Here is a 72,089-nt window from a genome sequence, read left to right as displayed (position 1 = left end):
TTAAGTAACTCTTTTCTATTATAACGTTGTTCTCACGAGAGTTGCACCATTTTGTTGGAACAGATGGCAGCATTAGCTGGGAGTGAGACTTTCTTGGAAATGTTTGGTACCCCTGCCCTATATTGGAGGATCCTGCATTTTGTGGGGTATACCGAACGCCTCTCTATTCCTCAAATGAGGTATACCTAAAAGGACAGCCATGGTATGAGGTGCAGCTAACCATACCAGCTCGTACCCAAGCACCCCTGCGATAGGAGTGGAAGGCAGAATCTAAAGGAAAAACTCCTTGGGAAGCTACCCAAGCAGTGGCTTTTGAGGTGCTGAGTCAGATATGTCAGCAGCATGGGGATGAGCTTACCAGCAGTGCCACTGGTACTTTTCCTCAAGTGGATCCATCTATAGTAGTTTGGGCACAGTGCAACCACAATGCATTGATTCGAGACCAGGATGAGCGGGTAGATAGTTCTAATCTCGCTATGAGTGCTATGTTCGCCATGATGAAGATGTTTTATGCTCGTCGGGATACCAGGGACTTCTAGCAGGAGTCCTATACCACTTGCATGCATAGGCTCATGAGAGCCAAAGCTGCACAGCGTAAGCTGAGGAAGCGTGAGCGCAAGCACAAAAAAGCAGCAAGTGAGGCAAGAGCTATTGATTAGGCAGTGCTAGTAGGACTATGAGAGTAGCTGGAGGCCGCTCGTGCTGAAGCGCTCATAGCTATGCGCTAGCAGATCCAAGCAAACAACTATGCACCCCTAGTAGAAGTAGCATGAAATAGAGCCGAAGCCTTAGTCGCATAGTAGGACCGAGTCAAAAGGGACTTGCACCAGCAGCTTGCACATACCTAGAACATGGTGGTTGATCTTCAGGATGAGGTGCATTTTCTAAACAACCAACTGCACCTGATCCTTGATGACGAAGAAGAAGATCCAGAAATGTTTGTTGAAAATGATGGTTGGGAAGAGGAAGAAGTGGATCTAGAGGATGAGGATGATGCTATCTCTGACCTCGATAGCGAGCACACTGAAGAGTATAGCCGTTTAGTGACTAGTTTGAAGCGCTAGTTATATCCCTGCTATTTGTGTAATGGACTTGTAGTTTGAATTTTAGTACTCATCATGTGACTTCGATGTAATATTGGCACTTTGCATATTGTGTCATTATGGGTTGAACTTTGATGAAATTCTAGTTATGTTTTACTGGTGAAATACGACATGCATGTTAACGTGTTGCGAGCACGATAAGTGATCAAATTGGTGACGTCATGTTGCGAGAATGAATTATTATGCCTCTGTTTTATTTTATGAATTTAAGATTCTCTCCAGTAATTTTAGTTTGGCATGATTACACAATTCATCTGCAATCTCTTGACATCAACAAATAATCACTTATTGTTGCAATTTTGTAGATGACCCGCACTCGCACTGGGGCAAGCACCAGCTAGGGTGGCAATGATGGTGATTTACCACCACCGCCATCACCTTTTGTGATTGAGTTCTTCATGTAATTTCTAGGAAATCAGAGAGCTATGGAAGAGACACTGCGCCTTAGTGCGCAGAACACCACTCAAGCCTGCCAGCAACATCAAGGGCCTAAACCAAATTAGTACAGCTCATTCAAAGATTTCCAAGACACCAAGCCTCCTATCTTCAAAGAGGCCGAAGAACCACTCTATGCGGATGAATGGCTAAACACGATCGAGCAAAAGTTTTGCCTATTGAGGGTTACTAAGCATTTGAAGGTAGAATATGCATTCCATCAATTGCATGGACCGGTAGGGATTTGGTGGACCCATTTCCTATCTTCACTACCTACAAACGCATAGGTCACATGGGAACAGTTCAAGACAACCTTTAGAGGACATCACATTCCCCCGGGGCTGATGTGTATGAAAGCAGCCAAGTTCATGAGACTCACACAAGGGACCAAGACCCTTACCGAGTACATGCATGCCTTCAACAATCTTTCTCGATGTGCCCCATGGTTCATCAATACATAGGAAAAGAAGATAGAAAGCTTCAATAGAGGCCTTGGCACCAAACTGATGAAGACCATGGCCAACTCAAGGTGTGCTACATACAATGAGTTTGTCAGTGATGCCTTAACACAGGAGAATCAAAATAACTTACATGCTATAGCAAAGGGACGCAAGAGAGAAGCTGAGGCAGGTGCCTCAGGATCATCTCAGTCTAGAGCTTCAGTGGTAGCTAGGCCACAGTTTCGTCCACCTGCGCCTAAGTTTAGGCCACCCCCACCAAAAGCATAGGCCAGTCGCCCCCAGAAGACATTTCACAGGGCATTGCCATACCCAAGGGCAACATAGGCCAAGGAAGCTCAGCAGGACCAAGGAACAACCAGCCATGCTTCAACTATAATCAGTTGGGTCATTGGGCCAAGGAGTGCCCCCATCCCAAGAAGAATGGCAATCAAAACTAGGGTAATCAAAAATAGGCCAATCTAAAAGTATGTCCTAGATACATGCATTATACAGCCATGGAAGAAATTCCCATGGGAGAACTTGTGACCGCCGGTATGTTCCTTGTTAACAAACATCCCACCATTGTTTTATTTGATTCTAGAGCTTCTCATTCATTTATGAGCCAAGCATTTGCATATAAGTATGATCAAAAGATAATTGAGGTAGATAAGGGTGGTTATAGTATAAGTTCAGCTAGGGCCAATATTTCTACTAATCAATTAGTGAGAGATGTGCTCATCTCTATACAAGAGAGGGAGTACACTACAAATCTTATAATATTGCCAGTACTAGCAATAGATGTGATTTTGGGCATGAATTGGATGAGGGGTCATGGAGTTCTCATTGACACATCCACTCAAACAATTATGTTGAGAGAACCAAAGGGGAGTAATGCTTTTCAAGTACCACTTCCTAGAGTTTTGATCTTTAAAACTTGTCTTGTGCTATTCAAGCCACTACCCTATGCGATATTCTAGTAGTTTTTGAATTTCCTGATGTATTTCTAGATGAGTTTCTAGGTTTTCCGCCTGATAGGGATGCGGAATTTAAGATCGAGTTAGTGCTGGGTATAGCACATATCTCGAGAAGACCCTATAGGATGCCACTAAATGAGTTAGCCAAACTTAAAATCTAGTTATAGGAACTTTTGGACAAAGGTCTCATTCAACCCAATTCGTCTCTATGGGGTTGTCCAGCTTTATTTATAAAGAAGAAGGACAAATCCTTGAGAATGTGTGTGGATTATAGGCCGCTTAATGTTGTAACCATTAAGAACAAGTATCCTTTGCCCCGTATCGATATTTTGTTCGATCAACTAGCAAAACAAAAGGTATTCTCTAAGATTGACTTGAGATCCGACTATCATCATATTAAGATTAGGCTAGAGGATATACCTAAAATAGCTTTCTCCACTATGTATAGCTTGTACGAGTATTTGGTCATGTCTTTTGGACTGACAAATGCTCCAGCCTACTTCATGTACTTGATGAATTCGGTATTCATGCTCGAGCTCAACAAGTTCGTGGTCATGTTTATCGATGATATCTTGATTTACTCGAAGAATGAGGCAGATCATGCAGAGCATCTAAGAATCATCTTATCCAGATTGAGGGAGCATAAATTATATGCCAAATTTAGCAAGTGTGAATTCTGGTTAAGGAAAGTACCTTTCTTGGGTCATATCTTATCTGAAGAAGGAATTTTGTAGACCCATCTAAAGTATAAGAGGTCATGGATTGGAAGGCCTAGACTTCGGTTCATGAAGTTTGGAGTTTTCTAGGACTAGCAGGCTACTATCGTCATTTCATTCTAGATCTTTCTAAGATAGCTAAGCACATGACCAAACTACTCCAAAAGGATGAAAAGTTCAATTGGACTCTAGAGTGTGAAGCTGCTTTTCACACTTTGCAAACCTTGCTAACTACAGCTCCTATTTTAGCACAACCCAACATTGAAAAGCCTTCCGATGTGTTCAGTGATGCATCGGGTACAAGTTTGGGTGTGTGCTCATGCAAGAAGGAAGAGTTATTGCCTATGCTTCTCAACAATTGAGAAAGCAAGAAGTCAATTATCCTACACATGATTTAGAGCTCATAGTAGTTGTTCACGCATTGAAGATATGGAGACATTATTTGTTGGGAAACATATGTCACATATACACTTACCACAAAAGTGTCAAATATATCTTCACTCAACCTGAGCCAAACATGAGACAACATAGGTGGTTAGAGCTAATCAAGGACTATAATTTGGAAGTGCACTACCATCCAAGAAAAGCCAATGTTGTCATAGATGCACTTAGTCAAAAATGTCATTGTAGCACCTTAGGAGCCTTATTGGAGGATGGATTTAATTTGTTACATCCTGCTATGCTACACAATATCACCGTTAGTTGCTCACTTGAGAGCAAGATCATAGAACTATAGCAGATAGATGTAGGTGTATTTCACATTAAGAGAAAGATGAAAGAACAGGAAACCAAGTATTTTAGGTTGGATGAAAGAGGTGTGCTATGGTTTGAGGACCGACTTGTGGTACCAAAAGACCGAGAACTTAGAAATCAAATTTTAGATGAAGCTCATTCATCCAAGTTATCTATCCATCTAGGTAGTAGCAAAATGTATCAAGATTTGAAAAGCCATTTTTGGTGGACCAAGATGAAGAAAGAGATCGCTGCCTATATCGCTAGGTGTGGTAATTGCAGTAGAGTCAAGGCCATTCATTTGAAATCTGCTGGATTACTTCAGTCATTGCCTATTCCAGGCTAGAAATGGGGGGAAATAAGTATGGACTTTATTATAGGCGTCCCGCAGACACAACAAGGTCATGATTCTATATGGGTTATTGTAGATCGTCTCACCAAGTCAGCACATTTTATACCGGTTAACACAAGGTATCACGCTAGGAGGTACGTTGAGCTAAATGTTTCTCAGGTCATGATGTTACATGGAGTACCAAGGACCATAATCTCAGATCAAGGGCCATAGTTTATAGCTCATTTTTTGAAACACTTACACAAAGTCTTGGGAACTAAACTAATCAGAAGTTCAGTATACCATCCACAAACGTCTAGATAGACTGAGTGAGTGAATCAAATCTTAGAAGATATGTTGAGAGCTTGTGTTATCTCCTCCAAAGGTTTATGGGAAAAATTGCTACCTTTAGCTGAGTTTTTCTATAACAACAGTTATCAAGAGAGCATCAAGATGACTCCTTTTGAGGCCTTGTACAGCTAGAAATGTAGAACTCCTTTGAATTGGATTGAGCCATGAGAAAGAAGATACTATGGCATAGATTTTGTTACAGAAGCTAAAGAGCAAGTACACATTATCCAATAGCATATGAAAGTAGCTCAGTCTAGACAAAAGAGTTATGCTAGTAAAAGAAGAAGACCACTAACCTTTGAAGTGGGAGACTATGTGTACTTAAAAGTTTTTCCCATGAAAGTAGTGTAGAGATTTGGAGTAAAAAAAAGGTTGCGCCTAGATGTGTAGGGACATACCAGATTATTGAACGGAAGGGAAATGTCACCTACAAGTTACAACTTCCTCCTGAGATGAGTGCTATATTTGATGACTTCCATGTTTCTTGGTTAAAAAGATGTCTTCGCATACCTGATGAAGTTATTGCACCCACCAACATTAAGCTCCAATCGGATTTGACTTATGAAGAGAAACCAATCCAAGTGTTAGAAGAAATGGAAAGAGTAACCCGAAGCAAGGTCATTAAGTTCTATAATGTGGTGTCGAATAACCACAATGAACAAGATGCCACGTGGGAATAGGAGGATTATTTACGTGAGGTTTATCCCGCTTTTTGTGAAAAATGGTAGGTCTTGCACATCTCGGGACGAGATTTCTATAAGGGGGGAGGGGTTGTAACACCCCAGTGTTAAGCATTGCATTTGGCATTTGCATTTCATGATCACAAGCATCATCCAAGCATTCATGAGCATGAGCATATGAAGTTTCATTTCATTCACCTTCTCTTCATCACATGTGATGTTGCTCATATACTTAATTATGCTTGTGATCATATGTGACCAATGTATTAGATAGTTGTGAGGTGACCAAAATACCTTAGACACATCTAGAATGATATTTGGTACAATGTTTATATTCATGACTTAAGCCAATTTTGCTTCTAAGTGTTGGTTTACATTGAAATGCCATTTTCATGATGCTAGTTTGACTAAAGTTGAACAGTAGTTTAGAGAGCTTGCATGGCTGTGTGACCTAAACACAAGTTGTAGTTCTTATCATGGGTAACAAACTTTATTTAAGGGTCATGAGCTGAATCAATGTCTAACATGGTCAAATAGAGCTCACAAGTATCAACAAAATGTTGTTTTGTGACTTAAAATTTTTCTAAGTGTAGAATGCTGATTTCGGTTTCAATGTAGCCCACTTTAGAGCTTTGTAGTTTGAAAACCATGGCAATTTAGACAAAACTCCTTTAATCAATCTTGTAGTACTCGTGTAGCTCTATACTTTGCATTAATGAAGTTTTCACCAACTCACCACGGATTAGGAGCTTTGTTTGCTTAAACTTGCTTCATTAGTCAGGTTTAGTGGTGTCTGAACCGGCGCCACATGCACGCGTCGTGGCCGACCGACGTCAGGCCATGGCCTCCATGTGGAGGCCATTCGCCAGTGTTGAGCCTACACATCAGGCCAAGGCAGGCAACAAAATGGCAGTGATGCACCCTCCCTCCTTACTCGCTCTCACTCGCCTCGCTTTGTCTCTCTCGCTCTCGCCACGCCCAAGCAAAACCACAGTGCTACCATCATCGCCACCGAGCTCCATCGAGCTCGCATGCCACTACCGTCGCACCATTGTTTGATTCCTTGCACCCACTGCTCCACCGCAACCTGCTCCACCTAGCTGACTCACCCTTGCCGCCATCTAAGCTCAGGTGAGGTCGCAGTTCGCGTCGCCGTCGCCACGGCCATCACCGGTGATATGACCCCGCTAGGGTTTGTTCCCAATCTTTCGATGAGAGGTGTGGGATAACTCGATTGATGGGTGGAGACGACGTTCACGGTCTGACTACATCCTTCCAAGCTGCGCCTTAGCAACCGATACACCACCTCCAATGGCTACCGCGATCTTGTGGAGCGTGTCACCCGGCCACTAGGGCACTCGTCCTGCAAATAATCGAAGAACTAGCAAGAACAAGTATAGCAAGTACTAAATTACTAGATGTAGATGAAAGTTTCAAACTCAATCTCAATTAAGGTGGGGTTCCGAAGATAAGAAGACGGGCGGTTGATCCAGCACGTGCGCTTACAAGCAAGTAGCGAGAGCTAAACTTATCTAAACAAAACCCAACTATTCTTGGTGGTAGCTAAGGAGTATATGAAGGTGGAAGGACGACCACTAGGGTGTTGGGGTCATTCTCCAACCCTAGGACGTGTCCCTAATGGACCCAACTTGATACATGGCCCATTGGACCAAACTAAGGTGATGCAGCACCTTGGACAGACAAGCTCTTAGTTGGAATTCAGTCATTGTGGCTGCCTCAAAATAGATATGGACTTGATTCTAGATCCATATGAAAATAGACTTCATCAGGATTCCATGAAGTACTTGAATGCCCCAATCCGAGTCCGTATGCGACCGTGGTGACCATCACAAGTTGGAGTTATCCTGGAGTCCAAATTCAGCCTCCATGAATCCTTGTCCCTTTCGGTCCTCTCCCTGGTTCCTAACCAAAACAAGAGTGCATGCATCTTCATGGTCTAAATATGATGGATAGGAACTCAAGAGTGAACTTACTTGATGATTAATGTGATGAGCACGGGCGCGAGTAATAGGACCAGAAACTGGTACTCGTGTCAGCGTGGATGTATCGTTGGTGTTGATGTCCTCATCATCCTCTCCTTCTTGCATTTGAGTCGTCCTCGACTCAAGCTCTTCTTCTTCTCCCATATATGGCTTCAAATCTACAATGTTAAATGTGGGACTAACCCCAAAATCTATAGGCAGATTGAGCTTATATGCATTATCATTAATTTTCTCTAACACTTTAAATGGTCCAGCAGCCCTAGGCATCAATTTAGACTTTCTCAATTCAGGAAACCTATCATTTCTTAAGTGCAACCAAACTAAATCTCCAGGTTCAAATATTAGTTCCTTTCTATCTTTATCACCAGCAAACTTATATTTAGCATTCATACGCTCTATGTTTTCTTTAGTTGTTTCATGCAGTTTTAACATCAATTCAGCACACTTAGTAGCATTAAAATTTAGTTTTTTAGAAGATGGCAAAGGCATCAAATCAATAGGAGCACAAGGCAAGAAACCATAGACAATCTGAAATGGGCACATCTTTGTAGTAGAATGCAGCGAACGATTATAAGCAAATTCAATATGAGGCAAACAATCTTCTCACATCTTAATGTTCTTCTTTAAAACAACCCTTAACATAGTAGACAAAGTTCTATTGACAACTTCAGTTTGACCATCGGTTTGGGGATGACATGTAGTAGAAAATAAAAGCTTAGTCCCCAGTTTTTCCCATAAAGTCTTCCAAAAATGACTAAGAAATTTAGCATCATGATCAGAAACAATTGTGTTGGGCACACCATGCAAACAAACAATTTCTCCAAAGAACAAATCAGCAATATGAGTAGCATCATCTGTTTTATGACAGGGTATGAAATGTGCCATCTTAGAAAATCTATCAACAACCACAAACACACTATCATGTCCCTTCCTAGTCCTTAGCAAACCCAACATAAAATCCATAGAAATATCTTCCCAAGGAGCACTAGGAATCGGTAGAGGCAAATACAAACCGTGTGGATTTAACCGTGACTTAGCCTTTTGACATGTCGTGCAATGAGCAACAAACCTCTCCACATCTCTTCTCATCTTTGACCAAAACAAATGACCAGCATGTATGTCCTCCATATTCTTAGCTCCAAAATGCCCCGATCAAGCCACCTCCATGCACTTCCTGCAGCAACAACAAATGAACGGAGCTAGCTGGAATGCATAGCTTGTTAGCTCTAAACACAAACCCATCACTAAAGATGAATTTGTTCCAACCTTTCCCATCTTTACAATGCAGCAACACATCTTTAAAATCAGCATCATTAACGTATTGGTCCTTAATTGTTTCTAATCCAAAGATTTTGTAATCAAGTTGATTCAGCAAGGTATATCTCCAAGACAAAGCATCAGCAATAATATTCTCTTTCCCTTTCTTGTGCTTAATAACATAAGGAAAAGATTCAATGAATTCAACCCACTTAGCATGTCTACGGTTCAATTTCCCTTGACTACGAATATGCTTCAAAGACTCATGATCAGAATGAATAACAAACTCTTTGGGCCACAAGTAATGCTACCATGTTTCTAATGTGCGAACAAGAGCATACAATTCCTTATCATATGTAGAATAATTTAGAATAGACCCGCTCAATTTTTCACTAAAATACGCAACAGGTTTGCCTTCTTGTAACAAAACACCACCCAGTCCAATTCCACTAGCATCACATTCAAGCTCAAAAGTCTTATTAAAATCAGGAAGTTTGAGGAGAGGTGCATGTGTCAACTTATCTTTCAGCATATTGAAGGAGTTCTCTTGTACTTTGCCCCAACTAAAAGACACTCCCTTCTTTGTAAGCTCATTCAAAGGTGCAGCAATGGTACTAAAGTCCTTCACAAATCGGTGATAGAAACCAGCAAGTCCTAGGAAACTCTGCACTTGTGTGATAGTCTTTGGTACAGGCCATCCCTGTATAGCTTCTACCTTGGCTTGATCAACCTCAATTCCCTGTGGAGTCACAACATAGCCAAGAAAAGACACTCGATCGGTGCAAAAGGTGCACTTCTCAAGGTTACCAAATAAATGTGCATCTCGTAAAGCATTAAAAATAGCACGTAAGTGATCAAGATGTTCATCCATAGATTTGTTGTAAATCAATATATCATCAAAGTAGACTACAACAAATTTTCCAATGAAAGCGCGTAGAACCTCATTCATTAACCTCATGAAGGTACTAGGTGCATTAGTTAACCCAAAAGGCATGACTAACCACTCATATAAACCAAATTTAGTTTTGAAAGCAGTTTTCCATTCATCTCCCAATTTCATACGAATCTGGTGGTACCCACTTCGCAAATCAACTTTGGAAAACACAATAGCACCACTCAGTTCATCAAGCATATCATCCAATCATGGAATAGGGTGTCGATATTGAATGGTGATATTATTAATAGCTCTACAATCAACACACATACGCCATGTTCCATCTTTCTTAGGCACTAAAATGACAGGAACAGCACAAGGACTAAGGGACTCACGCACATAACCTTTGTCGAGTAGTTCTTGCACTTGTCGCTGAATTTCCTTCGTTTCTTCTGGATTAGTCCTATATGGCGCATGGTTTGGCAAAGATGCACCAGGAATAAGATCAATTTGGTGCTCAATCCCTCGTATTGGTGGTAGCCCCGTTGGTATCTCACTTGGAAAAACATCCAAAAACTCCTACAAAATGTTAGCAACAGCAGGGGGTAAAGAATGTTGCATATCATGAACTAAAATCAAAGCACCCTTGCATACCAAAGCATAGGCAACAGAAGTAGAAGCAACCAGTTCATTAATATCAGATTTAGTAGCAAGCAAGCAATGTCCTTTTAATCTTATCTCATCTTTGTTACTACTAACAGATTTGACATTTTTATCGATCTCAGATTTAGTTTTCTTAGCTTTAGCAACATCATCACGCACAATAGCTTCAGGAGACATAGGAAGCAAAAAAAATTTCTTATCATGGTGTATGAGAGAATACATATTTGATCTACCATGATGCATACAATCTGTATCAAATTGCCATGGTCTACCTAGCAGAATATGACAAGCTTCCATAGGCACAACATCACACTCAACAACATCATGATATGATCCAATAGCAAAATGAATTCGTACCAATCTCATTACCTTAACCTTACCACTATTGTTGAGCCATCGAATGTGATATGGATGTGGGTGTGGTTTGGTTGTAAGTGCAAGCTTCTCTACCATATCGCTAATAGCTAAGTTGTTGTAGCTACCTCCATCAATTATCAAACGGCATGAACACTCTTTAATGACACACTTTGTTTGGAACAGTGTATGCTACTGATTTTGCTCCGCCTTCTCCATTTGTGCGTTAAGCACACGCTGCACAATGAGGCTCTCACAATGATCTACATCCTCTGCACCAATCTGCTCTTCTGGTTGTTCCTCAGTTCCTACATGGTCAGCAGCAATCAAAGCAAGTGTATCTTCATCAAAATCACTAGCAAAGGAATACTCACCATCATCTTTGATGACCATAACACGCTTGCTTGGACAGTCATGCATCACATGTCCATATCCCTTGCACCAGTGACACTGAACATCTCTTGTTCTACCTGTAGATGCCATAGATGAAGCACTCGCAGCAGGCTTCTGGGTCGTCTTTGCCATTGAATTTACAGAAGTAGCACGAGGTTTGTCGCTGGATGATGGCATAGGAGCACATGTAGTTGGAGTAGTAGTCGTGCGGGGCTGCCATGAATTAGTTTTCCCTACAGAAATATTATTCTTGGCACTGACACGTCACCCCTGCACTTCCCTTTTAGCTTTACAAGCAAGATGAAACAAACGCGTTATGTTAGTGTATTCTTTATACGCAAGGATGTCCTGAATTTCATGATTTAACCCACCCAAAAATCTTGCCATAGTAGGTTCCTCATCCTCATCTAAATTACAACGCAACATACCCATTTGCAATTCTTGATAATATTCTTCTACACTTTTAGCACCCTGTCTCAGTTGTTGCAATTTATTTAACAAATCACGTGCATAGTAAGAAGAAACAAATCTAGCCTTCATGATTCGTTTCAAAGCATTCCAAGTTCATGGTATGTTATTAGGATTTTTCTTGCCATATTCTATCCACCAAACAATAGCAAAATTAGTAAACTCACTAGTAGTAGCCCTAACACGTGTATTCTCAGGAAATTCATGACACGCAAACTTTTGATCAATAGCAATTTCCCAAGTAATGTATGCATCAGGATCATATTTACCATCAAAAGGAGGTATCTTAAATTTTATCTTACTGAAAGCATCATTATTATTGGGTACCTCACATCGGCGGTGACCACCCATACCTCTACGATTATGGCATAGGCGACGCCGGTCACAAGTGTCATGAGCATCATGTTTAGTATCAGCAATATAATCATCATCATAATTATCTTTGAGTCGCTCTTTGTCCTTGTTGTCTTCATTATGCTGCTCTTTGTCTTTCATGTGGAAGTCATCAAAACACTTTAGAAGAGCAGCAAGGCTTCTGTCCATATAGGCAACAGATGCCTCCAATCCTGTAAGCTTGGTGGTGGAGGCAAGTTGGGTGGCCTCCAATTGCCCAATCTTGTCATTGGTCACCTGTAAATCTTGATCAAGTCCTTCTGTATGCAGCTGCACTTGCCTTACAAAATGTTGAATGATGCCCTTGGTGCGAGGAGATTGTGGCCTCTTGTTAACATCCTCTGATCCTGACATGGTTTAAAAGACAAGGGCAACAAGAAAATAGGTGAAGAAATAAAAGCCCTACAGCTATTAGGATGTAGCTACTGCAAGGCGCTCACTCTCAACCTATTACAAAAGCTCTTACCAATTCTTACCTTGCTCAACAGGAGGGAAACGACAACCAATAAGTCTGCAACCATGGAATGAAGTGTATCGGTGCCGCAACAACAATACCTGTCAAGTTGTAGTCGAAATATGTGGAGCTATAGGTGGGCTGAAGCAAGGATGTACTAGCACCACGTTAGTCACAAAAGCAAGCTGAATAATCGTTCAACAGTGGTACTGTGCTGGTCCTAGCCTAGATCGTGCTAGAGGCATGAGCCTGGGCATAAAGGAGGTCACAACACACCACCAGAAATAATGGAGAAGCACAACGAACAGCCCCCTTTTTTTCTTTTTTTCTTTTTTCCTATTTTTTTCTTTTTCTCTTTTTTTTCTTTTTTTCAGTGGATCTTCAAAACTGATCCTCAAAACAAAAAGACTTCATAGGAGTCACACACCACACAAACTTTTTTCTTATTTTTTTCTTTTTCCTATTTTTTTCTTTTTCTCTTGTTTTTCTTTTTTTCAGTGGATCTTCAAAACTGATCCTCAAAACAAAAAGACTTCATAGGAGTCACACACCACACAAACTTTTTCCAAAGAACACAAACTTTCTCTCTCTCTCTCTAGAGTAAAACCGAGCCAAAACATATATGCACGACATGGAGAGTTTTAGTATAAGTGGACTACTACTACATAAAGATGTACTCAGATTCGGTCTCATAATAGCAACCAGGCAGCTGTCAGTTCGGACTAAAAATTGATTCCAACTTGAACTCAACACCACATGGGATTCGGTCTCAAACTCAAATTCCTACTCGGTCTTGAACACAAGGATGTATTTGGATTCAGCCAACAGAAGGTTTATATGTTAGCACACGACTATGACTAGAACGTGACAAGAACTCGAAACTCTGAAGGACAAAAACTATGACCAGCAACTCAACACAACCGATGTAGCCGATGACTCAACAAGCCCTAACTAAGCAGTGCTAGCAAAGGCTCAAAGGGTTTATAGGATTGTGGGTAAACTAATCTACTATTTTTTGGCTTTTCTGGACTACAGGAAAAATTAAAAAACAGTGAAGGATTTGAATTCTCTCACTGATAAACCTTGCTCTGATTACCAATTGATATGACCCCGCTAGGGTTTGTTCCTGATCTTTTGATGTGAGGTGTGGGATAACTCGATTGATGGGTGGAGACGATGTTCACGGTCCGACTACAGCCTTCCAAGCTGTGCCTTAGCAACCGATACACCACCTCCAATGGCTGTCGCGATCTTGTGGAGCGCGTCACCTAGCCACTAGGGCACTCGTCCTGCAAGCAATTGAAGAACTAGCAAGAACAAGTATAGCAAGTACTGAATTACTAGATGTAGATGAAAGTTTCAAACTCAATCTCAATTAAGGTGGGGTTCTGAAGACAAGAAGACGGGCAGCTGATCCAGCACGCGTGCTTACAAGCAAGTAGCGAGAGCTAAACTTGATCTAAATAAAACCCAACTATTCTTGGTGGTGGCTAAGGAGTATATGAAGGTGGATGGATGACCACCAGGGTGTTGGGGTCATTCTCTAACCCTAGGAAGCATCCCTAATGGACCCAACTTGATACATGGCCCATTGGACCAAACTAAGGTGATGCAGCACCTTGGATAGACAAGCTCTTAGTCAGAATTCAGTCATTGTGGCCGCCTCAAAATAGATATGGACTTGATTCTAGATCCATATGAAAATAGACTTCATCAAGATTCCATGAAGTACTTGAATGCCCCAATCCAAGTTCGTATGCGACCGTGGTGACCATCACAAGTTGGAGCTGTCCTGGAGTCCGAATTCAGCCTCCATGAATCCTTGTCCCTTTCGGTCCTCTCCCTAGTACCTAACCAAAACAAGAGTGCATGTATCTCCATGGTCTAAATATGATGGACAGGAACTCAAGAGTGAACTTACTTGATGATTAATGTGACTAGCACGGGCGTGAGTAATAGGACTAGAAATTGGTACTCGTGTCGGCGTGGATGTATCGTTGGTGTTGATGTCCTCATCAACCGGAGCATCGTCGAGCTTGCGCTCACCATGGCCGTGCTCTACCGAGTAGTCTTGCTCGTGCCTTTCTCTCGTTAAGGTTAGCATAGGGTCATGTCTAGCTCACACCGCTGGTAGTCGAGCCAATGCTGGTGTGTCAGTGCCGCAACATAGCTGCTCACTATCGCGCTCTCACCGCCGCCATGCCATGCACGTGGCCAAGCTTCACCGCCGCTCTACCGTCGCCCTAACCTAACCCTAGGTCTCCGCTAGATCCCAATAGAATTGTAGCCAAGCTCATCTAAGCTTGTCAGTGGCTAGAGATGACTGGTGCACCATCATGTAGCATCACCGTCGAGCTAGCTCCAACAAGCCTTTGAGCCAAGCAAGGGCATCCGTAGATGCGGAATGAGTTGGGGAACACGTTGGTGATGACGCTACCGCTAGTGACTCATCATTGGTGTGCTTTCCATCGGTCAAGCCGGTGCTCTGCTCTGACTCACTAGCGCATGGGGCTAAGTTGACCACGAGCCCCCGCTATCAGCCACCGTGGGTGTATAGACCGGGTGCACCTAGCTATAGCACCCAATTGGAAATTTAATTTTCTTTATTTATTTTTGATAGATTTTGTAACAAGCTTCAAAAATTTATATCTAGAGCTAAGAGTATCCAAATGGGGTGAATTAAATTTTGTTAGATTCATCATGAAGTGTAATATTTTATAAAATATGAAATCTACTGCTTAGGCTTTTTTGGGAGAATTAAATTGAGCAAGATAAGTGCTTTTAAAATAGGTTATATCTTGTAAAATGCATAACTTGAGGTAGGAAGGTGATAAAATTGTGATTCCAAATTTGTTGGTCTTGTGTTGACATGATCTAGCTAGGAAAAATAATAAACCTATAGTAGGCATAATTGAAATATGGTCTTCCTATTTAATCTTGATTAATTACTAGTTTCTAGTGAAATTAAATGGGGTAAAAATACATAATATATGATCATGCAAATTTTTACACAGTATTCCTATGCTAGGAGGAAAGTAAGAAAAATATTAAATCTGTTGCTTGACACTTTTCACTAGGCTAAACTATTTTTGCTAAAATAAGCACATGTAACTTGTCATTTTATTAGAGATGGCTATACTTATCCAAATGGCATAAAATTTGTACAGTAGACTATTGGGTTCATTTGTAGGCTAGTGTAATTTTCTAAGAATTTATTGAGCAATAGAAATGTTTATCCTTTAAATCGCCTTATTATCTAAGGAAATTAATAAATGAATATAAATAAATTAGTTATGTTTGACCATTATGTTTTAGTGGTGCTTGTGATGCATATGATCTGTTTATATTATTAGCTAGGATTAGAAGTAATTGGTTGTATGCAACTAGTTAATTATTGCTTTATAATTCAACTATATGGTTGCATGTATAGTTTATGTTGTGGTGATAATTTCATGATCATTATGGTCTTTTCTGTAAAACTTGTTAATAACAAAGTTGTACATAACTTACTTCTCTACCTAGTATTAAATTTTCATAGTCATAGGTCTTATGGTTTAAGAATAATGGTTGTTAGAAGTCTGCTGTTAGAAATGCTTACTTTCTAGATAGATCTAAAAGATTGAATTGTTGGACCTAGATAACTGCTGAATCACTTTGAGTTGATTAAAATAAAGTGGTAGGAAATTTCATAGTATTTCCATAAAGTCCACAAAAATATTATTTTGATGTGTATAACTCTAGTTATGGTCAAAACAAGTGGCTTGTTGTCTTGTAGTCTAGAAAATTGGTTAGATGAGAATTTGTTAGTTACTAGAGAAGAGATATGCACCTACTCAGTAAAAGAAAATGTAACTTGTTATCAGCTTCAGGCAATGCTGCTGAGAACACTTATGAGGATGCATTCATCACATCATATCATATTATACATGTCATTATATTTGTATCCATGATATCTTATTCCATGCTCATGCATATAGGATTGTCCGAATGGATAACTCTGTTGGAGTTCAAAGAAGAGCCGGAGGAACAACAGGAGGCACCTCAGGCCATAGCTCTAGAAGGATAGGAGCAAACTCTTGAAGGCTTACCCAAGTGCCTAGACCACAGGCCAACTTTTTTTATCAAAGGCAAGCCTCGGAGCATTTTAAGCCTACCATACTTTACAAAATATCACTTGAGTCCTTTATGTTTGATGCATTAGGTTATAAAAGTTGATTGGAAACACTTGATGCATAGAAGTACCTTGTCCAGATACACATAATTTTAACCCTATGTAGGTCTAGGATCAAACATATGCTTAGCCATGGTTAGACCGATAGAAGTTGGGTGATTTCATGTCACATGCGAGATATAGGTGGATACCGGAGCACGGTTGGCTATATTTGCTATCGTGGAAAAGAACCATGGAATAATATAAATGGAGGCTAGGTGGATTCTATGCGTAGGTTGACTCATGTGATTTCATGTGTGCCGATTAAGGACCATACCGTTGTTGGCACTTTTGTTGAGATTGAACGCATGTCTCACTTAGCTAGCCAGATAACTTGTTCCGACCGCGAAGCCGGGTAGCTCAACTTAGGCTGGGCCCCATTTTGTAAGAGTGTACACTGTGGATGGTAGTAAGGATGTGCGGGGAGCTAGACATGATCCCAAGGGTAGGCTGAGCCTGAATGTCCTAGCAGTTGGTCATCCCTGATTGTGCGGCGCTGATCGAACCCGCGAAATGTGGACCTGAGTTGCACCAAAGGTGACCTAAGGTGACCGTTGATCTGGTCTGCCTAGGTTTGTATTAGGAATAAATTGTCAGCTAGTTGAAATCGATTCGAATCGCCATCTCTCCCGGATGGTGAGAAACTTGGCTAGACCCAACATTGTAGTAAGTGTATTATGGAATGATGGTTATGAAGAACATGGAATTACTACATCGGCTATGGTTACTACTGTATGCTACTAAATGATATACCACATGTTTGGCATAGGTTAGTTGCTAATCTAGAGATGAATAGCTATATTAACTTGATGACCAAATTATAATTTTATACTTGAATTGGCAAGCTTTTTATGCAAAATTTTGTCAAGCTAGCTCCACTTATAAAGCCTTGCATGATCCTTGGAGTCACTTTATTTTTGATTTATGATGGATAAGTCTAGCTGAGTACCTTCTTGTACTCAGGGTTTATTTCCCATTGTTGCAAATAATACGATGTATCATGGCTACTGTAAGAACTGCTTCTGTCCTGCCGTGGACAAGGAGTAGGGCCCCAGGCAAGCCTTTTCTTGTTAATCCCTCTCTTATGCTTTTGTGGGATTGTGATCATGAGCTGGCACCGTATTTGAACAATGATGATAGATGTTGGTTTCAAACTCTACTTGCTTCCGCTACTACTTTATTTGAACTTGGTTTGTAATAACTTTTAATCGTACTCTAATGTGTGAAGTTGTATTTGTGAACTTTATGTAACATGTGTTATGTATGTTGAATCATGTATGATCTTGGTTGTATGTTGGTTGAATTGAGACCCTTCATGGTACTCGATGGACTACCAGGTTTATTTGGGCTCAAGTATGATAGTGCGACCGCTTGCGGGCTGCTATTGTACTTGTGCTTTATAAATTGGACGGTTCTGCTATAGTGTCAACCTTGCCCATCATGAACCCTTTAGAGAGTAGGAAAATCCCTCGATCTCTCATACCATGCTATAGGTGCTTGTTTCAAGCCATACAATGCCTTCTTCAACTTGTACACATGGTTGGGCTTCTTGTCATCTTCAAAACTGGGAGGTTGCTCAACATATACTTCTTCATTGATATAGCCATTGAGAAATGCACTCTTGACATTCATTTGATAGAGCTTGATGTTGTGGGCACAAGCATAGCTAGCAAGATCCTAATTGCTTCCAATCTAGCAACTGGAGCATATGTTTCTCTAAAGTCAAGACCCTCCACTTGAGTGTAACCTTGTGCTACCAAACTTGCTTTGTTCCTTACTACTATCCCATCTTAATCTGGCTTGTTCCTATAGACCCATTTGGTTCCAATTAATTATGGTTCTTTGGTCTTTCAACTAATTCTCATACTTGATTTCTTGTAAAGTTGTCCAATTATTCATGCATTGCATTCATCCAATCAATATCCTTCAATGCTTCATCTATCTTCTTTGGTTCAATGGATGACACAAATGAGAAATGCTCACAAAATGAAGCCAATCTTGAACTTGTTTGTACACCTCTAGAAATATCTCCAATTATAGTGTCCAATGGATGATCTCTTACAATATGGGTTTGTTGGAGTATTGGAACATTGCTTGCACTTGCTTGATCATTAGGTTGAGATGATGTACTAGCCACTTGTTGATCTTGCATATTGTCATGAGAGCCACTTGTGCTTGCTTGATTAGTGTCAACTTGCACATTTGAGTTAGAGAGCACTTGCACTTGATCATCCTCTTCATCATTCACTTGCCTAGGCCTCAAGTCACCAACATCCATGTTCTTCATGGCATTTGAAAGTTGAATGCCTCTAACATCTTTGTTGACAGTAGTTAAGGTGTGCACGGTGTTGCTTGGTGTGCACCGCAAGACATTGTATAGTACCAAATAGGCTACTTTACTTGTAACCCTACCTCCTCTAGAGTATATAAGGAGAGGTAGGGGTCCCCTAGCGAATAGGATCTATTAGATCAGATCTACATACAGATCAATACAATACACCAAAGACATAGGACGTAGGGTATTACGTCGATCAGACGGACCGAACCTATCTAAATCGCTGTCTCTGCGTCTTGTGCCACCATCCAGTTCCTGATTACGTGCACCCCCACCGACAAATCTACCATTGTGGGATACCCCTCGATGGACTGCCAATGATATTCTATCGACAGTTGGTGCACTAGGTAGGGGTTTTTGGGAAACCGTTCCCATGATCTGTGTCGCTCTAAATTCTCTGATGCGTCTTAATGGGCCATTACCTAGGTTTCTGCGCAATCGTAGCCCATGGTGCTCATTTATCTCTGCCTTCTGTTGCTCCTCGCCGAAATATCACCGACTACTCCGCCATTTATTAAGGCTAAGTAACTGACAGTGTACATCCATTACTCTGGTTTTTTTCTCCATGATTTGATTTCTCCGATAACTTCGCCTGTAGCATGGGGACTGGCGGCCTATTCCGTTGGTCTTTAATTGTTTTTCTATTTTTGACCCTGGCACAACATGACTGCATCACCTACTGTCAGGCTCAAGGACTAAGTGGGCACACTTCACCTTGCGGTGAATGTGCTTTGTCTCTTTCTAGGGCACGCCCGGGGACTGGCTTCCTGCTCGGCGTAGCTGGCGATGTCCGAGCACTGAGGAGTCCTAGACGTAGGTGGCGATGTTCGAGCACCAAGGAGTCCCCAGCGTAGGCGGTGATATCCGAGCACCAGGGAGTCCCCGGTGTAGGCAGCGATGTTCGAGCACCAAGGAATCCCCGGCGTAGCTAGCAACGTCTGAGCAGTGAGGAGTTCCCAGTGAAGCTAGTGAGGTCCGAGCACCGAGGAGTCCCCGGCATAGCTGGTGATGTCCGAGCACCGAGGAGTCCCCGGCGTAGCTGGCGATGTCCGAGCACCGACGTAGCTAGCAATGTCTGATCACCAAGGAGTCCCCAATGTAGCTAGCGATATCAGAGCACCGAGGAGTCCCTGATGTAGGTGGTGATGTTCGAGCACTGAGGAGTCCCCAACGTAGGCGGCGATGTCTGAGCATCGAGGAGTCCCCAACGTACGTGGTGATGTCCGAGCATCGAGGAGTCCCCGACACAGCTGGCAACGTCCGAGCACTGAGGAGTCCACGGTGTAGTTGGCGATGTCCAAGCAGTGAGGAGTCCCCGACGTAGGCGGCAATGTCTGAGCACTGAGGAGTCCCTGGTGTAGGTGGCGTTGTTTGAGCACTGAAGAGTCCCTGGCGTAGGCAGCGATGTCCGAGCACTAAGGAGTCCCCGGCGTAGGCAGCGTTGTCCGAGCACCAAATAGTCCCCGATGTAGGCGGTGATGTTCAAGCACCAAGGAGTCCCCAACGTAGGCGGCAATGTCCGAGCACCGAGGAGTCCCCGACGTAGCTAGTGATATCAGAGCACTGAGGAGTCCTCGATGTAGGCGGTGATGTCCGAGCACCGAGGAGTCCCCGGCGTAGCTGGCGATGTCCGAGCTGCGAGGAGTCCCCGACATACGTGGCGATGCTCGAGCACCGAGGTGTCCTCGATGTAGGTGGCGATGTCCAAGCACCAAGGAGTCCCCGACGTAGGCGGCGATGTTCGAGCATCGAGGAGTCCCTGGTGTTGCTGGCGATGTCCGCAAGGTGAAGTGGGGTGAAGTGTGCCCACTTAGTCCTCAAGCACGATGAATCCGAGGGCCAAGGAGTAACCAACGTAGCTGGCGATGGCGCACGAGCGACAAAAAGTCTGGTCAACTGATTGGCAGCGAAGTGAGCATTGAGCAGAAGCAACCAGCAAACAGTCCGATCAACTGGTCGGCGACGAAGTCGATGATCCTAGCAGTTCGACTAGTTGATCGGTGGTGAAGTCCAAGCACCAGGTGATCTGATCACCTAGACGATGATCCTATAATATAAATATGTACAACAGGTAGTACATGATGTACAAATATATGAACTCCAGAGAAAAATCAGCAATGGCGATGAAATAGCGTAAGTAGCTTAGCGATTAGTTGGTGTGAAGATGTATTTAATATAAACCACCCATACAGTTAGTGTGTAGCTGAGTCTCCAGCCCTAGCTAGCCTGTTAACCATAATGTGGAGCGCAGAGCCCGTGCACATGTAGGAGGAATAGGCATCGCTATGGAGCTGCTGCCGACCACCCATAATGCAGAGGGCAGACGCTCGTGCACGTGTATGGAGGAGCCAGAGATAGGGCCATCTCTAGAGGCGTCCAAGCATCAGCAGGACTATTCAGGGGTTCAGAAAATCGTTTGGAGAGCAAACATGGAGAAAATAGCTCAGAGAAACATCATGGTGATTAACAAAGATTGGAGAATATTTAGAAAATATTAAAGCGTGACTTAGCTTTAGACAGAACATCTGGTCGGCGGTGTATGGCGCTATATGGTTGGCGAGAGGATGGACATCTTCAACCTGGTCAGTGAATCTACCCCTCAGGGCATGTTGGTAAGCGGTGGTGGCGTTGGTGAACCCGAAGGGTAGGGCCATAACCCCTAAAGTTTCTCGAGCAGCCTCTGATAGATCTAGATCAGAGGGTGGTCAGTGGTGAACTAGAGTGTCCAGAGCCGATTCGGCGATGGAGAGGCAATCAGCAAGCTTCAGACCGACCTGATCAATGGATACTATTAGATCGTCATTGTTGATCTGCCTCCTCTGGTAGTGAGGAAGCGGGCGGCGAGTTGTTGATGAAGGTGACCTCGAAGGTGGTTTCGAGATCGGATCTATAGTCACAGGTGTGGGGGTGATTGATGCAGAATCGATCTACACCAGCTCGAGGGGCTCTCTGACTCCATCAGCGTTGATGATCCAGGAGATCGATCCGACCGTGAAGATCTGGCCGGGCTGCAGGAGGAATGAAGAGCCTGCAGAAAAAGCCATCTTGTTCGATAAGGAAACAGCATGCATACCCCTACCTAGCGCGCCAACTATCAACAGAATATCATCGGCAGTCCTCTGAGGGGTATCCCATGAAGGTAGATTGATCGATAGAGGTGTGTGAGATCAAGAACAAGAAGGCAACAGAGACACACGAGTTAGATAGGTTCAGGCCATCAGTATCATGTAATACCCTACTCCTGTGGTCTGTTGGTTTGTATTAGCTATCGTATGATATTACGTGACTACAGATGTATGTATCTTGATGTAGCATGTCCGCTAGGGGACCCCTACCTCTCCTTATATAGTCTAGAGGGGTAGGGTTACAAGGAAAGTATCCTATTTGGTAGTATACAATATCATGTGGTGCACGCCGAGCAGCGTTGTGCATGCCTTGATCTTGCAGGCTGGGTCACCTCTGATGGTACGACATATGTCTTGTCTTATGGATACTAGGGGCTATACCCCCACAGTGTCATACAATGGAAGCTCTGAGTTTTATTTTGAAAACTTATCAAAACTCTAGAATAATGGTTAAACAAAGAACTTGAGACATAGTGCTTGACTTGATCGTTCTATCTTTCAATTGCTCAAGACCCAAGTGAAGGCTAAGAATCACCATTGTTAAAGGTAATATGAGTAAGTTTGAAAGTCTGATCAGTTTATTCTAATCCAGAAGAGAATTCTTGTTTGAACGCATGTGTACTTTTGAGGAGTAAAAACATTGATGCAACTCCTAATCCATTTGCTGAGTTTAGCATTGCTGGGGGACAAGCAAAGGTTAAGCTTGGGAGAGTTTGTCGATGGTAGTTAACAAACATTGAAAACCGTTAATGTAGCTTGAATAAGGGCATGAAAGTAATCACCAACATAGACTTAGGGGTTTAAACTAATAAATTCTATGAGTTTTTGGTGAATCTGTGTTTTCAGCAGGGTTTATTCAGAAAACCATCAAGGTGGACCTATATGTCAGAGTTAATCGCACTTATCCGCAATGAGACAGACACCAGAAGGATCTAGAAGACTTCGAAGGACACCACACCGTGGTAGAGGGTGAGTGGCCACCAGGTAGGGCTGGCTGGCCCCACTTATAGGTTGGCCAGCCTGTGGGCCCCACTATCAGTCTCCTCCTATGAATGTTGGTTCTCCACCGCCTTAGGGTTTGCATCTATGCCATCCTTTCAAGTTGGTTTGATCTGAGGGCTCAGAATTGATGCTATGGCCTATATATATACCAGCCCCTACCCCCCTCCCTCAGGCATAAAACTCTGATCAAGTTAGTCAAGAAGACAGAAACCCTAATCCTCAGAGCTCCACCATATTCTAGGGCATAGATAGCTAGGCTAGGTCTAGAGGAAGGCAAGCTTCACTTAGATTACAGATCTTGTCAAGAGCGTGGCTTGGTATAGCCTCTTATATCCTCTTTTCTATCTTTCATTATTCATATGTTTGCTACAATTGATTCGACATTGTTCTTAATATTATTCATGTTCCTAGTTATCATGTTCATTGTCTACTTTGATTACATGCTTAGTATAGTTAGATTATCATCATGTTTAAGCATAAGTTCGTATAGCGCTTGCTCCAAGATACTAGGGGTGAGTGGTCGACATTATGTAAGCGTGGTGCTTATACGTTGTTTACCTATGAATGCACCCTATATTGCGGGCCATGTGGTAGATCACGGATGTGATACTCTCGTTGAGTCCTTTGTAGTCCACTCCCCGAATATAGGACAAGTGGGATATAGTTATGAAGCAAGACAAGCTATATTCTTAATCTTCCTTAGTAATATCCCTTATGTGTAGATATGAAGTTGATCTTAGTCATGACTACTAAGTGTAATTGCACTAATCAACGTATGCTTTGACTTGTAATTAAGAATGACTTAGGAATTATTCCTCTAATATTCTACTTAGCCATGCTAATGCCATAGAAAGGTGTACTCTAAGTAATTAATGATCAGTTATCATTTACCATTCATATACATTTATCTCTTGACTTACCACTGTTCTAAGTAGAATATTGGTTATGGTTTATTTCTCCATCATATGTATAAGTTATCAATATATTCCAACTACCCATTCTTCCCTATTGTAAAAATACAAATAACGATACCTAGAATACTCCTAGGTGAAATGCTACAATGGTAAAATTATCTGTGCGCTTGCAGATCCCTTACATATATATACATTCTTCTTAGTCACATAAAATACTAAAGTACTTCTTAGTGTCATTCTAGAGGTGGCACTAGGTAGTACCAACAAGCATTTCTAGCATCATCGCTAGGGATGACAACTTAGTAAAAGCGATGCTAAGAAATGTCAACAACATTAGGTGGCTACTTAAATGAGTGATAAGTTAATAAATACCAACAAGCATTTCTAGCGCCGTTACCGGGAAGGTAGCTGGACAAGATGGAATATTGATAAACTTGTACTTATTATTGTGATCGAGATAACCATTGACCTCTGCTCAAACAAGCTTACCCTTGTTCGGTCTACTTTTATATCTTATGTAGGGTAATGTATGACTGGTTTTGAGCCTCCGACAAACTACGTTGAATATGCAGAAGCATTAATCAGGAGAAATAGAGCTAAACTCAAGAAAGTTCCATCTTTAGAATCAGAAGACAACCAGACAAGGTGAAGCTTAACACTAGTTTTTGAAGCCATGGCTGATAAGACACTCTGTGAGTTCTCTACTCCAACTATAGCCAAATACTGGTCCGGCGATCAATGTCGGAGATTATGGTTTCAAGCTCAAGCCAGCTCTGATAAACATGGTTCAAGCTAGCTAGTTTTGTGGAAAGGCACATGAAGATGTGAGTGCTCATCTCCAACACTTCCTGGAGATTTGCAACACATTCACAATCAAAGGAGTTACCAGAGACGCAATATTACTTTGCCCCTTCCGATTCTCACTTTTGGGGAAGGCGAGGCAATGGTTCTACGCCAACAAAGATAGAAACACTAGATGGGATAACTACTCCACTATCTTCCTAGCAAAGTTCTTTCCCATAGATAAGATCAATGCTCTACGTGGGAGAATCTCAAGTTTTTAGCAACAACATGATGAATCTGTCCCTGAGGCATGGGAACATTTTCAAGACTACATTTCAGAATGTCCTCATCATGGGATGGAGGATTGTCTACTCATGCAGACTTTATATCGCGGGTTGACAAACAGCACCTGTGAGAACATGGATGCCGCTGCTGGAGGTGCATTCTTTCACTTACAATCGCACAAGCAACAGCTCTCGTGGAAAAGATGGACTCCAACCAAGGTTAGAATGAAGAATGTCTTCAAACTAACAAGAGAGGTGGAGGTATGCATCAACTCAAGGTGGTAGACATGTTGTCTGCCAAGATGGACCTACTCATAAAGAAGCTTGAAGACCGAGCCAATGAGAAGCAAGAAGTCATGCACATTTATGATTCCCACATGACATGAGAAGAGTGTGGAAACACTAGGCATTCAAGGAACAACTGTCGTAAAACCTATGAGGATGTGAACTTCATCATCAACAACAACTATCATCCTCAACAGAATCAAGGATGAAACCAACAAAGGCCAAACTAATAAGGTAACTATCAAGGTAATAATTTCAACAATTCCAATAATCAACCACCCTTGAGAGAGTTAATTTCTAGCCAAGCTAAAATTATAGGAGGGCTTATCTAGAAAACTAGTTTCCAATGATAAAATTTTAGAAAACATAAATAATAGAATGGATAGCTTCTCCTCTGCCATTAAAAACTAGCATAGCTTTAATAAAATGATAGAATCATAAATAGCTCAGCTGGCGGTCGCTGTTCGTCCAACCGACAAATGTAAGATTCTAGGGCAACCGGAACATCTAGAAACTGTAAATCTTGTTGATATATTACAATGCAGCATACTACTACATACAACCATCGATGGGAAGGTGGATAGACTATTCCTTGCCTAAAAAGAAAGGTGATTTCAGGAAGACATGTCATCCCCATCGCCATTGGACCTCACATTTTCCAAGAAGCTATCTATGACTTTGGAGCAAGTATCAACATCATGCCAAAGGTAATTTATGATAAAATTAATGGAGATACTTTGTTGTACACAAATATGCATTTGTAGCTTGTAGATCAATCACTCTGCTACCCCAAGGGAGTTCTTGAAGACACCATTGTTCGAGTGGGATAGTCATCGTATGTTCCCGTAGACTTTATGGTTTTCGAAATAGGTAGAGATATAAGGGCACCCATTATTTTGGGCCGACCTTTCCTAAGCACCGCAAAAGCCATCTTCTATGTGGACTAGTGCCAAGATCTATTTCACAATCAGGGATAAGAAGAAGAAAATTACTTTCAAGAATCATATCTTGCAATATCCTAGACATCCACAAACAGTCGTACTTGTCCGAAGAGACGACAATGACCAAGAAGAAGAAGAACAGGAGAACAAGGAAGAACAAGGTCAGGTAGCCACAAGAAGAATCAATCAACATGATAAACACACTTCGATCGGAGTATGACCACCTCCTCACTTCGCCATTCCTTACCAAGAAGGAAGACCCAGGTGTACCCATGATCGAGTGTACCATTGGACAAAGAGTTTTCCACAACACCTTCTACAACATTGGGTCAGGGTGTCAACATAATGTCCAAGGTAATGTATGAATACTTATTTGGTGATGAACCTTTGTTCCCTATATATATGCAATTGCAGATGGTGGATCAATCAATCTGATTTCTGGAGAGAATACCTAAAGATATCATGGTAAGAATACATGATCACTATGCCCCTATCGGATTTCATGGTTCTAGACATGGGAGAAGAAGAAGACATACCCATCATCCTCAGAAGACCAGTTCCTCAACACCACCAACATGACCATCTACGTCGGATCTAGACAAGTCCACTTCCAATTTCTAGGAGGAAAGGTACGTTGCTATTTCAATAGTTATACCACTTATGAACAGCCAAAGAAGACCCACTCCAACACGAGACGTCGATCAACCCGATGCCGGAGGAATCAACTCTAAAAGGATGAAGATGAAGGAGTAGAAGTTGTGAAGAATGAACCTACTCCGCCAAAATCAAGTCCACAGACCAAACAAGTGTGGAAGGAAAAGGTGGCGTCATCATCAGAGTCACCATCACAAGAGGTGCAACCATCAAGGTTTCTATCTCTGGGACCGATAGATGCACCCAAGGAATGATCAAGACTGGAGAAGTCCTGTCTGGAGGACTCAAAAATCCAAACCCTCGCTGAGAGGATGATGCACAAGATCAAGAGCAAGTTTACCCAACTGCATCCATCTCACTTCACCCTGATGAATAAGAAGGACATCTGCTGACAAGACTGCTCTGAGAAGGATCACTCAACTTCAACAATTGACCACGATAACATCCAGCTTGGGGGAAGGGCATCCCCCATGTATCTAGCTAAGTATTTATTTCCTTTCATTATTCTTAAGTTTGCTTTACATTTTCCTAGTTAAAAAAAAGAGATGCATAACTAAAAACAAAATAAATATTTATCTTTGTGTTAGATATATATATTAGTATGGTGTGATTTAAAAATGAAAATAAAATAAAAAAGGTGTGTAGTTTTCTTTAAGTTTGATTTTTAAGAGTTGAATAAATAAAAGAACTCTAAGGATAATCTCTTGAATGGAAATGATGAATAGTTGCTCTGTTGTAATTCTTTTCAAGTACTTAGTTTTCAGCCTTGAATTCTCTCGAGTTTAGGATAAGAATGTTTTGATATAAGAATTTACTCTGAGCTTGAAACTCATGGGTAGCATATGCTTGATCTAAGTCTAGGTAATTGACGTATATGATATGAGAAGGTTTGAGCTGTTGTTTATCATGTTCCTAGCGATACTAAAGTTATGGAGATTTATCTTTTGAAAAACATAAAAATTCTACATGATGAGCTCATGTATGACAAAGCTTGAATTCCTACAAGAGACATACATGTTATTTTGGCTAGGAAAACTTTCACTCATATATGCTGCTTGTTTTGCATTGACTTTAGTCAAGCTTTGTTGACCCTTATGAGAGATTTGTCAGGCTCTTAAAATCAAGATCACATACACACCACCCACATATGCACTACTCCTACACTAGGGGTAGGCGCAAAAACATGTCGTTCCATTTAGATCCATAAAAAAATGTTCTACTCCTACACTGGGAGAAAACACCAAAAACATGCTTGATAGGTTTTTCCATCCCCCAAATAAATTCTCCAAGTTCTTGTTGCTATCTCTCAAAAGTTTTGTTGCAAATGAAAAACAATGTGCTATACAAAAGTTATTCATATATATAAAAGAAGAAGAAGAAACAATTAAAAAATAGACAAGTGTTTGAGATATCTAAAACAATGGGTACTTAGATGCCCGCCTAAAAAAAGAAGATAAAAGAAAAAAAGAGAGATGAATAAGATAACCCGTGTTTTCTAGCAAAGTTTTTTCTCAGTTTCAAAAGAGAGATGTGTTTTTAAGGAGCATAGTAGAATTAGGTTAGCCACAATATATATCTATCATACATCCATACACATGCACATCTTGATTTGATTGTATGACTCAACTCTCTTTGGATCCGAGGTTTGACTTTATAATATATGTATTGCAAGTATGCTCTTTCATGCTTTTTCCAATCCTATGAGCTCCACATAAGCTTTAGTTGTAGGAAGAGAAAGGCATAACATCACTATTGCCTTGGTAAGGATCCAAAAATACCACATATATTGAGAGATTTGAGTGTCATACAATGGAAGCTCTGAGTTTTATTTTGAAAACTTATCAAAACTCTAGAATAATGGTTAAACAAAGAACTTGAAACATAGTGCTTGACTTGATCATTCTGTCTTTCAATTGCTCAAGACCCAAGTGAAGGCTAAGAAGCCCCATGGTTAAAGGTAATATGAGTAAGTTTCAAAGTTAGTTCAGTTTATTCTAATATGAGGAGAATTCTTGTTTGAACGCATGTGTACTTTTGAGGAGTAAAAACATTGATGCAACTCCTAATCCATTTGCTGAGTTTAGCATTGCTCAAGGGCGAGCAAAGGTTAATCTCGAGGGAGTTTGTTGACTGGTAGTTAACAAACATTAAAAATCGTCAATGTAACTTGAATAAGGGCATGAAAGTAATCCACAACATAGACTTAGGGTTTAAACTAACAAATTCCACTGAGTTTTGGTGAATCTGTGTTTTCAGTAGGGTTTATTCAGAAAACCATCAAGGTGGATCTATATGTCAGAGTTATTCATGCTTATCTGCAACAAGATGGACACCAGAAGGATTTAGAAGACTTTAGAGGACACCACACCGTGGTAGAGGGCGAGTGGCTGCTGGGTGGGGCCGGCCGGCCCCACCTGTAGGCCGGCTGGCCTATGGCCCCACTATTAGTCTCCTTCGAATGTCGGTTCTCCACCGCCTTAGGGTTTGCATCTACGCTGTCCTTTCAAGTCAATTTTGATCCGGGGGCTTCAGAATTGATGCTACGGCCTATATATACCAGCCCTACCCCCTTCCATAGGCATAAAACCCTGATCAAGTCAGTCAAGATGATACAAACCCTAATCCTCAGAGCTCCACCATATTCTAGGGCATAGCTAGCTAGGCTAGGTCTAGAGGAAGGCAAGCTTCGCTTGGATTCTAGATCTTGTCAAGAGCGTGGTTTGGTATAGCCTCTTGTATCCTCTTTTCTATCTTTCATTATTCATATGTTTGCTACAATTTATTCGACATTGTTCTTAATATTATTCATGTTCCTAGTTATCATGTTCATTGTCTACTTTGATTACATGCTTAGTATAGTTAGATTACCATCATGTTCAATCATAAGTTCATATAGTGCTCACTCCAAGATACCAGGGGTGAGTGGTCGACATTGTGTAAGCATAGTGCTTATATGTTGTTTACCTATAGATGCACCCTATATTCCAGGCCATGTGGTAGATCACAGATATAACACTCCCACTGAGTCCTTTGTAGTCCACTCCCCGAATATAGGACAAGTAGGATATAGTTATGAACGAAGAAAAGCCCTATTCTTAATCTTTCTTAGTAATATCCCTTATGTGTAGATATGAAGTTGATCTTAGCCATGACTACTAAGTGTAATTGCACTAATCAACGTATGCTTTGACTTGTAATTAAGAATGACTTAGGAATTATTCCTCTAATATTCTACTTAGCCATGCTAATGCCATAGAAAGGAGTACTCTAAGTGATTAATGATCAGTTATCATTTACCATTCATATACATTTATCTCTTGACTTACCCCTGTTGTGAGTAGAATATTGGTTATGGTTTATTTCTCCATCATATGTATAACTTATCAATATATTCCAACTATCCTTCCTTGTGGTAAAAATAGAAATAACGATATCTGGAATACTCCCGGTGAAATTCTACAATGGTAAAATTATCTGTGCGCTTACAGATTCCTTTCATATATATACATTCTTCTTAGTCACATAAAATACTAAAGTTCTTCTTAGTGTCATTCTAGAGGTGGCACTAGGTAGTACCAACAAGCATTTCTGGCATCATCACTAGGGATGACAACTTAATAAAAGTGATGCTAAGAAATGTCAATGACATTAGGTGGCTACTTAAACAAGTGATAAGTTAATAAATAGCAACAATCTTCCAAGTTTTCAATCTCATCCTAGGAACCCTTGGTTTCATGAAATTCCACATCATGAACTTCTTCAAGAGTACCACTTGCCAAATTCCAAACTCTATATGTTTTGCTTGTAGTGGAGTAACCTAGCAAGAATCCTTCATCACATTTCTTGTCAAACTTGCTCAATTTAGTTCTTTTCTTCGATATGTAGCATCTGCAACCAAATACCCAAAAATATGCAATGTTGGGCTTTCTACCATTCAAGAGCTCATAAGGTGTCTTCTCTTTCAATGGGTGACAATACAAGCGGTTGCTACAATAGCAAGCCGTGTTGATAGCTTTGGCCCAAAAGGATTGACTCACATTGTACTCACTCAACATTGATCTTACCATGTCAATCAAGGTTCAATTCATCCTCTCAACAAGGCCATTTGATTGTGGAGTATACTTGGCTGAGAATTCATGTCTAATTCTAAATTCATCATACAACTCATCAATTCTTGTGTTCTTGAACTCACTACCATTGTCACTTCTAACTCTCTTGATGGTTGTTTCAAATTCATTGTCAATGCCCTTGACAAATGATTTGAATGTTGCAAACACATCACTCTTGTCCACTAGAAAGAATGCCCAAGTGTATCTAGTATAGCCATCAACTATCACAAAGCCATATTTGTTTCCACCGATGCTAGTGTATTGTGTTGGCCTAAACAAATCCATGTGCAACAACTCAAATGCCATGCTAGTGCTCATTATGCTTTTCATAGGATGGGTGTTTCCAACTTGTTTGCTGGCTTGACAAGAGCTACAAAGCTTATCCTTCTCAAACACAACATCTTTCAAGCCTCTAACCAAGTCATGCTTAACCAATCTATTCAATTGTTTCATTCCAATATGACCAAGCCTTCTATGCCATAACCAACCCATACTAAACTTAGTGAACAAGCATGTTGGCAATTGAGCTTCACTAGCATTGAAATCAACCAAGTATAGATTCTCACATCTAAAGCCTTTGAAGATCAAATTAGATCCATCTACACTTATGATCTCTACATCATCTACCCTAAATATGCATTTGAATCCAAGATCACACAATTGAGCCATAGATAGCAAATTGAAGTTCAAGCTCTCTACTAGCAACACATTGGAAATTCTCATGTCATTGGATATTGCAATCTTACCAAGCCCTTAGACCTTGCCTTTGCCATTGTCACAAAATGTGATACTATCATAACCATTGCTATCATTGGTGTTCATTAAGTTGAACATTATTGCATCACCGATCATGCGTTGAGTGCACCTACTATCAAGAACCCAATGCCTTCCTCTAGCTTTGTAATTGACCTACAAAAGAAGATCAATTCTTTTTAGGTACCCAAACTTGCTTGGGTCCTTGAAGGTTAGTTACTAAGCTCTTTGGTACCTATATGGCTTTCTTCTTTCAGCCCATCCATGGTTCCCCAATGAACTTAGCATGAACACCATTGGTACCCTTAGTAAGAACATAGAAAGAATCAAGCTTATTTGAGGACACATTAGCTTGTGATATCTTGTTCATGCATTTTTGCTCTATGTGATCAACTTGCTTGCAACTAGTGCAAAAACCGACTATTGTACTTTATAAAACTAATCTTGTGAGGAGCAAATGCTACCTTGCCTTTCTTGGGGGTATAGCCCAATCCCTCTATATAGAGAGAAGCTCTTTGGCTACCCAAACACATAATCAAGTGGTCCTCACCAACATAGGCTTTATCTAAGGCGCGAGTGAGCTCATTGACCTCCTTCTTTAAGGTCTCATTCTCAACCATTAGTGAGGCATCACAAGTGAAACCATCACTCATAGGTGAGGTGGAAGTGGATGATGAGCTACATGAAAGGTTAGCGGGAGCAACAACAATAGGCTTATAGAAAGATTCATCAACTATGTCACAAGTTAAGCCTTTGTCGCATGTTACAACATGCTCCTTCTCATTTTGCTCATGAAGTAGAGAGGAATGAGCTTTTTCAATCATCTTGTGAGCCTTGCCAAGCTTCTCATGGGCTTCCTCTAGCCTCTCATGAGATGCATTGAGCTCATCAAAGGCTTGCTTAAGGGCTTTTAGTTCCTTACGCAAGTATTTGCATTCTCTTCTCTTAATGTCAAAATGTTCTTTAGCATCTTCTAACATATCAATTAGTTCATCTTTAGTGGGTTCATCATCATCATCACTTTTACTTTCATTATCATGTTCCTCATCACATCCATCATCATAAGTTTGTACCTTAGTGGCCTTAGCCATGAAGCAAGTCGATGGAGTGTCAAAGAGGGAAGGCTTCTCATTAATGGCAATGCTTGTAAGAGCCTTCTTCTTGGTGGTCTTGTCATCATCACTATCATCATCATCACTTGTGGAAGCATCCCTATCCCAAGTGACCACATATGAACCACCCATCTTCTTCTTGATGGTCATCTTGTCCTTCTTCTCCTTCTTCTTCCTTCTTGTACTTCTTTTTGCCCTTCTTGTCTTCATCTTCATTCTCACTAGTTGTAGGGGCATTGAGCAACAAGATGATCCTTGCTACCACACTTGAAGCACCTTCTTGACTCTTCCTTGTTTTTGGATGAAGACTTCTTTCTTCTAGCAGGATAGCCCTTCTTCACCATGAACTTGCCAAATCTCTTCACAAAGAGAGCCATCTTCTCATCATCCATATCATCAAAGCTTGAATCGTCATCATTACTTGATGTATCTTGCTTGGCCTTGCCCTTTGATGATGATGTGGCTTTGAATGCCACACTCTTCTTCTTCCCATCCTTCGTCTCATCTTTCTTCTCCTTCTTTTCTTCCTTCTAATCATCATCTCTATATGTGTCATCGGTCATCAGCATCTCCCAACAGTTGGTTTGGTGTCATTATGTCCAAACTAGTCCTCACTAGCAAGGTGACCAACATGCCAAATCTTGATGGTAAGCATCTCAAGAACTTATGAGAGAAGTCATTGTCCTTCACTTCTTCACCAAGTGCTTTGAGATCATTGACTAGCACTTGTAGCCTATGAAACATCTCTGACACACTCTCATCATCCTTCATCTTGAAGCTTGCAAATTTCTCCTTGAGAATGTATGCCTTGGCACCCTTCACCTGCTTATGTGCCCTCAAATAATTCCTTCCAACTTCTTCCAAGCCTCATGAGCCATCTCAATGTTCTTGATTTGCTCAAATGTTCTCTCATCAATAGCATCATGAATGGCACTAAGAGCAATGTTATTGTTTTGGAGTAGCTCTTCTTCGGCTACGGTGGGATTCTCCAGATTGGCTATCTCAATTTTGGTCTCCACCACCTTCCACACCTTTCTATTGATTGACTTGATATATGTGGTCATCTTTGACTTCCAATATGGATAATTTGTGCCATCAAATTAGGGGTGGCTTCTTGGTGTTGTTGATTTGAGCCATTTTGACACCAAAGGTTGTTAAGCTTCAAATCATGGTGACCATGGCTCTGATACCACTTGAAAGGTCCTAATGGCTAGACTGGGGGGTGAATAGCCTATAAAAATTTCTACAACAACACTAAGCAATGTGGTTAGACAAATATGAGGCGAAGCAATTCTTGCACTAGCCTACTAAAAATGCAAGCCAGCCTATCACAATTCTAGTTACTATAGTCTCTAAGCACACAAAGGACTATATCACTACACTAAGTTAGTGAGCTCTCAAAGACTAACTAAAGAGTCTCACTAACCACACTAGACCGACACAAGCTAGCTCTCAAAACTAGTTACACTAAAGAGCTTAGCTACACTAGGGAAGTAAATACATGAGAGGGAAAGTGAGTTATACCACCATGTCGAGGAATGAACCAATCACAAGATGAAGTCAATCAATCACAATAAAATCCAATGAAATCCTTAGAGACAATGATGACACAAGATTTTTCACCTAAGGTTCACTTGCTTACCGGCAAGCTAGTCCCCATTGTGGCAATTCACTCACTTGGAGGTTCACATGCTTATAGGCATCACATGCCTAACCCACAATCAGGTGCCGCATAACCATCACAAGATGAGGATCACACAAGCCACTGAGCAATCCACTAGAGTACCTTTTGGCTCTCCTGCTGAGGAAAGGTCAAGAACTCCTCACAATCACCATGATCAGAGCTGGAGACAAGCACCTTCCTCCGCTCGATGATCCTCGCTGCACTAAGCCATCTAGGTGGTAGGAACCACCAAGAGTAACAAGTGAAACCCACAGTGAAACACAATCACCAAGTGCCTCTAATGCAATCACTCAAGCAATGCACTTGGATTCACTCCCAATCTCACAAAGATGATGAATCAATGATGGAGATGAAGTGGGAGGGCTTTGGCTAAACTCACATGGGTGTTATATCAATGCAAATGGCCAAGAGAGTAATCAAGAGCCGGTCCATGGGGCTTAAATAGAAGGCCCCACTGAAATAGAGCCTTTGGCTCCCCACTGTTAGCAAACACGGGGCGACCAGACACGCAGGTCCAATTGATCGAACGATCATCCTCCAATGTCTAGTCGCTGGATGCCATCCACATGTCCTCATGATTCAACATCAGTCGTGTTATCCCAATGGTCACCAGCCTTCCCCGCGTGGTTAAATGACGACCGGACATGCCAGTCGCAAGATCGGACATCCCGAACAGCAATAGATCCCATGCGCGCACCCCAAGGCCACGCCATGACCAGACACGCTGCTCCCTGTGGCTTCCCGGCGTTAGATCACTTCTAGTAAGCATCCAGAGATGATTTTTTGTGATCGGACGCGTTAGATCGTCGATGACCGGACGCGCCCCTACGTCCGATCGCCTCTGGCCAAACGCACTCGCATACGTCAGCGTATGTCACCTATGACCGGACACAAGCCCTGCGCGTCTGGTCACAAACACTGTGCAGCGTCCAATCATTAGCCAGACAGAGCACAAGCGCGCCAACTCAACTATAATTGATCGGACGCACCACCACCGCGTCCGGTCAGTTCGTGACCAGCGTCCGGTCAGAGCAAAACAACACCTTCTCTTCACCAACTTCACCACCCTTGGTCAAATGTACCAACCACCAAGTGTTTCACCTTATGCACATGTGTTAGCATATTTTCACAAACATTTTTAAGGGTGTTAGCACTCACTAGAATCTAAATGCATATGCAATGAGTAGAACATCTAGTGGCACTTTGATAACCACATTTTGATACGAGTTTCACTACTCTTAATAGTACGACTATCTATCCAAAATGTGATCACACTCGCTAAGTGTCTCGATCGCCAAAACAAAATGTCCCTATCAAATTCACCTTTGCCTTGAGCCTATTTTATTTTTCTCTTTCTTCTTTTCCAAGCCCGAGCACTTGATCATCACCATAGCCATCACCATCTATATGATCTTCATTTGCTCCACCACTTGGAATATACTTAACCTATCTCATATTCACTTAGAGCACATAGGTTAGTACCTAGGGTTTCATCAATTCACCAAAACTAAACTAGAGCTTTCAATAGAGGACCGGTCAAATCCAAGACCCAGGGCTGTGCTAGCCAATTTGACCCTGTAATTGATGAGGAGAAAGACAATTAGTAATTTAAGGCGGAACATGATGGTGTTGCTTCAGACAAATCCATATTTGCGGCTAAGTAGCCAATGAAATAAGGCTATCGACTAAAGAGTCGATATCCAGCATGCTCATGATGAAATAAGAAAATATAGATGCTATCGGCAACTATCGAGTGTTAATCATATGTATTTATCAGTCGATAATCATGGAAACATGTAGAAACATAATGGATGATTTATATGTGAGAGCATTCGGGTCGATCATCATCATACTAGTTCATTAAGACAAAAACAAGTACAACACACCATAGGAGCTAGTATACATGCAGTGCATACGCTATCGGCTAATTAGCCGATTCTAGTTATTTTGTCGCATAATGCGCAAACACTCATCCATTAAATATGATTAAATCTACAAACTTATCAAATCTAATCTATCACCATCAACAATGAGGTTCGACTAGATCGATGGCAACTATGATGATAAGGACAAGTCAAATCCTCAAAGTAAGCAAATCTATTCACACTCAATGGAATCGTGAAAGCATATTACACGCGTGAAAGCCCAGAGGATCGACTAGATAGCCGAAGTGTACAAAAATAACTCATGACACGTAAACAATCAACCGTTTAATATAAGCAAATCTATGAGCTCATCAAACCCAGCCTATCATCATTAAGAGTGGGGTTCGACCGGATTGATGACAGTCGTGATAATGATAACAGAGTAAACCCTCAAAGCAAACAAACCTACTCATACTTCAACAGCATCATGGATACGCGTCATGAACGTGAAAGCGCAGGCAATCCGCTAAATAGCGTTGCAAGCATAGCAAGTAGTCAAGAGTCATATTTGACCGTAAGTAACTCTACTAGTTAACAATTTCAAATCTACAATGCTATCAGGGGGGATCGACCGGATCAAGGCAGCCATAACAGCGAGCTATAGATCAAATCTTGTTAACTAGTTGACTTACTTAAGTTCAAACATGCTTTTGACCCCTTGCTATGCATGATCCAGATTGAGACAGAACAGTCGATCTAACTGAACCCATCGTCATAGCGAGATTTGAACGTAATATATTGGTAAAACGATGGATTAATATGATATAAGACCGATCTACCCCAATCTTAATCGTATAAAGGGTGTTTTTTCAACAAATATTGAGAATTTTGACTATAGCAAAATTGATAACTAACTCATACCAAGAGGTCGGCTAAACCGATGCAGCCTTACAAATATTGGTAAAAGTCGATAACTAACCGGTAAGAGGTCGGCCGAAATGATGCAGCCTTACAAGTAACAATACAAGTCGTCACGGTACTTACAAACAAACCGGAGGTCGACCGAACCGATGCAGCCCTGCTTGCCCAAAGAACTCGCCAAGATCTACTACTCTACTCCTACTCCTAGGGTTGGCATGAAGCCAAAAGGTAAAGGTACTAGTTTGTATTGATTGATTGATGTCCCTTACAATAGCCGAGGTTTGATATTTATACCCGAGGCTTCAATACGAGTCATGGTCGAACAAGACTAGCTTACAAAACTTGGAAAAGTAGAAAAAACATCCTAAATTAAGATAACTTGGACTCCAATCTTTTCCTTCTATAAAGTCCGACGTGTCTTTTCGCTTCTGATCACAACCATCTTCCACCAGCAAAGCTCATTCTCAAGATGATGACGTCATACAATTCAGTCGATTCTAATAGTGTTTCAGTTAGCCGATTCTACAGATGTTTCTGCTTTTCTCAACAAATCCCGAAACTCAGGGTCCCATGTATCGATCCAAATTTTGGTGTTAACAGGTACCTATCACTTCTAGTTGTTTAGCGCCCGCCAATTTTCTTGATCTTCACCTTACCACCGGCAGTAATTAGTAGTACTATTGGCCCAAGCACAACCGACAGCGATGCTCCGGCAGTGATTGACTGGTGTAGTGAAAATAAAGGAATGAGACTTAGGTCCCCATCCTAATCTGACTTAGCTACCTAAACTTGCTACAGAATTCGAACATCATGGTTTCCACCCTTCCTTAGTGACGACAAGCACAACATATATCTTGCACAAAATCGAAGCTCAAGTACTTAAGAGGTTAGGGTTACATAAACCTCCTGGTGGACGATGCGTGAAGTTGGATCTCGGAGGCGACATGTGAAGATGGACATCTAAGGTTATGCCTCCAAGGAGGGAAACAATGAGAGTCACTGATGTCATCCATCTCATAACCTGAGACAAGGTTTTCACCTGAAGAATAGTAGACATGAGGGCTATGGAGTGCCATGAAAACACCTCTAGGAAGAAAAACAACGCCCTCAAAAGCGTCGTTGTTGTTGAAAAATCACTGGCAAGGCTTTCGTCAGCACCTACCCACTACCCACATGCATAAACAGTCTGCCAGTAGAGAACTGAGCGGTAGCTCAGATGGCAAGGATCGCTGGTGTGCGTCCTGCCCGCCAGCGTTCGAAGCCTGGCTTCGACGCTGGTGTCTCACCGGGAACAGTAGTTCCCTAAATAATTTCAGTTGCCTCTCGCGCAGATGTGCCACAGTGGTCAAGTGACGTGCCCGCCACACTCGGAGTCTGGTGCTCTTCGAGGATCTCTCAGCTGCATTCGTTGTCTAGGTATAGTTGTAGGTTTATTCGTATACCGTGTGTGTGAGGTGTGTATGGTGGTGTGTGTCTGTATCCGAACAGATTCTACAGCTGTACTTAAGATGAGAAGTAAAAAAAAAAAAAAACAGTCTGCCAGTAACACATTGAGAGTCATTCACCTTAACACAAGGCCATGGCATAACCACACCCTCGAGCTTCACAATAAGCCACTAATGCCCAAGGAGAAGCTATCACGTGACGATTCTGTACCACCACTAAGCAGTTCGAGTATCACGAGCCATAGATCTGACTACACCAAAAGTAGCTCCGCCTCGACCCAAATCGCTGGCCCGACTTCACCGTCATGGGCCTTCACACAACACATCCGACGACGGCAGAGAGAAAACCCATCTTGGCCACACTAAATCGGCCGTCGCCAAGTCACAAGGGAAGACAGCAGGTGCACATTATATTGCGACGTTATGTACCTACTAGTAAGGTGGTTAATGTAATACTGTATATGGGCCATGTCTCGGTAGCCTGAAACTGTGGGCGAGTTTTTACCGAATGCAAGTACAACCCACCGTTTCCAATCATCTGACGCCATGGATCCTTCAGGGTACGGACGATCCAGCCTCTCCTGATTTTACAGCCACAACCACAAGCCGCTCTGCCACAGGCCACAGCCCGCAAGGGGCCAAGGTCACGGATGACCAGTGTTCACTCTGCATGCAATGCAATCCCCCGCAGTGTTGTCGTCCACCTCTTCTGCCTGCCCAATCGCAACTCCGTGCTTGTTTAGGCCTGGTTTAGATTGAGGTTAGAAATTAGTATTGGACACTATAGCATTTTTATTTGTATTTGATAATTATTATTCAATCATAGCCTAACTAGGTTTAAAAGACTCGTCTCGTAATTTACAATTAAACTGTGTAATTAATTATTTTTTTATCTACATTTAATACTCCATGCATGTGTCCAAAGATTTGATGTGATGGAGAGAGAGTGAAAAAACTTGCAATCTAAACAAGGCCTTTCCTAAAAACTTTCCCAAAAAGTGTTACAGTAGCTATCACATTGAATCTTGCGATACGTGCATAAAACATAAGTGTAGACAAAAAAAAACTAATTGTACAGTTTAATTAAAAATTGCGTGACGAACGTTTTAAGCTTAATTAGTCCATGATTAAACAATAATTACCAAATAAAAATAAATATGCTATACTAGTCAAATTCTGAACTAAACGCAGCCTCCACAGCTCTTCCACCACACTAGTACGCATCAACTCGAGCCGTCCTTGGACCGCTCTCTCTTTTCCAACTGTTGGTTGCGACTGTACGAATGTAGAGGTACGCTCCAAAACCGTGATGCTTCCATAACACCAGAATCGAGCCCGTGACACCCAGAATGCCTGCGAAATTCAGAGTTGGCGCCCTTTGTTAATTGCGGCGCCGGCAAAAGGGTCCAGAATGCCCTTCACATGCCCTTGTTTCTTTGTGAGTTGGAGGGATGTGTCCTGATCCTCTCTTTCAGACGTCACCATGCCATGCCACTACTCGGCCGCACATTTCCCTTGCTCAATGTTCAGTGGGCCCACCTATCCGTGGGAGCTGTGGTTGGCATATTGACACTCCCGCCTCTGCTAACAATGCTGAAATGGGCGTGCTACTGTACTTAGCGCAATTGGCATATAAAGCAGGAGCTGCTCAGGCCTATCAGCCTCCTCTCAGCTGTCACACGAGCTCTGTGTGAAGCTGAGGAGGCGCTGCTGCGCCATGAAGAACCAGCTGCAGCTGGGGCTGCCTCTCGCGTTGGAGATCCTGGTGTTCTTTGCCGCTCTTCTTGGCAGTGCGCAAGGCCAGAGCTCTCAGGGCGGTGATGGTGGTGGTGGCGCCGCCGCTAACCTCATGGTGGTTGGCGCCGTGTTCTGTGACGCCTGCTCCTCCAGCTCCTTCTCCAAAAGCAGCTACTTCTTGCCAGGTACTTCATCCTTCAGATTGCCCATGTCCATTGCAATTTCCACTGCCCCATTTATCTAGGGAGATGAAGCATAATATACCTTCAAATGGGTGTCGTGTTCTTTCTTGTAATTACAGAATTCAATTACTGTATGTTTCGTTCAGAAATGTGACAATATTTCAGAACTTCAATCCTTTCAATACTCTGCGTCTGCGAATTGCTTGTGCACATACACTCTTTTTTCCTGCTGCCACGCTTCATAATTTCCTGCTGCGAACATGAACACATTGTTTTGCTGCCAGCAAGAATTTTCCTTTCCATCTTTCTAGTAATTGTTGAAGAAACATACGCAAAACAACTGGCAAGCCCTGTCCTGGTTTCACAACCCAACAAGGTAACACAGCTAGGATGCGCGATTTGCTTAATTTAATGATAGTAGCAGGGATCAACAAAATCAAAATGGTAACGTTTCTTCAAGGATCAAAGTCCATAACACAAGAAAATTCGGCCCAACCAGGAACGTTTACTGACACAATTAGGGCTCCTTCGGTTAGGGGTGGATGAGGCCAGGAATTTTTCCAGCTAATATTGTATAAATTAACTAGCAATTCCGGCGGGAATTTTTCCTGAGAGCCATTACTTCGTGAAACGAACGGGCCTTACATGGCACAGAAACACCAAACTGACACAATTACAATTGCGTATTCTAAGTTCTAACTATAGCAGGGTTGAAGCACAACTTTGAACTGTACTTATCAAATTCTTGGCGTGCTTGAATTCAAACTTAAACACTTACAAAATTTTCGCTAAGCATCACCAGCTTTTCTCATCTGCAGTTAGCATCTCTGTATGAATCTACTTCTGAAGCCATTCTGATATATAATATAAAGAATCGATCAGTTCACGGACTTAAACCTACTTTTATTGTGTCCAATGTTCTGAATTTTTCAGCCCTCCTTTTTCTTCTCTTCATTCAGGTGTAAAAGTCCGGCTGGACTGCATGATCAAAGTGAACTCGAATTCCAAGGAGGAGATCAAGATCACGGCCGAGAAGGTGACCAACAGCTACGGCGCCTACCAGCTGGACATCCCGGCGATCGACGGCTTCGAGTGCGCCCCGCCTGGCGCGACCGCCGCCGAGTCCTTCTGCCGGGCGGCCGTGCTGGACAACCCCTCCGCGCTGTGCAACGTGCCGGCCGTGACCACTACCGTCGGCCACATCTCCTTCCCGAGCCAGGAGCCCAACGCCTGCTTCTACAGCCTCAACTCGCTCTACTACCGCCCCAGCAAGCCGGGCCCAACTCAGTGCGACGGCGGTGGCGCCGGCGCGTCGCCTGCGGCGCTGAACACGTCCCTGTTCTACTGCCCGCCGTGGCCGTGGCCGCCTATCCCGTTCTGCACGCCGCGGCCGTGGTTCCCGCCCATACCGTTCTTCACCCCGCCGCCGCCGGCGTTCCCGTTCCCGCTGCCACCGATACCGTTCTTCACCCCGCCGTCGCCTCCACCACCGGCGTTCCCTTTCCCACTGCCACCATGGCCATGGACGCCACCGTCGCCTCCGCCTTCACCGTCGTTCCCGTTTCCTCATTTGCCGCCGATCTTTACAATACCATCGCCTCCGCCACCGCCACCGCCGGAATTCCCGTTCCCTATGCCACCACTCCCACACCTGCCTCCTCTCCCGCACTTCCCACCGCTACCATCACTGTATTCACCGCCACCTCCTCCACCTCCACCACCGCCTCCGCCGCCGTCGTTCCCGTGGACGTTTCCGCCGTTACCTTTCTTCCCTCCTGGTTCTTCAGGGCCATCTCCTCCACCTTTGATGAGTCATTCTCGTAAAGATCCAAGCACTTGGTCTTCTTACAATAAACAACCATAAAGTAAATAATAGTTGCCTCCTTCTGGGAAGGATAATGTGCAATGCAGAAGACTATGTTATATATGGATTTTTTTTTTCTATTTTATATCCCCTGAGCTGTATGAACACGAATGTAAGTTTCTGCCTGCGCCCAATACGTATATACATAAAATTTCTAGGTTCTGAACATAGGACTTTATGCTATGCAATGCAAACTTGCCATAGCTTATTCAGTTGTTCTTTATTGTTTTTTTAGGACTTGTTCAGTTGTTCTGTCTTTGGCAGTGTGCAATCAGGACTACAATGCAAACTCAAAACAGATTGTTTTGAAGCCTTCGACTGGTTGATTATACAAGGCCTAAGAGTCTGAAGGTTTTCATAATTTCATTTTCATCACATTCCCCAGTCCCATTTATGTTGAATTGAGGCCCTAAGTGTTCATACAACTGCAGTCACCATTCAGTGATCAGTACATCCACAATTACGACTGATCTTATTGATTGATTATAGGTAGAGATATGATTGGATTTGGACCGTCGGTGTTTCGAATCGTCACCCATAAGTAAATTTCTAATATTGCGCATCTGGCTCAGATGGTGTGCTAACAGGACACGAGGTTTATACTGGTGCATCCAGTTCGTTGTTATTGCTCATGTTACTTGCACTAAAAGTTCATAGTAGGGGTTACAAACGGTCGAGAGAGGGACAAGTCCCAAGTCTCTGGTGAGAGTAGCGAACGGGTGCCGAAAGCTCAGTCGGTTTCCGGCTATGTGCTTCTGTATTCTGATCGGTTCGGGGTTCGATGGGTTCGAGTCCCCTACATGGGACGTCTTGTTTTCCCTTTTATAGGCAAAGGAAAAGCACGGGTTACAGTGGAGGAAAAAGAGGAGAACGAGAAGGATGAAGTCCTCCTAGGATCGTCGGGCCCTTCTTTTCCTTCACGCGGATCCTGCCGACCCGGTAGACGTCAACAGGGACAGCTCCACGTCGCGAACCCTGTCCGTCACTGGCGCCATGCGCAGGCGTCGTCTCCCGGTCGTAGCACTCCACTCCGTCCTGGCGGACGTCGTGGTGAATTGACGCGTCCTGTCAGTGCTCGTACAAGGGTTAGGCCCGACTGCTATTCCTGATGTGAATTTCCAAGGTATGGCCCGTCACGGCCACGTGTTATATCGGGGCAGTGCTGGTCACCTTCCTGGTGTCAGAGCTTTGACCCAGGGCCATTCGCTTGGCCCTAGGAGTGGTTGACGGCGGTATGGGTCTCCGTCGGGCGAGACGGATCCCCCGGCCTTGGGGTCAGTCGAGGCGGAGTCCCCCTCGGAGGCCGGGCAAGGCGGAGCGCAAACCCAAGGGTCGGATGAGGCAGAGCCCGACCTCCCCCAGAGGTCGAGCGAGGCAGAGCGCAAACCCAAGGGTCGGGCGAGGCGGAGCCCGCCCCTAGAGGCTGGGCAAAGGCAGAGCCAACCCTTAGAGGTCAGGTGAGGCACAGCCCGTAGCCTCGGTGTCGGGCGAGGCGAAACCCGCCCCTAGAGGTCGGGCGAGGCGAAGCCCACAGCCTCGGTGTTGGGCGAGGTAGAGCCCACCCTAGAGGTCTAGCGAGGCATAGCCCACCCTTAGAGGCTGGGTGAGGTGGAGCCAGCCCTCAGAGGTCGGGCGAGGCGGAGCCCGTGGCCTCGATGTTGGGCGAGGCGGAGCCCGCCCCCAGAGGGGTCGGTTAGAGCTGTAGTCGCGCTCTTGACTGCTCAATGTGGATGGTTATTAGCTCCTCCTCTTTGGGTACCCTAGTATTGGTCCCCGACAGTTGCCCCCGAGCCTACTGGAGGAGTAGAATACTCCTTCAGAGGCTTTTCCGAACGGGAGAACTCTGAAGGCCTCGGCCTTCTTTTGTTGCCCACTAGCATGACCTAGGGGCGGTGATTCCCTTTCCTCGAGCCCCCTCTAGTAGCAAGGGCTTGATAGAGGATCGGTTATTGTTATGATTATCTTCCCTCAAGCGCTTATTCTGATAAAAATGGAGAGGCCGAGCCGTGCCACTGATTTTCCTCTAAGGACAAATCATGGCACCCGGTGAGCTAGTTAATGGGCTAGTCTGAGTGGGGCCCCAACATCCCATTTGCGGGGATCCGACTTGGGTCAGCTTGGTGACAGACCCCAGATTCTCGATGATCAATCCATATAGTTCTTGGGTCCGTTCGACCGGTCCCGAGGGCTAAGTACCTTTCTTCGAAAAAACCATGGATCATATCCGGCTGAGACTCGAACATGGGCCTGGGATGCCCGCGGCACTCGTGCACCCGGGCACTAGCTGGTAGCGGGCCCATCCCTTTGCACCTCTCACCCTAAAGGTGCCTAGAGCGGTTGTCGAACCCATTGATGGGCTGACCTGTGAACTCCTGGGCCTAGTCAGGCCATAGAGGTGCTTTTAGATCCGTATTCCTCTTACTCATGACGAGTCGTTGCCCATCCAGAGAGGCGAAACATCTGATGAGTTTTCCATGGGAACGGACAGAGATTGCATGCGCACGTCCCACAGGTGGGATGTTGAGGCAGATCATGGTAGGCGCGGAGATCTAGGCTGGTGGTTGGTTTCCTCGCATCCATCTCCCCTATAAAACCAAAGGGTTCGCCCCCCCAGATTCTATACCTTGCATCCTTGCCTCGGCAGCCATGACCGTTGCCAATCACTCAGGTTTCCTGTATCTGCATCCTGCTACCGTCGAGCTCACATCCACCCACCCCCATCTCCAATGGATCTGTGGTGTGCTCTGACATCACTTTCCAGCGCATGGAGGGCCTCGTCTGTCGTGGTCTTCTTCGCGCGTGGACCGTGGTCGAGGAGTGGCTGCTACCCGACGAGGAGGACGTGTAGTCGACCCCCGATAGCTATGTGGTGACGTTCAGCCACTTCCATGAGCGTGGGTTAGCGACCCCCGCACATAGATTTCTTCGGGGGTTGCTACACTACTACAAGATCAAAGTGCAGCATCTCAATCCCAACGGGATCCAGCACATGGTGGTGTTCGTCGCCCTACGCGTGGGGTTCCTAGGGATCAGCCCTCACTTTGATTTGTGGAGGTACTTCTTCGCCGTCACCCTCCAGAAGAAGAGGGAGAAGAGCTGTAGGTAGGAGCTACACATGTTGATGGGGTGCACCGACATCTAGCTCCAAAACAATCAGGTCGCTGAGTACCCATTGATGCGGCTATCAACATCCAATAAGGGGTGGCACTCATAGAGTTCTACCTCAAGAATGACACCACCGCCCCTCTATTAGAGTTCACCAGGCACCTGATCGAAGAGGTCCTAGAGTCAGTGGAGGAAGTGGGTCTTCCTAGAGAAGGACAAGAAGAAGATCCGGGACCACATCGCCGCCATCCACATCCTCAAGGAGAATGGCTTGAAGGGGTCGAGCATCATCAGGGCCAACCACACAAGGAGGGTGGCGCTGTTGATGACTGCGTGCACTCTCGCTGTACGTGATGGCACCTGAGGCATCGCTCAATGGAATGACTCTCGCCGAGGGGGTGCTCCCCAACTCTGAGATCACTGCAACACATCAAGGAGGCAATGGAGCTCTCGTAGGACAACATAGCTGCCCCCCTCGATTTTGTCTACCCGGTGCTAGGACATCCTTCGATGCGGCTAGAACCAGACCACGTCGTCTTCGTAAGTTTACCCTCCTCATGCCTTCTCTTCAATAGATTTCCTAACCTCTTGATACTAACTTTGAGAGGGGCAAGACCAGCCGAGATGCCTCATCTTCATGGATCACCCAGCTCCATTGCTAAGGGATTCGTTCAGTGAGGGCGGCGAATCATGCTGAGGGTGAGCGATTGAGGAAGGCAAAGGAGGACAAGAAGAGGAAGAGGCAGCGGAAGCTGTAGGCTGCGGGAATGGGGGAAGTACATCGACAGCTACGATGATGGTGATGATGGTGACGCTGATGAGGTAGCCGACGATGTCGAGTGGGACATCCTAGAGAATAAGGATGCACTAGAGGTATTGGTTCATCCTTGCAGGAGTCGGGACCCTTCCCATTCCACGGAGGGGAGGGTACGTCCGGGGAGCAGGCGGAGGCGGGACATACCGTTAGCCTCCCTCAGGAGTCAACAGGGCCAGGGTGGCTCTGCTGTCGCGCTTGAGATGTCGGCAGAGGCAGGTAGCTCCGCTGTCATGCCCCAAGAGTCAAGGGGAGCGAGCCCCTCTGCCTAGGAGCAGGGGGCAGGCTCGAAATCGCCTCGCCCCGATGAGGCGAAAGCAGCGGTCGGGGGGTTCGCCCCCCAAATGTACCTGCCGCCCAACGACACTGAGTTGAGTTATCAGTTCCTCTGTTTTTTTTCCTGATTTAGTTGGATTTCGCCATGACTTATGCTTTTCATCACTTGCAGCATCGGCGGGCAGCACAATCCTTTGGCATTGCCGCCAAAGAAGTGCGTCAGCCCTCTAGTTGAGGCGGCAACCATCGGCTAGGTGTCACGCCTGTTTCAGGGCGGGAGCGGCACCAGTGTGACCACATTGTCAGGCCGGTCGGACACTGCCCATGGTTGCGCCTGTGCCCTTGGTGGGACAAGTGGATGCAGGGGCTCAAAGGGTGCCGTCGAAGGTCATGGAGCAGCTGGCCATGGCCACGATACCGATGCCGACAATGGGGCGAACGGGACTACCGACCGTGCTCGTGGTGCCAATCGTGGTGGGCACGACATAGCCAGTTGTGAGCCCATAATGCAGGTGGAGGTGGCGGTGGTCGTGATAGATGGGTCACGACTGAGTGCAACCGTAGAGGCGCTTGAGGCATCGGCGTGACCCACACCATTAGTGGCTCAAGCGATGGTGCCTAGCTTGGGCTGGATGGAGGGGGATGTGGCCAAGGGGTCCCCAAGAGTCATGGTGGTGGTAGAGAGCTCGGTGGTGCTTGGGACCAGTGGGGAGTCATCCCTAGCGCTGATGTTGATAGGCAGTGACTAGCCCACGCGGGGCGAGCCCCTACTCCGGTGGACAAATCCATAGGATCCGACATCGACACTCTTCACCCTCGACGATGCCGTCAAGAGCATGGAGCAGGAGAGCCTTGACATGGGGATAGCGTCTGTGCTGGAAGCCCTGGACCATGCCATGGGTGCCTTTCATGACATTGTCGTTCTGTCTGGTTGGGTATTTGCTAGATATTGCCTCTCGCCCTTTTCTTTCTCTATATATTTTTTGTATCCTGACCATCGTCTCCCTTCAGTCCCTCATCACTCATGGCCGGAGGAAGTCTTGGTTGCTTCAGTGAATAGAAGGAAACCTAGGACTGCCTTGCTGATGCATGGCTATGCAGGGAGATGACCGCTCAGCATGTTGTCGCCCAGCAGAGGGTGGCCGAGTGGACTCCCCTCGCTAAGGAGGCAGACGGAACTTCGGTCAAGGGTGGCCGAGGCCTTCTTGGTGAGGTCATAGAGGGACGACAAAGAAGCCACCAATGTTAGGAAGGAGCAGGGATGAGCTACTCTAGAAGGATGCCGAGACCCGCCAACGGATCCTCGACCTTCTGGCCAAGGTTGAGAAGGAAAGGGAGCTAAAGCTGGGGGCCAAGGAGAAGCTCGTGGCCCTAGAGAAGAAGGCGAGCCTAGATGTCAGTGGCAGTCGCTCGGCTACTCAAGGAGCGGGATGAGCTACTCCAAACCATGGAGAGGCTCCTCTCAAAACACGACGCAACTCATGAGGAGCGCTACTAGGCCTTTTGAGAGCATGACCAGGCCTACCTAGAGCACGACAACGCGCAACAGATGGTTAGCTCCCTCTAGGCCAAGCTTGGAAATGCAATGACCTAGAAGCTTCGAGGGCGAAAGCATTTCTATCAGGCTAGCCATAGACCTCATCGAGGTGAGGAGGAATTTTTAGGTGGAGAGCGACGAGCTTGGTATCCTGAGCGCCGCCCTCAGAGTGGTCTGCCATGACCTTGAGATGGTGCGGTCAGAGGGGACCAGTTCGCTCATGGCCCATGCTGTCAAGATCACAGCATGGGTGCGCCAGCTCGAGAGGAATGCCCTTCACTGCCTAGGGTCAACCAATCCTTCCTGATTGCTTGTTCTCACTATGCGAACAACATCGATCTAGAGATGATGAGCCATGGCTTCATGCCTAGCTATGAAGTCCATGAGCTAGAGGAGATGGAAGCGGTGGTGGCTCCCCTTTCGAAGGACCTGGCGGACAGGATCGAAGGCATAGTTCTCCCCTAGAGGGGTTAGTTAGTTCAATAGGTCAGTCAATCATTCTTGTAATCAGCGGATAAGTGCCAACCCTTGTGTATTATTTCAACAAACTTGTTATTTTGTTTCGTTTGACCAAGTCTGTTCTTTTGTTTTGCTGTGAACGGATTTGTTTTTCCTCCCTTTTTATGTGTGAAAAGGGGTTCATGCAGTTCTGACCCTTCTGTTTGTTAAGACTATAGAGCTCAAGGTGTAGGAGGGAATCTCTAATCACGATGGTAAGCAAGAGTGTCATAGCCACTGGGGCATAGCTTTCTCACAGTCCAACCAGCCTTGCTCAGTCAGTTCGTTTCCATAGACCTTGCTAATTGGTTTAATGTGAGGAAGGGTGTTGGGCATGGTGACTATTTCAGAAAGGGTGTATATATATCCTTATTAGCCCCCAAGTGAGACCCGACCCCTTGCTAGGGTCGGGTGTCACTAAAGATCGATAAGAGGATAGCAAAACTAGTAGGAGAAAGCGACTCTTGTTTTCGTGCGTACCCCCTCCCTAGATAGAAAGCCATCGTTCTACGACCAGTGCATTCGGTCTCCTTGTGACTCCAACTTTCCTCTAGCCCCCATGCATAGCAAGGGTCCAGTCAAGGGTCGGCTCGTCTTTGTGATCATTGCCCCATCTGCAGTTTCCATAACCGGAGGGGTTGAGCTAACATCACTTGTCTCGATGGCTCAAGTGATGTGCTCGGTAAGCTCACTATCGGGCATCTTCGAGTAGAAACCGAGTTCGTCGTTCATGACGGGGTCAGCATACCCCTCATGTGGCATTCCACTGCTCCTTAACTTGCCTCCTAGGAGATGCCCGTGTCACTCCAGAGAGCGACTCAGGTGGCCCGCTGGCCTCACCTCGATGGAGATTCTGTGGGCTTGGCTCGAGGTCCTGGATCAAACGAGAAGGTTGAGATGATCCTATCCGCTTCTAAGCAGGTCAGGCGAAGGCCACTAGGGCTCATTTGTGTTTTCTCCCCTGGCTCTGTTCGACGTGAGGTGGCCTCAAGCCCTTTAAGTGCCGGCCTTCGAACCCTAGTCAGGTGGATTCCTGAGTTCAGGTGAGATGGCTTGAAGCCCCTGAGCCTCGTGGGGCTTGGTGGGGGTCGGCCGTGTTTCATGCGTCACCCCATCTGCGGTTTTCGCAACCAGAGGGGCTATGGCTAGAACCGCTCGAAATAACACACTTACAGAGGCGCTCGTCTTCCACCAGACACTAAGCATCCCGAAAGCATGCTACAGTGTGGTATCCATCGGGCACACCCCAAGGGAGAACCCAAAAGATCCACATTTTTCCCCAAAGATCCAATAATGAGAATGAGTTACAATACTTAATACATTTCATACATCTAGAGTTCTTAGAATTTTTTTATTACATTGCCAAATGTCAGAGTGTGGAATATTAAACAACGGAATTGAAATACATCTAGCGATGAAGAACAAGGATCCGTCTATGCCCACTAGATGAATCCTTCACACAAAGGTACTCCTCATGTGTTACCTACAACAGGGGTAAATAAACCCTGAGTACACAATGTACTCGCAAGACTTATCTGACTAGTGGGAATAATTTCTCGACTCCAAACGATATGATGAGCTTTATGGTTTGCTGGTTTCCTTTTTATAGAAAGCGATACTGATAGTGAGTCCTTATTTATGTTATTATTAATAGCCATAGTTAATTTATTATCTAGCCATTCTATGTAAGCACATATTCTACTTTCAAGCAGGAGTTGAGCAATCAGTCCATTTCATCACCTTCCATCTTTTAGTTCTTACTATGATGCTAAACCATAGACAAGCCATACCGGATCACCCATCCAAACTTGGACTCCAAGCCCCCACTCCTGAGTCCCTGGACTTAGTGTGGTGCAAGGACCTCCACCCTCCCTGCCTCCAATCAGTCGGTCCAGAAAGAGCCAGATCCACGACAAGAGATCAACTGAGTCTTCCCTACGTCCATACCCAAGTATGTGCTCGGGATAATAAATCTGCGACTTGCCTAGAGCCTTATGCAACGATTGGTCCTTAACCGACATAGATAGGGAAAAAGTGTAACCAAGCTATGCCCTAATGGTCATAGGACACAACCTCTTACACCCACCAATACCTAAACCATATCCCTGCCCGGTCACCACTTTTCCTTTCCACCATTTTATCATGAGTGATCATAATTATCACCTATTATGAGTAATAGCAGGTTACTCAGCGCTATCGAAATTCTAATCATAGTAGCTACTCGACCTGTACTAGTAGGACTCATAGGAAGATATATTTATGCATGTAGTTTCTATAAAATACCTGTAACGTAAATGCACATCATATATATATATTCAGTGATCATTAAAAATAGGGGCTATGCACCGGGGCTTGCCTTGGGTAGGCGATGGGTCAACAAAGTCAGTGCCAAAAGGCTCTGGGGCTCCCTTCTGCACGAGGATCTCCTCCACATGTATTCCTCAATGACCTCTTCATAATCATGTTCATCCATGGGCACGAACTCTACCAACTCATGATCTACATGCATGAAATGATGATGCAACACTTAGTAATACGGCAATAGCAACTTTTAAAATAGAAATTCATCTATCAAGCTACTAAGCGAGTTCTACCAACTAAGGTGCTAAGTTACCTACTGTTGCCTCTAACAAGTATGAAGCATGACATATTTTATCTTAGCAACTAAAGGTATTCTTACTCCTAATACCGATTTACTCTATATATGATACAACAAGAGTACTAGCTACTCTATTTATCAACCTACTCTAGGGCTACAAAATTTACAACAAGTACATAAAAATCTAATGAGCCTACTATAAAAAATTCATAGCTAAAGCTATCACCAATTTGCCACAAGAATTCCTACAAATATTAAGCTAAATAATACTAAGCTTTCTAAATTGAATTTATGAATCTATCATTCTCATAGCTAACTGTAAACAAACTACACTAACAGATAGAGGGCATTTTTATGAACCTAACAAATTTTGTTTCACTATTTCTGGACATCTACAGAATTTACTACAAATTATCAAAATTCAGCTCAAAAACTAAATTGAATAAGCATCTACTACTTTACTGGAAAATGAAAAACTGATTTCTATTGCGTGGCCCAGACGCACGCGCTACTGCACTGGTGTGGCCCACGTGGGGGCATGACATAGCCAACCAACGCCGGCCCACGACGGGGAGTCCCACGCATGATGGCTGTTTTGTGAAAACGTCCCTTGACCTACCAGCGAATCAACCTGAGACCCCCGACACTGTTTCTATAGACAGCTACTTCGTAGATAAGCCCTCAGAATAAACCATCTTCGCAATAGCGACACCCTCAGCCACCCACGCCGCACCGACGCAGCAGCAGCTGGCACTAAGTGGTTACGTTGGCTAGACCAGCCCCTCCTCGCCCCCAATCTCGAGCCGATGCTCACTTAGGCGTAGACCTGAAGCGATGGGCGGCGAAGCAGCGAACGGAGTTGCTGTCCCGAGCTCCCTCCACTGATGGTGGACTCCTACATGTGGTGGCGACCATGTTCCCATGAGCCAAGGCATTAACAATGTAAACTGAGCTCAAGAATAGGCACCAGTGACTCACCCCGAGCCTACCAGACATGGCGGACTGAACGGAGGAAGCTCGAGCCGAAATGGACGCGTGCGCATGAATGGTGTGGTGGCACGGACTGTGTCAGGGATGGCTAGGCGGCGGTAGCGATTAGGCAAAGGTGCGTAGGGGGATGAGTGGGTGGAGGTGAAGCTACTGGTGCAACTAATTGGACGCGAGTAGCTCTAGAGAGGGTGCTGGCCGTCGACACGTGCCCTGACAGTCTTAACAGACCCGGTGAGAGGAAAACTCCAAATTGGAGCACAGCACAGTAAGGATCATGGCACGGTGGGGTCAGGTGGCTGGCTGACAACCCTGCGAAGCCATGCATTGAGTTAATTGAACCGAGGTGGCTTCTCTAGGCCGAATCGAAAGGCATGGCTCAACGACCATGGCAATAGGGGAATAGCGGAAAGCCAGCATGGCTTGGCCTGTCGCTACCGTGGCAAGACATGGCTGTCAACTCGATGTTCAATCATGCATGGGCTACAAAGCGGTGGGGAACAACGAAACATGCTCTAGATGGCTGGCCGCACTGCCTAACACGTAAGCCGACGGCGGCTCGGTCCTTTGCGCCGTAGTGGACATCACCGGCCAGGGAGAGGCTTTCACGTAGCATCGTGTAACACCCTCGATGTTACACTATATAGCTTTTTGCTAAAACACTACACGAGCATCATACTAATGTGTACATGTATGAATTATAGAGTGTACAACAATATGCAGAACCTGAAACGTTCATTTGAAACACAAAATGAATGTTACATTTCATGTCGCATTGTATTACCTTGGGTCCTAAATGAATTTTTATTAAACGAAAATGTTATAGAACGCATATACGAAACTTTGGTAAAGTTTGTAGCATGAGCTTTGTAAGTGATGATGAAATACTTGCGGTCGAGAATGGGATTCATTAGCTAGCATACTTGATAGTTTGGAAATCGAATTCGACGCGAATCCGAACGAAAACTTAGTCATTTTCTTAAATTAGAAAACAGATCGACAAAGCAAAGTTTGGGAATTTTTATCGGAGGATTGGGACAAGTGGTGGCATGGGTTTAGGGTTCGTTTTAGTAGCTTGACATGCCATCTTGAGCGTAAAATAGTTAGTTTAGCGATCGAAGCCTTGAGGTGAGTTTTTGGGATGCTTTAAAAAGCATGCATGACACGGTTGCTATGTCTGGGCGCTATCATCGTGCTAGCACTCAGCGTCACCATGCCTGCTACCAATGCGCATGCCACACTGCCACTACTGCCATTGCCACACCCCCACCCTGGCCACCCACCCACGTGCCTACCACCACACTGGCCGGCCCTGCCGCTGGCCCCACACCACAGGCCACGCCATCATTGCTGCGCCCTGGCACGCATGCACACACACGCACATGCACAGCCGCATAGACCAGCACCACCATTGCCGCACACTGGCCACTTGGCCACCATTGTCATCGCCGTGGGACCGCTGTCCTGGTCAGTACGCTGTCGCCGCTGCGCCGTGTCGCTACCCGCGTTGAGTCGCGTCACGTGCTATGGCAAGCCAGGCCGTTCTACCACCGACGTCACATCCACCTATTCGCTCTACTGCCTCACACTTGCCTGACGGTACCGTGTGTGCATGGCCATGCTTGGCTCTGCCCGCATGTCACCTTGCCGCGTGTGGGATTGCCGCCTGCTCTTGCCATCACTTCGGCTCGTCAACGATGCGTTGTTGCCTACCTGGCCAGCACCATCCACTACGGCGTAGTACTGAGCTGCCGTCGGCTTGTGTGTTAGGCAGTGCAGCCAACCATCTAGAGCATGCTTCGTTGTTCCCCACTGCCCTATAGCCCATGCGTGATTGAGCACCAGTGCGAAAAGTCATGTCATGCCACGATAGCAATGATACAAGCCTCACCTGTCCTCCCCTATGTTCGATGTCGCCATGGCCGATGGACCCACTCCCTTCAATTCGCCTAGGTGGAAGCACCGCAATCAAATTAACCCCGTCCTCGGCTCCGCTGAGTAGCCAGTCACCCACCCGACCCCACCTTGCAGCGAGTCTTGACGCAGCATGCTCCAATTTGGAGCTACCGTCCACCAGGTCGATAAGACCATATTGGCATGCGCCGATGGCAAGCTACCTACCCAGTGCATCCCATGTTAATTCCTTGCACCTCTACCTTCGCCTCCACCTGCTAAGCACCCTATGCACCCTTGCCGAATCGCTACCACTGCCCAACCTTCCCTGACATAGCCTTGCCACCGCCGTGCGCCGCCGCACCATCCTGTGCGCACGCGACCAGCTCAGCTCAGGCCGTCTCCGGTCGAACCATCGCCTCGATTGGTTCCGTGGTGAGTTCCTTGAGCTCACTAGCTAGCCCTATTCCTCCAACATTGTTGTGACTCACTGGAACGCCACCGCCATGGTTGTAGGATCTCCTGCCATCGTGGTCTGACCTCACTGTAGCATCCCAGCTCACGTATCCTTCACCCAGCGCTTCGCGTTCACTCCTAGGTAAGTGTCAGCTTTGTAGTTAGGGCGGGGAAGGGATGATGTGACCGGCGTAACCACCGGTGCCAGCGTCGCCTGTGTTGGTGTGCGCTTGGGTGCCCGGGGGTATCACCGTTGCAAAGATAGCATATTCTAGGGGACTATCTTACGTAATCGTAGATAGGCGGAATAGTGTTCTTAGTACTTGCATTATTACTAAAAAGGTCAAGGGCGCTTTCGTAAGATGGTTGGCGCGCGCGGGTCCTTCCCGTCTTAGGCCATCGTCGCGTGAACCGGGCCGCGCGTTGCACTGGGTTGGGCTGAGCCACTCGCTTATGGGTCGCACAGTACAATTTAGTTTTTCAATTTCTAGTGAAATAGTAAAGGCTTATTCAATTTAATTTTGAGCAGAACTTTGATAATTTATAGTAAATCTTGTAGATGTCCAAAAATAGTGAAACCAAGTTTGTTAGGTTCACAAAAATGCCATCTACCTGTTAGTGTAGTTAGATTATAGTTAGCTGTGACAATGGTAGGTTCATAAATTCAAACTAGAGAGCTTAGTATTATGTAGATTAATATTTGTAGGAATTTTTGGGGCAAATTGGTGAGAGATATAGCTATGAGATTTTTACAGTAGGTTCATTAGATTATTATGTAGTTGCTGTAAATTTTGTAGCCCTAGAGTAGGTTGATAAATAGAGTAGCTATTTCCTTGTTTTATCATATATAGAGTAAATCAGTATTAGGAATAAGAATACCTTTAGTTGCTATGGTGAGGTGTGTCATGCTTCATACTTGTTAGTGGTAACAGTAGGTAACTTAGTACCTTGGTCGGTAGCACTAGCTTAGTAGTTAGATAGATGTATTTTGATTTTAAGAGTTGCTGCTGCCGTATTACTAAGTATTGCATCATCATTTCATGCATATAGATCACGAGTTGGTAGAGTTCGTACCCGTGGACGAACAGGATTATGGGGAAGTCATTGAGGAGTACGAGGAGGAGATCCTCATGTAGGAGGGAGCCCCAGAGTCTTTTGGTGCTGACTTTGCTGACTCGCCGCCTACCCATGGCAAGCCCCGATACATGACCCCTATTTTTAATGATCACTGAATATATATATATATATATATATGATGTGCATTTACATTACAGATATTTTATGGAAACTACATGCATAAATATATCTACCTATGAGTCCTACTAGTACAGGTCGAGTAGCTACTATGCTCAGGATTTCGGTAGCGTGAGTAACCTATCGTTACTCACAATATGTGATAATTACAATCACTCGTGTTAAAATGGTGGAAAGGAAAATGGTGACCGAGCAGGGATATGGTTTGGGTACTGGTGGGTGTGAGGGGTTGTGCCCTATGGCCAACAGGGCATAGCTTAGTTACACTTTTTCCCTATCTGTGTCGGTTAAGGACCGGTCATTGCAATAGACGCTACGCAAGTCATAGATCTATTATCCTGAGCACATACTTGGGTATGGGTGTAGGGAAGACTCGTTGCTCTCTTATCGTGGATCTAGCTCTTTCTAGACCAACTGATTGGAGGCGGGGATGGTGGAGGTCCTTGCACCGCACTGAGCCCAAGACTCAGGAGTGGGGGCTTGTAGTCCAAGTTTCGATGGGGACCTAGACACCCAGGATAAGAGGGTGATGGGTTAGTCCTGCTTGTGCCTGGGGTACAAGCGGGGCGTGTGTTTTCAGGGTGCCCAGCTGGGGACATTGATTCGTGAATCACCATCGAGTTGGTACATATTTTCTTAACTCTAGCATCGTAGTAAGATCTGAAAGATGGAAGGTGATGAATAGAACTAATTGCTCAACTCTTGCTTGAAAGTAGAACAGGTGCTTACATAGAATGGATAGATAATATATTAATATAGCTGTTAATAATATCATAAGTAAGGACTCACTAATAGTATTGCTTTCTGCCAAAAAGGAAACTAGCAAACCATAAATCTTATTATATTCCTTGGAGTCAGGAAAGTATTCCCACTAGTCGGATAAGTCTTATGAGTATATTGTGTACTCAAGGTTTATTTACCCTTGTTGCAGATAATGTTTGAAGAGTGCCATTGTGTGGAGGATTCTTCTAGGTGGGCATAGACGGATCCTCGTTCCATGTTGTTTTTAAATTCCGCTATTTAATATTCTGCACTTTGACTTTGGAAATGTAATAATGTACCTTTTATGAACACTAGATGTATGAAATGCATTAAATATTGTAACACGTTCTCATTATTGGATCCTTGGGGAAAAATGTGGATCTTTTGGGTTCTCCCTTGGGGTGTGCCCGATGGATACCGCTCGTTGTAGCTTGCTTTTAGGGGTGCTTAGTGTCTAGTGGAAGATGAGCGCCTCCGTAAATGTGTTATTTCAGGTGGTTCTGCCATAGTTGGTATTAGGGCCAAAAATGGCTTATGAGTTCATCACTCTTTTTCAAAACTTAAACAATTGACCAACAAAAGTTTTGCAAAAAGTAGGATGCGATTATATTATGTAAATAAGTATAAGCCCTAGCAATATGGTCTATCTAGGATAGTGGCACTGGTTTTATCTAATCAGTTTTCTGCAGGTACACTGACTAACGTTGCATAAATCGCTTAGTATACGGAAAGTGAGTGTGCGATGTGCCAAAAATTTTACGAATGCCACTATATTCTGACTTGAGTGAACGTATAGGCCGAAGCATGCATCACGATAATAGGATCTTGCTTAAAATCCCCCTACACGTATAATTGGATTAGTAAATTGATAGGATTAACTAAAAGAATGCTTTAATAAATGTGTTGTCGTTTCTCTAATCCCTTGCTTCTGATTTGGAAGGTTGTTCTAAATGGATGGTTCCTATCTCTTACAGATGAATCTAAGGTCAGGACACAGGAGCACTAGTGTTGGGGTGGCTCACGGTCTTGGCAAAGGCCAAGGGGAAAGTGGTCGGGCCAATCAGCACAACGGGGAGAGCCATGAGGCTCATCTTCTGGCTCCTCCTCCACCACCACCACCCCTGATGACTCATGCAGAGATGATGACAGAACTGATGGCGGCTCGCTGTGAGTCGGCCCATGCCATGGAGCTAGTGGCCTAGGCTATTGCTAGCTTCGCCCGCGGAGGCCACAGGGGCAACGGTGGGAACGGGCGTGGTGCCTGCTGTCGGTGTTTTGGGTCCGGCGGGTCCTCAACCAACTAGTGAAAGTGTACTGCATGCCCCTAATCCTGGATGGTGATGCAAAGAGACACAAGGTTTATACTGGTTCAGGCAATAGGTGCCCTATGTCCAGTCTAAGAGAGCGATCTTGTATTCCTTGCATCGAGGTGCTTGTAGTAGGGCTTACAAGCTAAGCGAGAGAGGGAGCTAGTCCTGGGTCTCTGCGTAGAGTGACGTGGGTTCCTTGAGATGTTGATCTCTTGCAGTGAGGGAGCGTGTGTATTATAGAGCGTTGTGCATTGCTTGCACATGTGAGTCTGATCTCTCCTTAGAAGCAGCCCTGGTCACTCCCTTTTATAGTTGAAGGGAGGCACAGGGGCGGTACATGTATTTGCTATGTGGCATTTTGTGAGCAGAGGCGGTATGTCCGAGCCCTACAGCTCATCACTGTGGCGACATGGTCGGTGGAGCAGTCTTGTCCTCGGTGCACTGGTGCGACGCGCCGATCACGCCTGATCCTGTGCGACGTGGGAGCTCCTGTGGTGGCATGCACGCCTTCTTCTGTTGGAGGCGTGCTGGTCACTGTATGGTTGACCGGCGTGGAGAGCCGAGGCAGGGTAGATGCGACGGCGCGGGTGCGCTGATTCTGAGGCTACAGGAGCTTGGCCCTATGCATGACATGGGAGCTCCTGCAGCTTGACGCAGGGCATGGCACGTACTACGGACGATGTGCTGGTCCCTAGAGTGCTAACAACTGTAGAGAGCCGAGGCCCAGTCTGTGCAGAGGCTGAACCATTGTGGGGGGCTCAGGCGAGCGTGAGTCCCAAGGCTACAAGAGCCTAGAAGTGGATAGCCGAGGCTCGGAGGGTGTAGTTGGTCTTGTACGTCGATTCCGAGGCTACAGGGCCCAGACTTGAATTTCCATGTCGCGCTGTCCTTGGAGCAGTGCTGAGCATAGCGGGTGTCAGCCGTGGGCACAGTGCTGAGCACAGCGGCCTATATCCCCTGCCCTGTCCTATCTCGGATGGCATGGCGTCGATGTGACTCCCAGTCTCATCAGCCACTCCGCTGTATTGTGCCATCATTCGGCTGACGTCGCGGGAGTGGTTGGATGCGTTAGTTGGATGTGATGTCCCATCAGAGAAGTCGGTCAAGGCAGCGGTGACAGGGGTTGATGTCGAGCTGGCCTCAAGCAAGTCGGTAACTAGGTGCTCGTCTGAGGCCTCGTGGCGCGGGGCCTCGAGTGAGTCGAAGAATCGATACGTCGTTCGAGGCCTTGTGGCATGGGGCCTCTGGCGAGTCGGAAAACCGGTACCTCGTCTAAGGCCTTGTGGTTTCGTTCTGAGCCGAGCCCGCTTCGGGTGATCCCGGATATTGTTTGAGGTAGGCCGAGTGGTCCAGCCGGGCCTCAGGATATGGTGGGGTTTGCCGGTGGTTGTCTCTTGGCTTCGATATTTACAAGGTCTAAGCGATTTTTTCGGTTCTTTCTTAGGGGACCCCTTTTTATGGTACCCAATAGTAGCCCCCGAGCCTCGGGGAGAGTGTGAGCGCTCTCCCTGAGGTTTTGACGAGACTTGGCTCGCGGTAGCTCCTGGCGGGATGGTGTTTCATACTCGAGGCTTCGGTGGGTGCGTGCGAGCGCACCCGCCGGGTGTAGCCCCCGAGGCCCTAGAGGAGTGGATTTATTCCTCTAGGGCTTTTTTCATGTTGAGTGAGGGGTTTTATCAGTGTTTGCCTGAGCCCCCGAGTGCGAGTTCGGGTCACTGGGCCTTGGCTTGGTTGCTAGGAAGAGCCCCCGAGCCTCTGCTCGGAGGAAGAGGGCGATTAGGAGTTTCCCTGTCTTTTTTTTTGCGGTCCTAGCACATCCTTTTCGTTCGGAAGGAGGGGTGGAGTATGCCAGGCTACCCTTGGTGGGCGAGCAGTGACACCTCCGGTGAGCTGTTACCGAGTAAGTCTGAGTGGAGGCCCATGCCCCATTCGATAGGGGTCGGCTAGCGGTCTAGAGACGCACTCCAAAAGTACCAGAGGGCTTCTCTAGTGGGTCCCTAGGGCTGTTTGATTAGCCTCAGGGCACTCGATGCCTCCCTATGGTGGGATCCCATTTAGAGACCTCCCTGCCAGGTCTCAGGACACGACTTAGGGCATCCCAAGCAATTGCTGGCTTGGGCCTTGGCCATGTACGGGCTCGCCCATAGTCATCCCTGACTCTGTTTGTCCTGGGGTGACTGTCAAGACCCTCAGGGGCCCAGCCTTCGAACCCCTAGACCATAACAGGCTTGGTGCCCAGTTCCTTAGTCTGAAAGGAATCAGGGTGGGGGATATTCCCTTCCCATCAGCTGACGACAACGGGTGTGCCCTTTGAGGCAGTTCCACAGGGAGACAGAACGGCGACTGCCGTCACTGTGGTCGGATGCGACGCGATGTCTATGGATGGGACGTTACTTTGTGCGCGTGGTTAATAAGACAAAGGTGGACGCGTGGGGGGTTTGGTCAGATCCAGATTAACTGCGCTAGATCTGAGGGAAACTTTTTTGGTTTCGTTGCCCACCCATTTTGCCCTCTTTCCTCCCTCATAAATATGTGATGACCCATGCCCCGCCCCTCCTTACCATTTCCGCCTGCATTCGCCCTTTCTGCCCTCGAGTGGTTGCTAAGAACAGAGGAAGAGGGCGCCGAGGAGAAAAAGGGAGAAGGGGGAGGAAAGGAGAGAGAGAGATAGCGAGAGCACACCTTACCGCCGTAGCCACATTCTCCACCATACCAATGGCCGACGGTAATGTTGTCCTCCAGGTAGATCCTTGGGGTCCATCCGATGTGTCCACGGCGACGCTGTAGTCGCTCGTCGATGATAGTCTCCTTCGCCCTGTCACCGACCCCAACAGACCAGAGTGGATTGCTCTAAGGGATGAGCCAGAGCCGAGGCCACACGATGGCTACATTGTGAGCTTCGTGGCCTTCCACGAGCATGGCCTTGGCTTACTAGCAGATCGGTTCATACGGGTGCTCCCCCATTACTACGGCATGGAGCTCCACAACTTCAACCCCAACTCCATCGCGCAGGCGGCCATCTTCGTCGCCGTCTATGAGGGGTACCTGGGCATTGCCCCCACTAGGAGTTGTGGCTCCACTTCTTTTGGGCAGGGCTCACCACCAAGCCTGGCAGGCATGATGGGCACACGAAAGGCGTTGAGGGCCAGCGGCTGCACTCTCCAAGTGCGCCAAGACCGGTAGCCCTTCTACATCCCGGCCTAGCATCGCATCGTCCAACCTGCCACTGGTACAACAGCTGGTTCTACCTCCGCAATGATGATGGTGGGCTTCCCCCCCTATACCAGGCGGGTCATGGAGAGCCAGCCGGAGAGGTGGAGGTACGACATCCCGTTGGCTGATCAGTCCAAGCTGCAGCCGCTCCTGAGGGCGCTGGAGAGGCTGCGTAGCCAGTGGCCTTATGGCGGCCATGGTCATGGTGGACTTCCACCACCGGAGGGTGCTACCGCTGATGGCTCAGTGGCAATGCCTGTTTGAGATGACACCGGGTGAGCCGATCGACGACATTTGGTTGTCCGCCGTCGCCCTTTCTGACGAGGAGATTCTATGTCGGGTGAGAGAGACGATGGAGGGGCGGTAGAGGAGCTATCATCTGACCCCATTCCTGATGCACCCATCACGTGGGGTACGTCTCTCTAGGTGAGTCACGCATCCCTGCGGCCCCCCGAGGCCTCCTTGCTCCTTACATTTTCAATCTAATCCCTTATTTGTGTTTGCCTGTTCCTACAGGGGATGAGGGATGTGCGAGCCTCCCCGCCGCCCGTTCCTGAGGATGCAAAGCAGCGAGCAGGAGAACAGGGCGCACGCAAAGGTGTACAAGGAGTGGAAGGACGCTGAGGAGGCAAGGCGCAAGAGGAAGAGCCTCAAGCGTGATGAGCTAGAGAAACATCGCCGGCAACAGGGGCATGACGGTCTCTCGGAGGAGCCATCTCCATCATCGTCGTCGATGGATTTTTCGAACAATGACTATGAGAGTGAGGCAGGGGCGGGTCCCCTGGACCACCTCCCTAACGTTAGGGAGACAGCACCAGGGGCATTGTCGAGTGGCCTGGCGTCTCTAGGAGGAGGAGGAGAGGGCACCTTGGGGCTGGCGATCACCCACCCTAAGGCCAAGGCCAACACGCCCAAGACATGGGCGTTGGGGAAGCGCGCCGTCAGCCCGATGGGCTCGATGGTGGAGGTGGAGCAGGCGATGGCGGGGTGACTCAACCGCCTCCATAGAGGGCCAAGGGGGCATTGGAGTCCGGCAAGGGCCGATCGGTACCAGCGGACATGGGGGCCGTGACACTGCCGCCGCCGCTGCCATTGCCGAGGATGAGGGATGCGGTGCGGAAGCTATTGCTTCCCCCGTTCGAGGTAAGTGTTTTGTCAGTGGAGTTTGCAGCATCTCCCACTTGTTCTTTGGTCGTATGCTGACCTCATGAGAGTTTTGTCTTCAGCTAGAAGCGTCAGGCGGAAGCGCCCGCCCTAGCGCCACTTAAGGCGCTCAAGGTGAGCACCAGCTCCACCGCCCGATGGGTGGTGGACACATAGGCCCCCATACTGCGTGGCGCGATGTCGGCTAGGGCTGACCCAAAGGAGCCAGTTGCCTAAGGAGAGGCTACCAAGGCACCACGAAGCAGGTGGGGGAGGAGATGCCTACGCCTCGTGAGGCTCGGGCCCTCGAGTCAGGTGAAGCCAAGGTGCCTTCAATCGCTGAGGCCACCGAGGGCGAGGCCGAGGCCCCTAGGACCTCTGAGGCCGAGGTGGCAGAGGCCGAGGCTTCTAGGGCTCTCGAAGCTGAGGTGGTGGACACCGGGGCTCTTAGGACCACCGAGGCTGAGGTGGTGGAGGCTAGAGCTCCCGGGACCATCGAGGCCGAGGTGGTGGAGGCCGGCTTGGGCACGGCAGAGCCGGCGGCTTAGGATGCTGAGATGGAGGTAGGGCAAGCTTCGGTACTGCCCTCGGTCCAAGGCCTACCGCCGTCGTAGGAGAGCACCCGGGAGGTGGAGGTTCATTCAATCTCCTCCGACGATACTTCCTAGGGGAAGGATGTGGCAGACGCCGAGGTGGCCAGCACCGTGGAGCAGCTAGCTCTGACTTCTAGCGAGGGGAGCTCAGCCCTTTTCCAGGTTTGACCCAAGCCCCATAGGTGGGATAGCCCGCATGTCTTGTGGCAGAGCCTAGGACGACCCTGAGGGGGAGCCTCTATTCACCCTCGAGGACGCGGATGAGGGGGGCACTAGGGCTCCCTCGAGCAATTCCACCAGCTGGTAGAGTAGTCAGCTGTTGACAGCGCTGTCCATCGTGGCTGACAACGTGCCCTGACATTGCCCAGGTACACGCTTTCTTTTCTCGTGCTGTGTCATCTTTTTCCTGAGTTTTCTCATAGTGCTTGATGTTTGTTCTGCCTATCTAGGAGCTCGAGGCCCGGTCCCTTGAGAAGTCAATGTTCCTCTAGCGGGAGAGGGACTGTCTGGGACTAGCTCCGGTAGCAGAAGGACCTGATCGCCAATGCTAATGAGTTTCTATTGGCAGTGGAGTGTGCAGGTGGAGGACCTCTACCTTCGCTGTGCTGACATGAAGGCTGAGGCGGCCACAGCTCAGGAGTGGGCCACCCCTTTGGCGGCGTAGATCTAGGAGCTGGAGGAGGAGCTAACCCGGGTGGCCAGGCGAGCGGGACACCTTAGGTCCCAAGCCGAACAAGAGGTGGCCTCTGCCAAGGCCATCGCCTGAGCAGCTAGGAGGTGGAGAAGGGCATGCACCTACTGACTGAAAGCTACCCTGGCAGGAGGCTATCAAGGTGGTCGAGGCCTCTAGGGTCAAGGCCTTAGCCTAGAAGGAAAAGGCCGAGGGTGAGTCCTGTTGAGCCACGCCCCTTGTTTTATTTTTTTTTCTTGCGTTCAATCCCCTAACTCCTCGATGTGATGCAGAGCTAGAGAGGGAGGCTTCCAAGGCGGCCGAGGCCTCTCGGGTCGAGGTCCAAAACTAGAGGGAGAAAGCCAAGGGTGAGTCTCATAGGCTTGCACCCCTGTTCGGCTTGTTCTCTTTCGTGCTTAACCCCATCCCACTTGTCTTGGTGCAGGGTTGGAGAAGGAGGCCTCCCAAGCAGCTAAGGCCTCCATCAGCAGTGCAGGCGGTGCTCGAGACCAAGATCTAGGAGCACAACGTGCTATGGAGCACCGCCCTTACTACCTGTGAGGCCCTGGAGGTCAGGGGGTTGAGTCAGGCAGCTCCCTCAGGAGCTGCTTGATTACGTTGAGTGGCTGAGTCCATGAGCGGTTCCGGGGGGCGCTGCATATGGGCGTCAAGCGTGCCCTGGCCGTCATCTCCTCGCACTACGCCGGCATTGACCTCGAGGCCAAGCGTGCCCTGGCCGTCATCTCCTCGCACTACGCCGGCATTGACCTCGAGGCCATCAGCAACGGTTACGTCATGGCTGAGGATGACGAGAAGGCCGAGGAGGAGGTCATGAAGCTGGTGGAGGTGGCTGAGGCCCCTAGCATGGCACTGGCTAGGTTGTTTGAAGAGGAGGTGGTTCCTCCTATGTCGATCGCCAATGCTGGCGACCCTGAGTTTTGACCTAGGCCAAAGGGGCCATGTAAATAGATTAGGACTTACATCATTGTACCATGACACTTGTGGCAGTCGAGGCCTCTTAAAGTACTTGTGTGTATATGCTTTTTAGTCGTTTTATTGTATTTCTGAGCCTCTGCCCTCTGTCTCGTCTTTGAACATATCTCTTACAAAAAACATCCTCGGAGCCTAAGCTGCCCTTCGGGCAAAAGGTGGTGAGGAAGTTGCCATAGCCTAGAGGTGCAAGCTGTCTCGTGGCTCGGCCGGCCTTTTGGCCCTAAGACAAACTTTTGGTCCTTATGTTTTTTACAATCGATTTGTCAGAGTACGTGAGAGAGTTTGGCGTAGATTTTTTTCAAAAAATGACTAAAAATGGAGGCCTTAGCTGCTTGGGAGGCCTCCTTCTCCAACAGTCGGTCGAGGTTGACGATGAGGGTCTTGGCCTACATGAGAGCCTTGGTGTACTCGATGCATTCAACTTTGTAGTCGTATGCATGCTTGTACGTGGACTCAACAGTGATGATGTCGTTGGGGCCCGGCATCTTGAGCTTGAGGTAGGTGTAGTTGGGGATCGCCATGAACTTGGCGTAGCACGGGTGCCCCTAGGATGGCGTGATAGGTCCCCTTGAACCCAACCACCTCAAAGGTGAGGACCTCCTTGCGGTAGTTGGAGGGAGTGCCGAAGTAGACGGGCAAGTCGATGCGCCTGAGGGGTCACGTGCGTTTCCCTGGCATGATGCCGTGGAAGGGCATGGCATTGCCTTAGAGCCATGACTGGTCGAGCTCCAGGAGCTCCAGGGTGTTGGCATAGAGGATGTTGAGGCCGTTGCCTCCATCCATCAACACCTTAGTGAGCCTGGTGTTGCCGAGTGGGTACTGCCTAGGGTTTGGGACATAATCGGGGCGGTCATCCTGATCGAAGGTGATCGCCTCCCAAGACTAGTCGAGGTACCAGGAGTGGCCACCTCAACCAAGAAGACCTCCCAGTGCTCCTTCTTTCACTGACACACTGTGAGGCACACTGAAGGCCCGCCAAAGATCATGAAGGCATTGTGCACCACGGGGAACCCATCGTCCTTGTGTTGTCCCTATTGCCGGTGCCCTACTTCTTGGCATCGTCATTGGGGAGCCCGAGCTTGGTGTAGTAACGCTGAAGCATGGTGCACTCTTCAAGGGTGTGCTTCACTAGGCCCTGGTGGTAAGGGCAGGGCTTCTTAAGCATGTCGTCAAAGAGCCTGGGGCCTCTGGTGAGGCCTCAGGGATTCTTGCAATCTGTGGCCACGACTAGATCGGCCTTGAGGACCTCCTGCTTCCCCTGGCAACCCTTTTTCTTTTTCTTGGGGAGGTGGGGGGCCAAGGCCCTAGGGGCCTCGTCCCTCCGCTTCCCCTTGGCGTTGTTGTCGGGGAAGATGGCCCTGATAGCCTCTTCGCCCGAGGCAAAGTTGGTGGCGATGTCGAGGAGCGCGGCCACCGTTGTTAGTACATTCTGGCCTAACTCTCAGACCAGGTCTCGGTAGGAGGTGCTGAAGAGGAACTCCTGGACAATTTTTGAGTCGCCAACGCTGGGCAACTCAGTGCATTGCTTGGAGAAGCGTCGGATGAAGTCTCAAAGAGACTCATCCGGCCTCTAGCGACAACTCTTGAGGTCCCAGGAGTTCCTGGGGCACACGTATGTTCCCTAGAAATTCCCAATGAAGACCTTTACCAAGTCATCCCAGTTGTTGATCTACAAGGGAGGGAGGTGTTCGAGCCAGGCTCACGCCAAGTCTGACAGGAACAAGGGGAGATTACTGATGATGAGCAGGTCATCATTCGCGCTGCTTAGCTGACAAGCGAGGCGATAATCGGCCAGCCACAGCTCGGGGTTGGTCTCGCTACTGTACTTTGAGAGGTTGGTCGGTTGCTGAAACTGGGCCAAGAAGTGGGCACCGTTGATGGCCTTGCTAAAGACTTGAGGGCCAGGTGGCCCATGAGAAGGATTGTAGTCCTCCCCACTGTCGTAGCGACCACCTCGGTGTGGGTGGTAGCCTTAGGCGGGCCCATCATTCTCGTGGCACCGTCGCCTACTGACCACATCATGGTCGCCTTGCGCCTCGCATCGGTCATTGAGGCGGTTGTGCACCAAGGGGGCCTTGTTGGCTTTCGGTGCTCGAGCAGGCTCAGGATGAATTGAGGCCTCTCTATCCTGCTGAGGCGGTGCCATAGGTAGTTTAGAGGCACCCCCGTGCCATCGAGAGGTGGAACTTTCGGCCTGCTGTACCGCGGCGGTCTCAAGGAGGTATCAGAGCTCGACGTGGACCCATCGCCCCTCTGAGGTAGAGGGCTCGGGCATTGTCTAGAGTAGCATCGTTGCTGCCATGACATTCTACCTAGCAGTGATTGAAGATAGGGGGTTGCTCACCCCCTTCATCGTTGTTGATGCAGTGGTTGACGTCGTGCAGCCCTCCGTCGGCCTGCTCCGCCATCACCTTGACCCCACTGCTCTTGCTTGAGAGTGTCTCAGGAGCTGCTGCAGAAGGAGTCGGTCTTGTTCGACCTTAGCCTAAAGCTCATGGAGCTACTCCAAGTCGAGGCATCAAAGTTCCTCGGGGGCGAGGTTCTCGTTTCCGTGCTGCCAGGGGGCTCGACACATGGAGGTGTGGCGTCGCCTGCCCCCTCATGGGGCGAGGAGCGATTGCCTGCCTCTTCATCCTCATTGCTCGTGCTTGGCACCCCGAGCTCGATGTTGAAGCACTCATGAGTGGGATCGTAAGTGTCTTCGTCATCAGGGTCGGAGTTGCCGAAGTAGTAGTTGCTCACGGCCATGAAGCGGTGCATGGCTTTAGGGTCGTGAATCCTAGAGAAGTCCGCTCTGGCACATGCCTCCTCCTCCTTCGAGGAGTCAGTGTGGGTGTGGGTCGGGGTTGTGGCGATGAGGTCAAGGGTAAAACATTGGTGGAGTCCTAGGGGCTCTGTGTGAGTAGAAGCATAGGCGGCGGCGGCATTGCCCAACCCGAAGGGGTACGGGGATGGTGTCATCATCGGGCTCCACTCTGCCGGAGTCAACTCCTCGGGAGGTGGCAGGGCAGAGCTTGATGATGGGGTGTTGTTGCGCGCCATCGGCATCTTTCCCTTGCCCTGGCTTAAGCTAGATAGGTCCCCATCCAGGGACTCTGTACCAATAGCTAGGTATGGGATACTGGCAGAGCATGGTGTGTCGCCCTAAGCTCGCACGGTGTTGGGGTGGTCCTGCCCGCGTCGTGCCTGGCGAGCGCGATGAGAGTGGTGGCCCGGGCGCCGCCTATGCCTAGGCTACTGGTGCGTGATGTCATCGTCGATCGATGGGGCTCTAGGTGGGAGGAGTACCATATCGTACTCATATCCTAGAGACATGAACTCTAGGCTCCCGAACCAGATCACCGTGCTGAGACGCAGTGGTCGCATGGGGTCTGCCATCTGGAACTTGTTGGGATGACTAAGCTGACACGCAGTATGGCCCCTACCTGGTGTGCCAACTGTCGGTGTTTTGGGTCCGGTGGGTCCTCAATCGACTAGTGAAAGTGTACTGCATGCCCCTAATCCTGGATGGTGATGCAAAGAGATACAAGGTTTATACTGGTTCAGGCAATTGGTGCCCTACGTCTAGTCTGAGAGAGTGATCTTGTATTCCTTGCACCGAGGTGCTTGTAGTAGGGGCTTACAAGCTGAGCGAGAGAGGGAGCTAGTCCCTAGGTCTCTATGTTTTGTGGCGTGGGTTGCTTGAGATGTTGATCTCTTGTAGTGAGGGAGCATGTGTATTACAGAGCGTTGTGCGTTGCTTGCACGTGTGAGTCTGATCTCTCTTTAGAAGCGGCCCTGGTCACTCCCTTTTATAGTCAAAGGGAGGCACAGGGGCAGAACATGTATTTGCTATGTGGCGTTTTGTGAGCAGAGGCGGTATGTCCAAGCCCTCTAGCTCATCACTGTGGCGACATGGTCAGTGGAGCAGTCTTATCCTCGGTGCACTAGAGCGATGCGCCGGTCACGCCTGATCCTGTGCGACATGGGAGCTCCTATGGTGGCATGCATGCCTTCTTCTATTGGAGGCATGCTGGTCACTGTATGTTTGACCGGCGTGGAGAGCCGAGGCTGGGTAGATGCGACGGTGCGGGTGCGCTGATTTCGAGGCTATAGGAGCTTGGCCCTATGCATGACGTGGGAGCTCCTATAGCTTGACACAGGGCATGGCGTGTACTGCGGCTGACGTGCCGGTCCTAGAGTGCTGACAACATAGAGAGCCGAAGGCCTAGTCGGTGCAGAGGCTGAACCATTGTGGAGGGCTTAGCGGGCGCGAGTCCCAAGGCTACAAGAGCCTAGAAGCAGATAGCCGAGGCTTGGAGGGTGTAGTTGGTCTTGTACGTCGATTCTGAGGCTACAAGGACCTAGACTTGACTTTCCATGCTGCGCTGTCCTCGGAGCAGGGGTTAGGCAGCATAGTGTAGCACGGGTGTCAACCGTGGGCATAGTGCCGAGCACAGCGGCCTATAACCCCTGCCCCGTCCTATCCTAGACGGCATGGTGTCGATGTGACTCCCGTCTCATCGGCCACTCTGCTATATCATGCCGTCATTCGGCTGACGTCGTGGGAGTGGTTGGACATGTTAGTTGGATGTGATGTCCCATCAGAGAAGTCAGTCTAGGTGGCAGGTGATGGGGTTGATGCCGAGCCAGCCTCGAGTGAGTCAGTAACTGGGTGCTCGTCCGAGGCCTCATGGCGCGGGGCCTTGGGCGAGTCAGAGAATCGATACCTTGTCTGAGGCCTTATGGCACAGGGCCTCGGGCGAGTTAGATAACCGATACCTCGTCCGAGGCCTCGTGGTTTCGTTCTGGGCCGAGCCCGCTTCGGGTGAGCCCGAATATTGTTCGAGGTGGGCCGGGTGGTCCAGCCGGGCCACGGATAAGGTGGGGGTTTGCCGGTGGTTGTCTCTTGGCTTTGATATTTATAAGGTCTAAGTGATTTTTTAGTTCTTGCTTAGGGGACCCTTTTATGGTACCCAACACCCACCATCCTGAGGGACCCTCCTCTTACCAGGATTTCCTCAAGACCCACCCGCCCACTTTCAAACCGACAGCTGAGCCCCTGGATGCAGAGCACTAGCTTCGCATTCTGGAGTAGAAGTTTCTGTTGCTCAACGTGGTCGATGAGCAGAAAGTGCGCTTTGTAGTGTAGTAGCTATTGGGGTCCGCAAGTGCATGTTGGGGTACCTTCCATGCCATGCAGTAGCCAGATCATCAGGTGACCTGGTAGGAGTTCACCGCAGCATTTAGAGAGTTCTATATTCCTGCTGGTGTCCTCAACCATAAGCATACTGAGTTCCTAGAACTATGACAAGGGAGTATGATAGTGATGGACTACATCAATAAGTTCAATCACTTGTCCCAGTATGCTGGCATCCATGTTGACACCGACGAGAAGAAGAAGGACCGCTTCTATCGTGGCCTCTCTTACATCCTTCAGGAGAAATTGTATACTAGGAACTATTAGACCTTCGGGGCAATGATGAATATTGCCATCACCATGGAGGGCTTGAAGTGGGATTCCTAGGTAGAGTGGAAGAGAAAGAAGATGGCCATGGAGTCTTCTAGCCACCCTCATACTCAGAAGGTATAGGTTATCCGATGGGTGCCCCATCAATCATCAGGCGGGTATTCGCTTCGGCAGCCCTAGCAAACTTCTCAGACTTCTTCCACACAATACCGTGCACCCACCCAACAGGTGCAACCGCATGTAACACCCTAAAAATTGCCTCTTTTAAAATAGAGCTAAAATGATTTAAGTGGAAATTTTTGTGCACATGAAATATAATGAAAAAATTCATTAAATTAAAATACATCATAAGGTAGCAACATGTTTGAGCATACATGCCATTGCATTTGATTTTATTGGTTGAGTGGTTGAAAAGTCAAAATAGTTAAAACACTTTTGAAATGAAATTAAAAAATGGCTTTGAAATAAAAGAAAAGAAAATTTGAAAATAAGAGGATTTAAAAAAATGGAAAAGTTTATTTTTGGAAACTTACCAAAATTGCTCATTTATATTTGAGTTGAAGAGTATGTTCAAAACTCTATTTGAATTTGCATTTGGTTTACATTTGAATTGGCTTTGAAAACAAAATAGGAAAAAGAATTGGAAAAGAAATTCATTTTGAAAATTTCCAACCTTCATTCTTAGCCTAGCTCTAGATTTGGCCCGGCCCTAATCTTCCTCCCCCTTCCTGCGTTGGCCTGCCCAGCGGCCTAGCTGCACTCCCCCTTCCTTCTTCTTTTTAAGCGCCCAGCCTTCTGCCTCACCCACGTGGCCCACTGCTCAGTGGCCCACTCCGCTCGGCCTGCCTTGCGCCTACCGCTCCGCACCAGCCCAGTCCCGCGTGCCTCCTTTCCGCCTCTCCGCACGCACACGTGGCCCAGCTTGGTGGCCCGCTACGCTTCGGCCTTCGCCCGCACACGCCGTCCGCTGCCCTCACTGCCCGCGGGACCCGCCTGTCAGCCGGCCCTGGTCACTTCTTCCCCTTCCTTCTTCCTCCCGTTTTCTTTCCTTTCTTCCTCACCGCCGATGGCGCTGCTTCCCTGGCAAGCTGCCAGCCCTCTGCACATGCAAGGAAGGCGACCGATCCTCACACGCGCCCTACTCCCCTTCCATCTATGCAGCGACCCGTCCCTCCTATAAATCCTAAGCTTGACCCCCCCATCCTCCTCTCTTTTCTCTGACCACCGCCGGAGCTTGCCACTATCGCTCATAGCCCCGCTGCTCCGACACCCTAAACTCAACGCCGACGTGTCCACGAGCTCCTTTGTGACCCACCGGTGCCGTAGGTACCCTGCATTCTTTGATTTGACCTTCATTCGCTTGGATTCAACCTCACCCGCACCCTCCCTCTCTCTCTCTAGATCGCCGCCACCGTCGAACCACCGCTTCGGAGCCTCCCCGGACGTCGTGCTCCGTTCCAATCGAATCACGGTGAGCTCCTATACCTGCTCAACCCCTTCATGTCGTGTTTGGCGCCCTGGAACGATGTAGCATCAAGCTCCTAAACCATCGTTCATGGCACCGCCATAGGACCGTCACCTCGACGTGCTCTCTGTCCTCCATTTGTACCAAGTTGAATCCGCAAGATCACGTAGTATGTCCCTGTGTAATCAGTTGAACGCGTGATGGCCGGAATCGTCAAAACTGCAGACACCGGTGAGATGTCCGCCG

The 72,089-nt window shown here is 46.6% G+C and overlaps 1 non-coding gene and 1 pseudogene across 1 annotated transcript; one reads left to right on the top strand and one right to left on the bottom strand.

Moving 5' to 3' along the window:
* Positions 1-25,239: 25,239 nt before the first annotated feature.
* On the bottom strand, positions 25,240-25,348 carry LOC136509790 (small nucleolar RNA R71). Its single transcript, XR_010772530.1, has one exon. It is a non-coding gene; the product is annotated as a small nucleolar RNA R71 (small nucleolar RNA).
* A 15,316-nt stretch (positions 25,349-40,664) lies between these two features.
* On the top strand, positions 40,665-42,960 carry LOC136508697 (signaling mucin HKR1-like; annotated as a pseudogene).
* The last annotated feature ends 29,129 nt before the right edge of the window (positions 42,961-72,089 follow it).

This window comes from Miscanthus floridulus, chromosome 15 (genome assembly GCF_019320115.1).
Source record: "Miscanthus floridulus cultivar M001 chromosome 15, ASM1932011v1, whole genome shotgun sequence".
Taxonomy (NCBI): domain Eukaryota; kingdom Viridiplantae; phylum Streptophyta; class Magnoliopsida; order Poales; family Poaceae; genus Miscanthus; species Miscanthus floridulus.
The sequence above is the reverse complement of the archived record's forward strand: the minus strand, read 5'-3'. Positions and strand labels throughout refer to the sequence as shown.